Source organism: Salminus brasiliensis, chromosome 15 (assembly GCF_030463535.1).
Source record: "Salminus brasiliensis chromosome 15, fSalBra1.hap2, whole genome shotgun sequence".
Classification (NCBI taxonomy): Eukaryota; Metazoa; Chordata; class Actinopteri; order Characiformes; family Bryconidae; genus Salminus; species Salminus brasiliensis.
Window position 1 is genome coordinate 34,875,572 of NC_132892.1, and position 71,270 is coordinate 34,946,841.

The 71,270-nt window shown below is 38.7% G+C and overlaps 8 protein-coding genes across 8 annotated transcripts; all 8 read left to right on the plus strand.

Annotated features, from left to right (window-relative positions):
* Positions 1 to 2,528: 2,528 nt before the first annotated feature.
* Positions 2,529 to 4,097, plus strand: LOC140535600 (microfibril-associated glycoprotein 4-like; the record flags this gene model as incomplete). Its single annotated transcript, XM_072656996.1, has 4 exons — positions 2,529 to 2,747; positions 2,834 to 2,930; positions 3,306 to 3,473; positions 3,847 to 4,097. Coding segments are annotated over 4 exons (735 nt in total), but the record flags the coding sequence as incomplete, so codon positions are not given.
* Positions 4,098 to 9,880: 5,783 nt separating this feature from the next.
* Positions 9,881 to 16,964, plus strand: LOC140535708 (microfibril-associated glycoprotein 4-like). Its single transcript, XM_072657160.1, has 4 exons — positions 9,881 to 10,081; positions 10,841 to 10,937; positions 16,467 to 16,634; positions 16,711 to 16,964. Exons 1-4 carry the CDS (start codon positions 9,881 to 9,883, stop codon positions 16,962 to 16,964), a joined length of 720 nt encoding a protein of 239 aa, XP_072513261.1.
* Positions 16,965 to 18,705: 1,741 nt separating this feature from the next.
* Positions 18,706 to 21,420, plus strand: LOC140535700 (microfibril-associated glycoprotein 4-like). The gene is made up of 5 exons (XM_072657153.1): positions 18,706 to 18,713; positions 19,481 to 19,690; positions 19,781 to 19,877; positions 20,579 to 20,746; positions 21,090 to 21,420. The coding sequence occupies exons 1-5, from the start codon at positions 18,711 to 18,713 to the stop codon at positions 21,338 to 21,340; spliced, it is 729 nt and encodes a 242-aa protein (XP_072513254.1). The 5' UTR covers positions 18,706 to 18,710; the 3' UTR covers positions 21,341 to 21,420.
* A 5,987-nt stretch (positions 21,421 to 27,407) lies between these two features.
* On the plus strand, positions 27,408 to 31,723 carry LOC140535699 (microfibril-associated glycoprotein 4-like). Its single transcript, XM_072657152.1, has 5 exons — positions 27,408 to 27,447; positions 28,618 to 28,824; positions 29,294 to 29,390; positions 30,474 to 30,641; positions 31,279 to 31,723. Exons 1-5 carry the CDS (start codon positions 27,442 to 27,444, stop codon positions 31,539 to 31,541), a joined length of 741 nt encoding a protein of 246 aa, XP_072513253.1. The 5' UTR covers positions 27,408 to 27,441; the 3' UTR covers positions 31,542 to 31,723.
* Positions 31,724 to 34,105: 2,382 nt separating this feature from the next.
* Positions 34,106 to 37,910, plus strand: LOC140535705 (microfibril-associated glycoprotein 4-like). Its single transcript, XM_072657157.1, has 5 exons — positions 34,106 to 34,115; positions 34,517 to 34,719; positions 34,888 to 34,984; positions 37,179 to 37,346; positions 37,654 to 37,910. Exons 1-5 carry the CDS (start codon positions 34,106 to 34,108, stop codon positions 37,908 to 37,910), a joined length of 735 nt encoding a protein of 244 aa, XP_072513258.1.
* Positions 37,911 to 41,071: 3,161 nt separating this feature from the next.
* Positions 41,072 to 44,067, plus strand: LOC140535710 (microfibril-associated glycoprotein 4-like). The gene is made up of 4 exons (XM_072657162.1): positions 41,072 to 41,141; positions 41,227 to 41,323; positions 42,136 to 42,303; positions 43,100 to 44,067. Exons 1-4 carry the CDS (start codon positions 41,121 to 41,123, stop codon positions 43,363 to 43,365), a joined length of 552 nt encoding a protein of 183 aa, XP_072513263.1. The 5' UTR covers positions 41,072 to 41,120; the 3' UTR covers positions 43,366 to 44,067.
* Positions 44,068 to 53,756: 9,689 nt separating this feature from the next.
* Positions 53,757 to 55,946, plus strand: LOC140535601 (microfibril-associated glycoprotein 4-like; the record flags this gene model as incomplete). Its single annotated transcript, XM_072656997.1, has 4 exons — positions 53,757 to 53,984; positions 54,103 to 54,199; positions 55,404 to 55,571; positions 55,672 to 55,946. Coding segments are annotated over 4 exons (768 nt in total), but the record flags the coding sequence as incomplete, so codon positions are not given.
* A 6,562-nt stretch (positions 55,947 to 62,508) lies between these two features.
* Positions 62,509 to 65,150, plus strand: LOC140535602 (microfibril-associated glycoprotein 4-like; the record flags this gene model as incomplete). The annotated part of the gene is made up of 4 exons (XM_072656998.1): positions 62,509 to 62,733; positions 62,852 to 62,948; positions 64,634 to 64,801; positions 64,888 to 65,150. Coding segments are annotated over 4 exons (753 nt in total), but the record flags the coding sequence as incomplete, so codon positions are not given.
* Between the last annotated feature and the right edge of the window lie 6,120 nt (positions 65,151 to 71,270).

A 71,270-nucleotide genomic window follows, 5' to 3' on the forward strand; every position in this document is an offset into this window, starting at 1 on the left:
CATGGTGTTTCTCTGAACAACGTCAGTTCCCAAAATGAAAACTGCTGGCCGGTAAGACTGGTGACATTTTCGCAACTGTTTGAGTGTTTACCAATGTTTTCTGATTGCCAAATAGACATCCAGGAGGACAAAGTACAATGTTATGCTTTTACCTGTTAACACTGAAAACTCCCATTAATTCTATAATAACTATAATACAATAAAACAGTTTAACAGTATAGAAATCTTTTTTATATTGAAAGATAGATAGAAGGTTTTATTTTGAAACAAAGTAAAGTGCACATATTTATTAGATGAAAACTATTTTGCATTTATTATACTTTAATTGTACAAAATCATTATAAAATCTATTTTAGTGCACTTCAGTGCACAACTGTACTAAAATTTAACAATTTTAAGTATACTTTGGTAGACTTAAAACATACTATATGTATTCATATGTTTCACATTTACTTAAATTAATTTTAAAACACATTTAGTAAGTATTATTAAATCACTGCATCACTATTATGATGACTATAACAATGAGTGTTTTAGAAATGTACTAAAATTATATATATTTACAGAATACAAATATACCTTTCATTCCTGTCCTACCAAAATAACACTTCTAGGGATACTTTGTGGTGCATAACAAATGGATTTGCTTATAATGTATTACACTTTTAGTATGTTACATCTATACTTTTATCATTTTATTGGGCATTTCACGTGTTTTATGTGAATTACTGTAGAAATTATTTTAATACACTTTGCAAAAGTGTACAAAATATTTTAAAGCAAGTGTTTACTAAGAATATTAAATCAAATGATAACTATAAAATATAATAAATAAAATATAAATAAACAAATACATATAAATCATAATAAATATAAATAAACAAATAAAATCAAACTAAAACTATATTTATGTGTGATCAAAGTTCACTCATAAGCATTTATGTTGACATATATTAAGTATAAGTATTAAGTATATACATTTGCCAGTACCTTTACAACATACCCACTATCCACTGTTTGGTAAGTGTGCTGACTATGTTTCAAACACTTATGGTGATAAATCCACCTTTGATGAGTCCTCACATTCAGGAATTTCCAGAATGAGTTAAAGGTCAAACAAAGATATACAAAAGGTCATTAAGAGAGTTTAAAGGGGTGGTTGTGAGCAAAGAAATGAACATTGGATAGCTCGCACCAAATGGTGAGTTGTATTTTACCTCTTTAGTACAGTAAGTAACCATGATCTGACCAGATTCATAGGAAAATGTTTTTAGCAGACTGCTACACTGTCTAAATATTTAGTTTTTTCTAAATATGATTTTAAGTGTTTTATTTAAGTCTAATTTTTATTTGCTTTTATTTTATGGTCCATTTTAGGTTCAGAAGTTGAACGATTGAGCTACAGAGAAAATATTATAAAGTCCAAAATGACAGTAAGTTCTCTTTTCAACTCAATCCCTGAACAGTGATTTGAGTTTCCATTTCGCTGAGTTTGATTATTTTGGTATAACTCGAAAATTATATGTTTTCCCTATTTAGAATTACCTATATTGTCATTGGGCAGAGTACAGGTACAAAGCCAATGAAATGCAGCATCCCACCATTTACTGTGCAAAATACAGTATTATTTACATAAAGTGCAAAATAGAAATGACTATAACAATTTGGGGGTTATGTGGTGTGCATGCGGTGGTAAATAAAACAAATAATGTAACAGTACATGCAATAACTGCAGATATGAATAGTTCAATATGAACAGATGAGTAGTGCAGTAACACTAGAGTGTAAATACAGTACAGTGAGGTGAGTGCAACAATGAGGCTAAAGTGACGGTGTAGATTTCAGCAGGGTCACAGCCTCAGGGAAGAAGCTCTTGTTAGTCCTGTTGGGGAGGGAGTGGAGGCTCTTGTAATGCCTGCCGGATGGAAATAGTGTAAAAAGGTTATGGTTAGGGTGAGAAGGTTCCTTGATGATTTCATCTTGGAACAATTTGAGTAATAGATAAGGGTTTGGGTAAGAAATAAATTTGTATTTCATTGTTTATATTTTATTATAATTATTTCTTACACCTATTAAATAAAGTTGTCATGTCAGTATAGAGAAAGTCATTGAAAAAATCCCTTGAAAACCTTTGAGGATATTTAAACATCTGTAGATCTGTAGATCTTCATGTGGTCAGCACTGAGAGATAAAGGTAACTAACTAAACTCACTCACCTGAAGAAATGTCTTTAATTATCATTTATAAAATGGAATTATTAGAAATGCAATTTTCTTGTGAGGACTTTATTCTATTAAACTCTATTGAATGGAAACCCTGCTCATGAAACTTTCACTGTACATGGGCTGAAGGAGGCCTCTTTGTGTTCCATGGTTTCCCAAAGTTCATTCAAACAACTGCAGTGTCTTTAAAAATGTTGCCTTCTGACTGACGTGAAAGCGTCATAGAGCGAGAAATCAACGAGGCATCAAAGAGAGTAGATTCATGCTCTCTCTCTCTCTTTCTTTTTTTTTTCTCTCTCTCTCTCTCTTTCCAAGGCTGTGGTGTTTCTAGGCCTAGTGCTCCCCCTACTGGTGGGCAGTGTCTCTGTTTCTCAGGACGAGCTTCCAGCAGACTGCTCAGACATATATGATAAAGGACACACACTCAGTGGACTGTACACTGTCTACCCTACAGGGGACACACCTGTACAGGTGTACTGTGACATGGGCTGTATGGGCTATTCTACCAAAGATGGACGGTGGACGGTACAGACTTTTAACTGTGAAATCCCCTTAAAATACCCTAAAATTGACCTCGTTTAGTTTAATAAACACCTCCTTCACCCCTGCAGGTGATTCAGAGAAGGATGGACGGCACCGTCAACTTCTACAGGCCGTGGGATCAGTATAAGAATGGCTTCGGGAACAGGGATGGGGAGCACTGGCTGGGTGAGACTTTATGCAATAGGGTCATTCTTGTGGATTCAACATGCATTTTGTAGAAAAGCAGTGGATGGAGATATATGTTTACATTTATCATTTGAAAAGTAGAATTACTGTGATGAAATATAACTCTGATAAAGATTAAATATCAATATTACTAAGTACCACAGATGAAATGTATAAAAATTAGTAATTAAGTAATATTAAACTACACTTTATTTAGTTTTTTAGACTGTCAGAAGAAAGACGTATAAGTTGTTTCAAGTTGATTCTTTAAAAGTTTTTGTTTTGTTCTTTTAATTTTTTATTTTACAGTTTTAAATCGTCACCCTAAATTTAATATTGAACAGACCAATAAGTTCTTGTGTTACACGTCACTAGGGCTGGAGTCCCTGTTTCAGCTCACACGGAGGAAGAAGTACGAGCTGAGAGTGGATCTGGAGGACTTTGCAGGTGGAATGGTTCATGCCAAGTATTCCTCCTTCTCTGTGGACTCAGAAGCTGAGGGCTACAGACTCCACGTTAGCGGCTACGCTGATGGAGGAGCAGGTGAGGAACAGATGCAGAGCTAATTTTATTTATTTTTTTATTTATTATTACATAGTTCAGAGTTCCAGGACAGTTTACCTTTAGTGGACGTTTTAAACATTGAGTAATACAGTGTAAAGTAGTGGGGGTGTGTACTGATAACTGTATCACTCTATATAATGACCTAATTATGAGACTATTTATAGATTATATATCCTTTTATAGAGATTATATATCCTTTATCAATTTAATATCTATAATGCTACAAAAGTCAGTGTAAATTACGTAGATTCATGTCATCATTTACCCAAAGCATCTAATTATTACCTCAAATGAATGACCTTTAATCATGTGACCAATGAACAATGTAAGAACTCACTGCTCGTTCTTGCAGGAGATGCTCTGGTCCACCATAATGGACAAAAGTTCTCCACATTCGACAAAGATCAGGATAGTAGCACTGAAAACTGTCCCCTGCTGTATTTTGGAGCGTTCTGGTACAACAACTGCCACCATGCTAACATTAATGGGGTTTACATGTGGGGGGCTCACAGCCGCTATGGCTATGGAGTCATATGGAACCAGTGGAAGGGATTTTACTACTCCCTGAAATCTGTTACCATGAAGATCAGACCAGTTTCCTGAACTGCACCAGGGCCTTGTTTCTTTTTTGATTTATTTTAATTTATTTTAATATAATTTTATTTTGTAACTGTTCAAAATGTTGTATTATTAGCATAACCTTTTCTTTGATATACATTTTAAATAAACATGCTTATAGACTGCACTTTGTGTGTTGATCAAATGTTTGCCTCCATAATTTACTACTCCATCTGGTAATGTGTATGTTGAGCCTGTTGAGCAATAACAAAGAAACCAAGAAAACCAAGGAAGTAGTTATATACACACATAACAGATACACTATATGGACAAAACTATTGGGACACACCTCCTAATCATTGAATTCAGGTGTCTGATTCAGTCCCGTTCAGCCACAGGTGTATAAATCAAGCCTTTAGCATCAACATCAGTGAAAGAACGGGAGGCTCTGAAGAGCTCCCTGAACTCCAGCGTGGTTCTGTATGTAATAGGAGACAACAACAAGTCAGCTGGTGAAATCTCCTCCCTCCTAAATCTTCCTCCATCAGCTGTGAGTGGTGTTATTATTGAACAGTGGAAGAGTTTAGGAGGAACAGCTCACAGAGAGCAGCTCAGCCACCGAGTGTCTGTCAGACCACGTAAAGTTACAGAGCGGGGTCAGGGCCGAGTGCTGAGCTCAGAGCAGAGTGCAGAAAAGCCTCCAACTGACTCAGCAACTGCAGAGCTCCAGACCTGCTGCTGCTGCTAGAGCTTAGAGCAAAGGGGGATATTAATGCCTGTAGGTTTAGTATGGGATGGAATTAAAAGGTCCAGTAGGTGGAATGTGGAGGTGTCCCAATACTTTTGTCCATATAAAGTATATATAAACATTTGGACATGTAGTGTAACTGTTTCTATTCAGTATACCCTACAACCCACAGAAACACGGTTTTGAGAACTTCAGACGAGCCTAAAACTGAAAGTAAAGCTTATGTTGTACATTTTTCAAATACTCTAATCTTCTTTTGTAAGGAATATTTTGAGGAATGGCATTTCCCAGTGTGGCCAGATGGTGGCACCATTGTATGACATTTTGTACTTCCAATTCTCTTAAACCCTTCATGTGTTTGCTTTATTATTAAAATGATTAAAAATAGCTATGATTAGTTTGTGGAAGTCTAGGTCCAGTACAAATCTCACACAGGAATCTCAGTCAGTTCACAGATGCAGTTTCTAATGTAGTCTCTGGTCTGAGAGTCTCTGAACTGTGCTAAATCCGACCTCCTGAGGGTTTTGGTACAGTGCAAACTCCAGTGAAATATATATCTGTGAGAACAGCATGGCACCACTGGAAAGGCCTCATGGTGTCAAGTTCCTCAGTATGCAGATTAGACCAGGATCTCAGATACAGTGTAGATCCACTAGTTGGGGTCTTGTTAATAAATTTGCATACATCAATTAAACTATACCTACAGGTAGTATAGAAAAGAATGCAAATTTGCATTTTTCTTTAAATTCTTTAATCATTTAAATTTTACAGAACCTTTTACAGTCATTTGTATGTAACTATAAAAAGGATTTATGCAGTAAAGCAAAGTGAGGTAAGTTCATTGGTATTTTTAGTATGCAAATTGAAATAAATAAATAATGAAATAAAAACACAGGCAGAAATATACCACATTAAAAATGTATAAAACACAAAATTAGAAGTATAAAGAACAGAATTTGCAAAAGTGAGGTTACAAGGTGCATATGGTAGACACTGTCCCATCTCGCTAGCACCCTCGCACCCCTCGTTTGCACATGCCCGCTAGGTCTGCAAGGCCTTTTAGTATAAACAGCTGTTTGAAATGAAAAATATGTAAAATAAATATGGCTCCCCAGGTGTACAGAGATGTTATACATATCTTTGCAATGCAGAGGCAAGAAGGCACTGGATGCAGGTGAAGATTGCACTACAAGGCGATCACTAGGAACAGGAACAAACTCTGTCAATAATCAATGTAGAATTTTGCATGCACAGGTCATGATCTCCAATGTGCAAGGGCTAAGTTCCACCCTTCATCTGAGGCTCTGGTGGACTGATTACATATACAGATACTCCTCCTGAACACCTGAGTTTGGAGTCACTGTGACTCTTGGACGTGTTTAAGTTACTTTGAAGATTATGGGTTCACCTGTGTTGCACCTGCCTGCCAGTATCCTGACCACTTTTTGCCTGTCCTGACAATGAGTACTGCTGTAGGCCTAATAAAGTCATAAGCAGCCTGCCTCAAGCTAAATGTTACAATTATACAGATCAATAGTTCTGCTAAACTCTAATTAATGATGCTTTAAAGAAGAAGGAAGTACAAGGAACTATAACCAAACACAGAGAGGAGGAGTTCCCAAACTTTCTGTCGGTTCTCACATCATCATTTCCCCCTGTGGTTCTGGAAAACTGACAATACAGTCGCAACAAAAGTAAAAGTGGTGGCTTGTGCATTAGTAGAAGACTGACAAGGTGTATTCCAGTGAAATGTCAGTCTGTCAGTCTGTCTGTCAGCACCACACCTCCATTGTGGATTGTGGTTGTGACATCATTACTTTTCTGCTGGTTGCTTGTCAGCAGCAAGGGTCAGGAGGCTGATATGTAATGACAGTATAGAAAATGATAAGGTTTCAAATAAAATGACCAACTAGCGATTTGAAGGTGTATAAAGGTACATGATAACTAACTTCGGTCCAACACGACCAGACTCTGCAAAAGCTTCTTCCCCCAAACCATCAGACTTCTCAACTCCAGAGGCTCCTCTCTCTCTCTCTCTCTCTCTCTCTCTCTCTCTCTCACCAACCATTTACCCCAGACAATATGGGAAGCATTTGCACTAATAACGTTACTACCTCACTGGACTCAATATTTATTGCACACTGCATAATTTGCACACCACCCTCAATTATTTATTATTCTCTGTCTGTACTGTGTTGTGTTGTCTGTCTGCACTTGTACTGTGTTGCACTTGTGTTCTGTATGCACTGTGTCTATGTTGCACCATGGTCCTGGAGGAATGTTGTTTCGTTACTCTGTGTACTCTGTATGTAGCTGAAATGACAATAAAATCCACTTGACTTCACTTAATTAACCCTTTTTATTTTGATTTATTTTAATTTATTAACAATAATACATACACAATACATGCCATGTTTGACACCTTTTAACCAGACCATATACACCAGCATCTGTAAGACCTTCCTGCCTCCTGGAGACCTAAAGACCCCTGTAGAAAGGAGTGTTCCTCACACTGCAGGGTCATCAGTATGTAACCACTGAAGCAAATGAAAAATGTTCAGAATGTAAAAAGGTGTTCAGATAGATTACATCAAAAAGCTTTTCACTTCCTGTAAGATGATCTTTCACTTAAACTAATTATAATACTTCACTCAGTGCATTAAAGGAGCTCAAACTTCATTCCACAGACTTTGGTGGCAAGTGAACTGTAAAGCCGGTTAGCCGGTTAGGTTGTGCCTGTACAGTTGCAAGAAAGAGTAAAGCGTTACCTGGAATGATCTGGATTCCTGCATTGATTCTGACTGATAAAACATGGCCTGAGAGATCATGTATGGATTTTTTTTTTTTTAATATTTAATTTTTAAATATTTTTTAATATTACTTTTGGGACATAGATGTTTTAAGAGCTTAATACATAAACGTTTACTAATTTACCATTTACATTTACAGTATTTAGCTGACGCTCTTATCCAGAGCGACTTACATGGTTACTGGTATTACAGAGGAGGGCCAATGTAGTGTTAGGAGTCTTGCCCAAGGACCCTTATTGGTAGCGCAGCATGGCCACCCAGACTGGGAATCAAACCCCAGTCTCCCACATGGTGTGATAGCTCACTGGCAGGTAATGGTGTTATCTGTTGCACCACACCAACCACTTACCAACATTAATATATAACCTAAGTAGCCTATATGACCAAATCAGACCCTTTCAGAGCCTCACAGTAAAATAAATATGTCACCTTTATCACCTTTCACACAACATATGGACATATGGATAAAGGAAATGCAAAACATTAGTGGTTCCCGCTGCCAGGCAGTTTCCAGGCTGTTACTACATAGTCGCAATGGTATCCCAGGTGGTTGCTATGGTTTCAGAGTTAGAGGTAGTAAAGAGGAAGCTGTCACTGGTTGAAACCAGATTCCTGTGGTCAAAGTGTGGCAAGCGGTCAAAAACCCTCAGGACCTTCTGCAGGATTCGGTGGCACTGAGCCGGCACTGAGGTTTCAGTCTGCACAGTAGGGCCCATACTAGCTGGTTGCTGTGGAATCCCCGATGGCTGCTATGGCGATGGTAGATGGGTGCTACAGTGTGATAGCTATGGTATTTATGGACATTGCCATGATGTTGCTTAGTGGGCCTAAATTCTCCTCAGCCTGATTAAACAGCTGTACAACACAGTTGGCTCTAGCACAATGATTGCTAGAAGTTTAAGAAGATTTCCAGCTGTTCTGGATCAAGCACAGCATTGTGAAGCTTTGTGAATGTGAACTATACCCTGGATGGAGCTGGGGTGGCGAGGTGTACTCAGACAGTACGTGGGCTGGAGTTCTAGTCAGTTTCAAATTGAAGAAATAACTAAGATTGGTTAATGGGCCTTTTGGAGAGTTGTAATTATAAACGAGAATAGAAGTCTAACTTAATATTTAAACCCACTATCTAATCTAACAAATAAAAGAAAAGAAAATACGAATAAAGTAACATAACTCCCTATCTAACAAAAAAAAAAACATGAGAAAAGAAAAGAGCTTCTAGATAAAATGCTACTGATCTTCTCACCAGTCTTATACAACTTATACAACTGCTCTACCTCCATTTCCAGACAGCTCCCTCTGGTGGTAACCAATCAAGTTGTAAATCGGGTTGCACCATCCCGAATCTGTAGGCACAAAAAACACACAGACAACGGGGAAAATACCAGACCCATAGAGTCATAACAGACTCAACCTACTGAAAACAAAATATGATTGGTTGATTCCTTTGTCAGTATGTAGTTTTGGGGGTAATCCGACATGTAAGACCTTCGGTCCAGCTCCTGAAGTCCTAACCAATGTGAAAGCTCGCTTGGCTACCAGCGACCACTGAAGTACTACTATTGGAAAATGGTCAATTGGTTTCTTAATCTTCACCCTGTTGCTTTAAAGCTTTATAATGAAATAAGTATGATTAGAATTTAAAAACATAGACATTTATGTTATTTTTTAGCTTTTAGAAGTCATTTAACTAAAGACTGTGAGCATTCCTTACTTCCTTATTTTTTTGGAGGCTGGGCCTTCCCTTAAATAATATAATTAATGTGTTCCTTACAGTCAGTTGATGGTTTTCAATGAACACAAATGGAAACTTCCTCATACTCGGACATGCTCTTCTTTAGATAATTTCCATTACGTTGGTGGAATGTTGACTGTGTTCATTTTCCTCATACATGAGTAGTCAGGTGTCCATTAAATCAAGACAATATAAATATGTGGCATCATATCACTAGCCTTTAAAAGTAGAGTAACCTAGTACTAGTACTGTCAGATCTCCAGCATCACAGGACTACCTATGTAGCTTTAATATTAGCTAATTACTGCTTATCCATTTATCATATTCATATGTGACTGTATGTTAGTTTTGTTTGATAAATATTTGTAGTTATTTTTTTTACAGTTCATTAATCAGAAAAAGGAGCCAAGTCACTCACCATGATGGTGAGTAGAATTTCAGTATTATTTAAAATCTTAATTATTGAAATGAACACTTTGAATAATCTGAACCTTTGTTGACAGTTTTACCTAAAATATTTGTTTTCTGCTTTCAGATGTACTGCGTTTTGGCTGTACTGCTCCCCCTGGTGGTGAACTCTGCTCCTGTTTTTGTGAGAATCCTGCCTCAGGACTGTGATGAGATCTACAGGAATGGCACTCGGCAGAATGGAGTGTACACAATCTACCCTACAAGCAACACTCCTGTGGAGGTGTACTGTGACATGAGCTGCTCGGATGATCAGTCAGGATGGACAGTAAGAGATTTATCCATGGATTGGTTTTTAGTTTTTAGTGAGTTTACAGCAGAGAATCCACACGGTCTTAAATGCAGTGTCTAGGTAATATCTCATCTGTTCAAATCAACAAGCAAATTCATAGTAAAACACTGAAAAAATAACAAAAACTGTATATTATTTACCTTTCCCTTTTTATTATTATTTTTATTATCATAATAGCAGTACAGTAAAATCCAACTCAACAAAACAAATGCATTTAAATAACTTACTAAACCTTTAGTCTTTATTAGTTGTTCTACATGATACTTTCATACAACAATAAACACAATTATAGCAAATACTCTGCACAAAGGAGCAGGTAGCGGTCCTGCAGCTGGGCTGTTGCCCTCCTACAGCCCCTCCACGCCTCCTGGTTTACTGTCCTGTCCCCTGTCTGTTATCTGCCCCATGCTCTGGACACTGTGCTGACAGACACAGCAAACCTTCTTGCCACAGCTCGCATTGACGCGCCATCCTGGACGAGCTGCACTACCTGAGCAACTCCTGTGGGTTGTAGTGACCAAAGCATCAGCCAGACAGAATGAGAACCTTTATATGGGTTAGAGCCCATCTAGAAGATACAGTGGTAATGTCAGACAGTAGGATAAGATGAGTATCATGCTGCAGGGCAACCAAATTAAATTAAACAATGAAAAGCCCTCAGAAATAAGAGCTGACATCCAGATGATCCAGGTGAACCTCAGCCTGACTATTCCACCCATTTCACCCCCTCCTCAGGTATTTCAGAGGAGAATGGATGGCAGCATGTCCTTCTACAGGACATGGGATTCGTACAGTAATGGCTTTGGGAACAAGAGTGGGGAATACTGGCTGGGTGAGATTGTTGTTTACTACATTCATAAATAGCTCCGGAAAATTAGAGACAAGAGACCACCCTACATGATCAGTTTTACTATTTATAGGCAGTGTGTTTTAGGGAAATGAACATTTGCACTGTATTTCATATTTCATGGACAACATTTCCCCTAAATTCCAAATAAAAATATTACTATGCTCAAATAATGCAGAGAAATTATGAAAATAATTATTATAAAAGAAGTAATTATTCAGATTTGAACACAGTACTAAGCATTCAGAAATCACTATGATGAAATAATAACCTTGACGGCCAATCCCAGGCTCTCCACTAGTCTCTCACATTGCTGTTGGGACTTTATGCCATTCATAGTCTGCAGATTCAGATAATTCAGCTCTGTTTCATGAAATGTCTGGAATACAACGGTTGCCAGACATGTAGAGATGCAAATTTAGGGAAAAAATTAAGTGGTCTCTTAATTTTTTCCAGAGCTGTATGTGATATATGCTTTATATTGTCACTTTCACACAAAAATCTTTTTGACTTGTAATGTCATAATGCCATAATGTGAATCCAGCAGTTGTTCTTAATATTGCATCAGAATTCCAGGATGAATGAACCAATCAAAGTGCTCCAAAATATATGGATTAAAATAATTAAATAATTAAAATAATTAAAATAAAATAGTCAAGTCAAGTCAAGTCAAATTTATTTGTATAGCACTTTTTACAACTGTTGTCGTCACAAAGCAGCTTTACATAATTAGAACTTAATAAAGAACAGAGACAGAGAAGAAAGAAGGAATAACATGAAGGATCAAAGACCTCCGTGAGCAGCCAACGGCGACAGTGGCAAGGAAAAACTCCCTCAGAGCTGGAGGAAGAAACCTTGGGAGGAACCAAGACTCACAAGGGGGACCCATCCTCCTCTGGCCAGACTGTTTTAAACATTAATGATAAAAATTACCAAACCAGGTACAACAGAAAGTTGATAGTGGTGATATTAATAGTGTCAGACAGGCTCGAGTCCATCTAGGTTTCAGCACGGCCACCAAACAGGCAGCAATGGCTGGCGGGTGAGCCATGGGTGGTGGCGGGTTGGGGGGGGACCCGCTGGCCGGACTGGTAGGTGGCAGCTGGTTAGATGCAGGTAGAGGGGACCTCAGCGGGCAATCTTCCTGCAGATCGGGCTGGGTGGCCATTTACTTGGGGAAGGTAAAGAGAGAGAAGTTAGTTCTAAGAGGAATTTTATGGAGTGCAGAGAATGTTGAGAATCAGCATCTGGGTATGTCTGATGACTCCGGCAGGTCTGATTATCACAGCATAATTAAAAGGAGAGAGCCAGAAGGTAACACGGACACGGGCGTACCCTGAGAACACCAGCATCTATCTGCTCCACCGTCAACAAACCTGAGTGATCGCGTGTAAGCAGCAAGACGACAGCTCCAGCATCTCAGTGTACTACAATTCCCTGGGTCCGCGAACCCCTGGACCTGCAGCCCTTATCTAAGAAACATTAATTACCAAAAGCTAAACTAAACATATAAGTTTTCAGCTTAGATTTAAAGATTGAGACTGTGTCTGAGTCCCGAACATTATCTGGAAGGTTATTCCAGAGCTGGGGGGCTTTATAGGAAAAGGCTCTTCCCCCTGCTGAGGTTTTCTGAATTTTGGGAACGCGTAAGAGGCCAGCACCCTGAGATCTAAGTAGTCTTGATGGTTCGTAATATACTATAAGATCCTGCAGGTACTCAGGAGCGAGGCCATGTAGGGCTTTATATGTTAATAAAAGAATTTTGTATTCAATACGGAATTTAACTGGGAGCCAATGGAGTGCTGATAGAACTGGACTGATATGGTCAAATTTTCTAGTTTTAGTAAGGACCCTGGCTGCAGCATTTTGCACCAGCTGAAGTTTATTGAGGTTCCTGCTGGAACAACCTGACAGTGATGCATTACAGTAATCTAGCCTTGAGGTAATAAAAGCATGTACTAGCTTTTCTGCGTCTTGTAGTGATAAGGGGTTTCTTAGTTTGGAGATGTTCCTAAGCTGCATAAAGGCTGTTCTACTAATATTAGCTAGATGTTGCTCAAATGATAAATCTGAGTCGAATGTGACGCCAAGATTTTTAGCTGCTAAACCAGGAATGATGGGAGAATCAGCCAAGTCTAACATTAAGTCTGATAGTTTATTTCTAGAGTCTTTTAGACCTAAAAGGAGAACTTCGGTTTTGTCACTGTTAAGGAGAAGGAAGTTATGTGACATCCAGAGTTTTATATCCTTTACACAGTCCTCCATTTTCTGTAGTCTAATTTTATTGTCAGGTTTGGCTGATATATAGAGCTGTGTGTCATCTGCAGAACAGTGGAAATTAACGCCATGTCTGCTTATAACTGAGCCCAGTGGTAACATGTATAATGTAAATAATAGTGGTCCTAAAATTGAGCCTTGCGGAACTCCATATCTTACTTCTGCGTAGTTTGAAGATAAATCATTTATCTTTACAAATTGGAAGCGTCCCGTTAGATATGATTGGAACCATGATAGGGCTGTCCCTGTGATTCCAACCATTTTCTCTAATCTTTCTAGTAATATAGAATGATCTATTGTATCAAAGGCTGCACTAAGGTCTAGTAGGACTAATAAAGATACGTAGCCTTGATCAGAGGCAAGAAGGAGATCATTCGTAATTTTCACTAGGGCTGTCTCTGTGCTGTGATTGAGTCTAAATCCAGACTGGAATTTTTCATACATGTCATTTTTACTCAGGTATAAGCAGAGTTGTTGGGCCACAGCTTTTTCTAATATCTTAGATACGAATGTTAAGTTTGAGATGGGTCTATAATTAGATAATACGTTAGGATCAAGATTTGGTTTTTTGATTAAAGGTTTTATAACTGCTATTTTAAGGGTTTGGGGTACATGCCCAAGGCTAAGGGATGAATTTACAATTGTTAAAAGAGATCCGATTATAATTGGGAGAATTTCTTTTAGCAATTTAGAGGGAATCGGGTCGAGTGTACATGTTGTACAATTAGCTGAGGATATAATTTTTTCTAGTTCAGGCTGTGGAAGTGGGTAGAAGGCTTCCAGCCTTTGTTCTACAACTAAGTTTTGTTCTAAAGCAACTACATCGGGTGACGGCCATGTTTGATTTAATAAGCAGGGTTGGATTTGTTGTCTAATATTTTCTATATTATTATTAAAATAGTCCATAAAAACATGACTAGTTAAAGATGTTGGGATCTGGGGTTGAGTATCTGCCTGGCTTTTAGTAAGTTTAGAGATCTCATTAAAAAGAACTCTGGGATTGTTTTTGTTTTTCTCGATCAGCGAGGCCAGATACACTGAGCGAGCTTTAATGAATGTCTTTCTATATTGACTAAGGCTGTCCTTCCACGCAGAGTGGAACACCTCTAGTTTGGTCGTCCGCCATTTACGCTCTAGTTTCCGCACTGTTTGTTTTAAGGTACGAGTTTGATCACTGTACCACGGTGCAAGCCTTTTTTGCCTCATCATTTTATTTTTGAACAGTGCTACTTTGTCTAAGGTTGATCGAAGGGTATTCTCTAGATCGCTTGTTAATTTGACGAGCTCCGTTTGGTCTGACGGAGTGTAAGCTAAGGTCGATAGGGGTGGGAGATTTTTAGTAAACTGTACAGTTGTCATTGGTGTTATTGTGCGCTTTAGGCAGTGTTGGGGAGAAGAATTTACATTTTGCCTAAGATGTAGCTCAAAGGAGATTAGATAATGATCTGATATTACTGAGCTCTGAGGTAGAATATTTAGCTGATCAATGCTAACACCCAGGGTCAGGACTAAATCTAGGGTATGATTACAGTAATGTGTGGGTCCAGTTATGTTTTGTATAATGCCAACAGAATCTAAAATTGATACAAACGCCTTTGTTAATGGATCGTCTGCTTTTTTGAAGTGAATATTAAAGTCTCCTACTATTATAACTTTGTCACTGCACACTGCCAAGTCTGCAGAAAAATTACTGAATTCTTTTAAAAATTCAGAGTCGGGCCCTGGAGGCCTATAAATATTAATCAGTGAGAAAACATTTTTATTTGTGGTCGGATTTGATATATTAATGTAGATAAGCTCAAAAGAAGTGAAGGTGTTACAGTGTTTTTGAATAATCTCTAGTGTTTTCTGGTAGATTATACATACTCCACCTCCTCTGCCTGATAATCTAGGGCTATGTACATATTTATAGCCTGCGGGGGTGGCTTCATTTAGAGCTATATATTGATCAGGTCTAATCCAGGTTTCAGTGAGGCAGAAAACATCTAGTTTCTGATCACATATAATTTCATTCACGATCACTGCTTTTGAGGATAGTGATCTAATGTTAAGTAGACCGAGCTTAAGGGTGAGGTGCTGCTGTTATCGTTGAAATGAGAGATTTTAACACTGATTAAATGATTAAAACAAGCTGATCTAGATGTTCTACGTTTGGGTTTAATTCGGGGCACAGACACAGTCTCAATACAGTGAAACCTGGGTGACGCCTCAAAGCAGCTCGCAGACGGTCGGTTTAGCCGGTCTGTCTGCGGCCTGGTCTCGGCTCTGGATTGTCAGCAGCCTTTTACACTCCTCTGCCTACAGTTTTGGAAATTTATATATTTGTGCATTTGTGTGTAGCAACAAACTACTTATTGTCTTAATGAATGATAAAATACTATGTGATGGTTTTGATTGGCTTTGAAGTAGAGTTCATTATTAGGAAACAAAGGCAGGAGAAAATTCAAAGATCCTCTAATCTCAGGCACTACTAAACACAAGTCAGTACATACTATATATGGAAGCAGCAACAGTAACAGAGTTGTAAATTGTGGTGGACAGCTTACACTCATGCATGCATAAGGAAAACCTAAGAGCCTTTGGTTCCTCTGGTTCCTTTGGTGACTGAAAACATCAGTGCAGGACATGATCAGATGGTCAGGCAGAATAGTCCAGCCCGATCTTCATGTGGAAAGTGTGGATGAAAGGATCTGGTCATGCTTTACCAAGTGGGTGAGTGCATGTGCAGCATCCACCAGGAGAGCTCCACAGGCCTTACTGCTTGATCCCTATGATTAGGGGTCCTATGAACCTTGCTGGCATGTTTTAGGTCCACTTGTCTTCTGCAAACCAACACAGAGTCTTCAAAATTAATCATCTTTCTATCCCCAAGGGAGTGGACTCTTGCAAGATTGCAGTTGCAGGATTTCAGTTTAGTTGAAGACCTGTGGGAGATGAACACCTTTGAGTGACGTGTTAGACAGTGATGTGATCTCCACGTCCATCATTTAAACACCAAACAAGGGAATGTGCTCTTACATCCCTCCAGATCTTCTGCAGATACTGTAGAATTGATGCCAAAGCTGATATGAACCAATGATAAATGCAAGAATAGAGGTAGCGTCTCATTAAAATCTCATTAGTATCTTCTTAACAGCAGTGTTTTTCAGATTAATGGCTTCAAGAGGCAGGGAGTGGATTCCATAAATGATGACTGTTGTATCGGTGTCAGTTCTATGTCTATGCTCACACCTGCAGGGCTGGAGAACCTCTACCTGCTGACTCACAGGAGGAACTATCAGCTGAGAGTGGACCTGGAGGACTTTGAAGGGTTGAAGGTTTACGCCCTGTACACCTCTTTCTCTGTAGACTCTGAAGCTACTGGCTATCTTCTGCGTGTTAGTGGCTTTATCAACGGAGGGGCTGGTGAGCGATGGAGTTTATAATTATTAATTGATCTGAACGGTTGAAACTGTGTAGGTTATGGATCTTCTCCTTTCAGGTGACGCTCTTTCTGCCCATAATGGACAGAAGTTCTCCACCATGGACAAAGACCAGGACTCAACAACAATTAACTGTGCCAGACAGTACCTTGGTGCATTCTGGTATAGTGCTTGTCACTCTACTAACCCTAACGGTATCTACCTAAAGGGCCGTGACGATACCTTTTATGCTATTGGTAACGTGTGGCAGCCATGGAAAGGCTACGATTACGGTCTCAAAACCATCATTATGAAGATCAGGCCTGTGCCATAGACCCATTAAGCACAGTGATGGGGTTTCCCATGCACAAAAGCAGGGAGTACCAGCTATATCTGTCTTTAATGTTGTCCCTTTAAGGGTCAGTTTCATTTTTAATTGATTATTTGTATGTCCTCACTGTCTTGATGTTTCCTCTAGAAACAGTAGATCATTTATGTTCTTTTGTACATAATTCTTAAAAAATTCAATCTGTGGGCTGTCATGAATTATTTTTCTCTTTTCCTGTAAATTAATAAAATACAATTTTCTAGCGTAGCCACAAGTTTTGATGTTTTCGTTTTGCTTTTCCATTTGCATATTAGTAGAATAATAGAAGTGTTACTTTAATTTCAATTAAATTTCATTTTAATTAATCAAAGTTCAAGCAACCTAAAATATATTTTACTGTGAATAGATTTTTTGTAATTGCTCAATTTAAGTGCTCTTTAAATTCTGTTTTTTTAACGCTGGGTCAATATTATTTATTTGTTTGTTTGTTGGTTATTTAGTTATTATGTAACTGAAGTGGCCTGTTGTCTGAATAAGTTCTTATTAGTTGGGTCAACTTCACTTCATTAGTAAATGTACCAGTAGCTTGTTTAGTAAAGTAAGATTTAGACTAATAGCAGAATGTATTAGTAAAAATGTATTAAGAGAAAATTAAGAATTGCTGTTGTAATCAAATCAAGTTCAAGTTTATTTGTATAGTGCTTTTTACAAGCACTATGATGGTTATTATTATTATTATTATTATTATTATTATTAATGATAATGATAATAATAATAATAATAATAATAGCTATAGATCATCCATCTAAACATTGATACAGTTGGTAATGGAGGGTGGGCAACTAGTCTGAGGCAGGCAGCAGTAGCTGGAGTCCAACAGTCAGTCTTACACCTGTGTGAGGCTGGACAGGTGTGCAGTCATTAACTGGGAGAAGTGAATATTAGTTTTGTAATCTTCTACAGAAGAATTTGAGAAAGGCGTTGGCAACAGGTTGTAAAGCATATCTTATCACAATGAAGAGGATTGTTCTTCTCCTCCTGGGGCTGTTATGCCATTTGCTACCGGGACTGTTTGTCTGGAAGTTAGGCTCCGGTTTACTTCCGGATGTACAGTCCTGTGCCTGTGGTGCTCCTATCTCTGAGATATCTAAAGAAACAAAGCAGAGGAATGACCTCACTGCATTCAGATCATGACCAGCTAAAGACTGGTGGGTGGTGTTTGCCTATACATTAATCTTTGTTGTTCGTGAAAGACTCTGATCACATCATCAACATGGTTCACAGAATAGATCTTTTATCTCCAGACTCTCAAAAGTGTGTTCTTGGAGACTTTATCCATTGCTCTATAGACAAAAGTCTCAGGAATTCTCAGCAATATGTCTCACATGTCCCACACGCTTTAACACGGTGTTGGATATGTGATACAGGTCTGTTTGAAAATCCATTATGTTGTTATCTTGGCTCTGTGGAACATAACTCCTATTATGTAGAAATTCATAAAATGTCTGAAGATGTGTGTCTTCACTTCCGAGAAGGTAATGAATATTTCACAATCTCAGGTCTTGAAGAGTCAACAATGTTTGGTTAGTGTGCAGACTAAGTGCTGTATTTGAAAAGGCAATAATCCACCTGTGATGGGTCCTCAAATAAAGCTTAAGATAAGATACAGGACAAAGATACACAGAAGATCGCTAAGAGAGTTTAAAAGGGTGGCTGTGAGCAAAGGAATCAACATTGGAACGCTTGCACAAAATGGTGAGTAGCTTTTTGCCTCTTTACCATGAAATGTAACCATGATCTGACCAGATTTAGAGGAAAATGTTTGAGCAGACTATAAAGCAGAATATCGCTGTATCACTGTGACTGTATTCCTGAGTTAATTTGAAGTTGAAAGAATATGCTCTTTATTTATTATTTCAGTTTAGGTATAGAAGTTTTTTTGAAAAATCTTAATAGCATTTCATTGTATTTATTTATTTATTTTTGATTTGGTATATTTTTTGTGCTTTTCCTATTTGAGAAAATTTCCTATCATTTATCTAAAACTCATGTAATTTAAAATTATATTCTGTTATATTCTATTATATGGTTTATATGTGATATGATATTATAATGGCAATATAAACATAATATATATATATATATATATATATATATATATATATATATATATATTTTTTTTTTTTTTTTTTTTTTTTTTTTTTTTGCAGATTATTATCAGACAGTCAACAGTTTCAGTAATAGGGATTAAACTGGTACCAGTCCTATGTACATTTATACCTGGCAATTCTTACATTCCTTACTCTATACTTGCATTCATTACTTGAAAAGTTTATACCAAGTAATAAGAGGAAAAAATACATTTTAATCACTTTACTTATTTGAATGTTATTGTTTCTTATGACTATTATTATTACACTTATTATACATCAAAAAAAGTAATGAGATCCACATGTTGATTACCTCCCTCTCTCTCTCTCTCTCTCTCTCTATCTATCTATCTATCTTTCTTTGTCTTCAAGGTTGTGTTGGTTCTAGGCCTAGTGCTCCCCCTGCTGGTGGGCAGTGTCTCTGTTTCTAAGTATCAGCTTCCTGCAGACTGCTCTGACATCTATGATGAAGGACACACACTCAGTGGACTGTACACTGTCTACCCTACAGGGGACACACCTGTACAGGTGTACTGTGACATGGACTGTATGGACCATTCTATCAAAGATGGACGGTGGATGGTAAATACTAACATACAACTGTGAAATCCCCTTAAAATACCCTAAAATTGACCTTGTTTAGTTTAATAAACACCTCCTTCACCCCTGCAGGTGATTCAGAGAAGGATGGATGGCACCGTCAACTTCTACAGGCCGTGGGATCAGTATAAGAATGGCTTTGGGAACAGGGATGGGGAGCACTGGCTGGGTGAGACTCAGTGTAATAGTTTAGGCCTTTCACATTAATTTAAAGTTTAGATAAAATTGGCAGAACTCTGTTTGGATCTTCAATATTTGAGTTCCATTCAATTTGAACTGACCTGACCTTTAGGCCCTGTCCATATATTTTCAACAGGGTCAGGACTTTTTTTTAAAAGCTTAATGTTTTCCTGTTTTGTTCAATCCACACGACCTCTGATATGTGTTTGGGGTCACTGTCCGTTGGAACATTCAACTGTGTCCAAGTGTCAGCCATCTAGCTGATGGTTTGAGGTTCTGTTGAAGCATTCTCCAGTAGTCCTCCATCTTCATTTCTTCATCCACTTTGAGCAATGTACCAATTCCACTGGCAGCAAAACCACCCCAGAGTATGTTGCTCCCACCACCAAGAGTTATTGGAGTTGAATGCATTGGTCATTGTGGTCAAACAACCCAATGTTTGTCTCACCTGACTATAAAATGTTCCTTTTAGAACTTTCAGCACCACTGAATTAATAATTATGCATGATTTTAACACTTTATGTATAATTTTGACCTGACAAATTTTGAAATCCCCCAAAATTCAAGCTTCAAAAATCGTGTTTTTTCTGTTAAAGATGACGACAGCAGTTTGTATGTTTGTAGTTGAATAAAGTTGAAAAAAGCCAATTTAGTTCGAGCTAAATAAGTTCTTGTGTTAAACGTCACTAGGGCTGGAGTCCCTGTTTCAGCTCACACGGAGGAAGAAGTACGAGCTGAGAGTGGATCTGGAGGACTTTGCAGGTGGAATGGCTCATGCCAAGTATTCCTCCTTCTCTGTGGAGTCAGAAGCTGAGGGCTACAGACTCCACGTTAGCGGCTACACTGATGGAGGAGCAGGTGAGGAACAGATGCACAGCTAGAGCTAATTTTATTTATTTTTTTATTTATTATTACATAGTTCAGAGTTCCAGGACAGTTTACCTTTAGTGGACGTTTTAGTGGACGTGTAAAATAGTGGGGGTGTGTACTGATAACTGTATCACTCTATATAATGACCTAATTATGAGATTATTTTACTGTGTCCTTTATCAATTTAATATCTATAATGCTACAAATGTCAGTGTAAATTACTTAGATTCATGTCATCATTTACCCAAAGCATCTAATTATTACCTCAAATGAATGACCTTTAATCATGTGACCAATGAACAATGTAAGAACTCACTGCTCGTTCTTGCAGGAGATGCTCTGGTCCACCATAATGGACAAAAGTTCTCCACATTCGACAAAGATCAGGATAGTAGCACTGAAAACTGTCCCCTGCTGTATTTTGGAGCGTTCTGGTACAACAACTGCCACCATGCTAACATTAATGGGGTTTACATGTGGGGAGCTCACAGCCGCTATGGCTATGGAGTCATATGGAACCAGTGGAAGGGATTTTACTACTCCCTGAAATCTGTTACCATGAAGATCAGACCAGTTTCCTGAACTGCACCTTTGTGTCATGCTCTCAAACCTTTTACTTTTACAATTTAATTGAAATTTCTTTGACTCTCTACCTAAAATTATCATTCTAATTTAATTCCACTTAATTCAACTTTAAATTGTTAAAAAAAAAAAAAGTTAAAATGAAGTTTTTGTTAGTCTCTATTTGAATGTGTGGTTAAATTAGCAATGTAATTAAAATAAATTACTTTCAATGAGCCCATGGATCCAGTTTTACTACAAAACATTTTATAAATCTGACAACTTAAATAAATACTTCATCATTTTCTGAACTCCTGTGTCTTTTACTGTGAAATTGGACCTGAAATCAATGCCTATTGAGAAAATGACAAAAAAAAACAAGAAACAAAGCAATTACAGTGGAAAACACTACTAGAAACTTCACTCAGAGACAAAGGAGTGAGTTATATAGTGGTTGACCTGGATGATCAGCCTGACCATACTAGTCCACCAGTATGACCAGCCTGACTAAACCTGGTCAACCTGTATGACTAGCTTCTTTACAACCAGCTTTCTTAAATTGGCTATGCTGGTGGACCAGCTAGTCCATCAAACTCCATCAAAACATCCTCTATGCTAGTCAACCACGTCAACCAGCAATGGATAACCAGCTTTCTTGTGGATGACCAGCTTTTTAATCACCTTGACCTTCAAAGACCAGCTTAGACCATCTGAAACCAGATACCAGCAGACGATGGTCTTGAGATAGATATCTACCTTAGAAATCTGAATGCTTACACTGTTAACATGATTTGATATTACCATATGAGGTGGAGCACATCTGAAGCTCACTGTGTAGAAGGTGCATAGATAAAGCCAGAGCTTCAAATAGCTATGGTTGCCAGATACACTAAAAGTCTTCAGTCCAGACATTTTCTTTAGTTCAAACAACTAGAACATAGATTTTAGTTTTTTAGAAATATAAATTAGCAGCATTTGCCCTTAACATCATAAAAATAACTTTTAATTTCTATTACTTTAATTGATTATATACAGTGTTCTGTGTGGCTGTAAAAGTTCTATAAGCACAAGGTCAGAGTGCATCACTGCAATAGTCAAACTGCTGAAATTAATTCATTTAGTTTTGGTCAGTAGTTTCCATTCTCTCATCACGGATATGAATGAGTTTCTGTGTTTTTCTGAAATCAAAAACATAAAATGATAAAAAAAAAACATGCACTTGTATCTCTTCTTTATTTGGTACTGAAGGGCTAAAACTCCTAACTTCCTGTTAGTGATCATGATTGACTACAGCTGGTAGCGCCTCTGTTCCCTCATCAGAAAGGGTTTGTCTGACAGCACATGTTGAATTGACCAAAACATACAGTGTAAAAAAGGTCAAATTTGCTATAATATACTGGCAGAATTTCAGTGTATATACCACTGCAATTTACATTGCATTTACATCATTCTAATTTAAACTTCAAAATGAACTTGGGTGGGGTTTTGTTTGTCTCTATTTTAATTTGTGTTTAAATTAGCAATAAAGTAAAAAAAAAATAAAGAAAATGCTTCCAACAAGCCCATGTACCCACTTTTACAGTACTACAAAATGTTGTACATATTTGAATAAATACTTAAATCATTTTCTAAACTTCTGTGAAATTAGACAGTATAATAAACTATTTTGTGATTGTAAATTTAGGAAGAAAGTTTTGTTTTGTTTGTTTACAATATATTACTGTAAAAAACAAACAAAATAGATACACTGCAAAATAAACAATAAACAAATGTGGCTGTCTATGTTTTACTGTTCATTGTGTTTTTTGGTTATGCTTGGAGTTTGATTCCATCTTTATAAAACCTCAGAGCAGGGTTGAGAAGGATTATCTAAGCTTTACAGAAGTCAGGAACTGGAAGAAGAGCCGAACTGCCCCCCTTAAATGGGGATTCATTAAAAAGCAGTTCTGGTCAAATATGTGTGAAACCTTGACAGTCTCACAGATCTGACTGCTAGGATGTCAGGAGTGCAGGTTGAAAATGCAGCTGTTCATTTCAATTCAGATCAGCTTCACCATCTGAATTGTTCCATCAAAGCTATGACATATCTTTTTGACCGGGTGTTTTTATGTGAGGTCATTGTAACATTGTAACACTGTTTCAGAACACTGTAACAGAATGTTATCAGATATTTTTATAGGTTGTATTATACTGTCTACAGAGTTTGCCTTTCCTCTGTTAATGTCACTGTGCAAATGTTAGCTGTTGTGATGTTGCAATCAGGTCCGTAGTTTCTGGTAATTGTGTAAATCCTGTTCAAATATCCGGGAAGATAGTCCATTTAATGCTCTGACAGCCAGTTTTGGCAGGACTTTTCCCACACACACTGGTTAGGGGGGGATTAAGGGTTTCAGAGTGTTGTGAACAGAGGCCTTCCATGTAGGCCATGTGGGTTTTCTTTTTCTAATCTGTTGTCTGATACATGCACAGGCAGGCAGATTTATTTGCAGAATGGCTTTAAAAAGTGGTAAAGGGGATATTTGTAAAGGCCATTTACATTTACATTTATATTAAACGTTCTATTCCAGAGCTACTTACAGAACAGCTTCCCTGTTTACTCAGAAATTACCCTCAGCTAGTCTATATTGGTTTCTTTAGGTGATACCAGTCACTTTTCAGTTGAAAGAATAAGAAAGTGACCAATGAACAATGTTAGAAAAGATTTTTCACCAACAAAACATTAAAGAACTCACTGCTTGTCCTTGCAGGAGATGCTCTGGTCCACCATAATGGACAAAAGTTCTCCACATTCGACAAAGATCAGGATAGTAGCTCTGAAAACTGTCCCATGCTGTATTTTGGAGCGTTCTGGTACAACAACTGCCACCATGCTAACATTAATGTTAGCATTAACTGATCTATTTTTTGACCTGTTACTGATTGGGTCTCATTAAACCTGTGCTTGATACCTAATCTCTGTTTGGAAGTCCATTATTATACTAAAACTCTTAACTTCCTGTTAGTGATCATGATGGACTACACCTGGTAGTTTCTGTGTTCCCGCATAAAAAGGATTTGTATTTGAATTTGAATTGAATTGACCAACACATACAGTGCAAAAAAGGTAAAATTTACAATAAAATGCTGACAGGATTTCAACATATATACAGTTGCAATGTATAGGACATTATAATATACTTTGCAATTGGAAATTTAACATCCGGAATATTTTGTTTAAAATATCTTACTGTAAAAATAAAGACACTGTAAAAACCCATAGTATTTACTAAAAATAAACTTACGTGCTTTTGTAAGTTTTACTGTAGCAAAAATGGTTCAATGTGTCCTGAGATTGATTCTATATTTTACCACGCATAAAACCTCAGAGCAGATCTGAGAAGGATGATGGTAGATTTAGGAACTTAAGTCAGGAACTTCTCTTGGTGCCAATTCTGAACAACAAGAAGAAGACCTAAACTGCCACCCTTCATCAAAGCTATGACATCTTTTTGACCTGGTCATTGTAATGTCGTAATACTGTTTCAGAAGTCATATCATTATATTTGAGAGGTTTTACAGTGCCCTCCACAATTATTGGCACCCCTGGTTAAGATGTGTTAAAAGTCTTAAAATAAATTCAAGCATAATATCACACTGAAAACTGTGGAAAAATGTGACCTTTAACTCAAGTGAATAAAAAACTATCATAAAATCACCTGTTTCACAATTATTGGCACCCCTAACAATTCCTAGAAAATAAATGTCATGGAGAATTGTCATTTCTGTCATATTCTACTTGATCCAAGTATCTAGGAACCGTTTATTAGTAATCCATCACTTCCGGTTTCTCTGGGGTAAAAACATGATGTGACACAGAGGTTATTTTTCACAGAGGCTACAAGAAAACAGCCACCCGCCTCCACCTGCCCATATCTACAGTCAGAGGAATCATCCCAAAGTTTAAACAACTGGAACGGTGGCAAACCAGCCTGGACGAAGACACAAGGTTATCTTGCCACCGCGCACAGTGAGGCTCCAGAGCTCACCATTAGAGAGTTGCATCAAAGAGCAGCATCTGTTTGGGAGGCAGGCATGGAAAAGCCTTTTCTCACTTACAAGTGCCTGGAGTTCGCTCAGTGGTTCTGGGACTTCAACTGGGACCATGTGCTGGGATGAGTAGGCAGAAAAGCAGGAGGAGGATTGGTGATGCTGTGGGCCTGTTTCTCCTCCAAAGCCCCCGGGAACCTTCTTAGGTTGCATGGCATCATGAACTCTTTGAAACACCAGGACCTTTTAAATCAGAATCTTCTGGCCTCTGCCCGAAAGCTGAAGATGGGTCGTCACCAGGTCTTTCAGCAAGAAAATGTCCCTAAACATGTGGCCATGTCTACACAAAAATGGTTCTCCAGACACTCAGTCTCAGTCCTTAGACCTCAACCCGATTGAAGACCTGTGGGGCGAGCTGAAGAGGAGAGTGCAGAGAAGAGGACCCAGGACCCAGGACCAGGACTCAGGATTTAGGATTTAGAGAGATTGTGGAAAGAGGAATGGTGGAAAATCCCTCTCTCTGTATTCTCCCATCTTGTGAAATGTTCTGGGAGAAGATTAAGTGCGGCCTTGTTGGTAAAAGGGGGTTGTACAAAGTCTTAACATCAGGGGTGCCAATAATTGTGCACATATGATTTAATGTAAAAGGCTTATTTCTTAATGTGGGATTTTTTCCTACTGAATAAAAGCACTAGAATTAAAGGTTGGATTTTTCTCGTTTTTGCATTGTTGTCCTACATATTAAAAAATGAATTTATCAGAAGCCTAAGAACATATCTTTATGAGGGCTGTATATTATATCCCTTTCTTCTGTTGATGCCCCTGTGCAAATGTCAGCTGTTGTGATGTTGCAATCACTGAGTGCATATTTGCTGATTGTGTGGAATCACGTCCACAGTTTCTGGTAAATGTGTAAATCTTGTCCAAACATCTGATAAGTTTCAGAGTCCATTTAGTGTTCTGACAGCCAGGTGTGACAGTTACAGGAATTACCGTAAGGACTCACACACACCCACTCTGTTTAGGGGGATTGAGGGTTTAAAAGCATGAGTGGTGTGGATGCTTGACTGAGAAGCAGAGGCACTCCAGGTAGGTCATGTTTTTTCCATTCCATTACATTGTCTGACACATGCAAGTGTACCATAGAGGACTTATGGGCAGCCTGGTTTCTTTTCAGAATGGCTTTTAAAAGTGGTAAAGGTGATTAGTAGAGGCCCAGAAAGTAGAAACGCTCACATGCTGTTATAGTAACTATTCACGTTCACATTAAAGGCAACAAAAGACCAAAGTGCCCCACTGTTCACTCAGAAAATACCCTTATCTAGTTTGTATTGGCCAGGATCATAGAAACTACTAAATACAGAAGACCAGACTACTTAACACTACACCTCACCCAAGTCCTCTCTGAAGAGGAGGGTCTTCAGTCTGGGTTTGAGGACAGCAAGCGTTGGACTCTGCTGTTCGGACACCCAGGGGAAGTTCGTTCCACCACTTCGGTGCAGGACAGTAAAAAGTCTGGACTCTCGTCTTCCGTGGATCTTAAAGGATGGCGGGTCGAGCCGAGCCGTACTTGAAGCTGGAAGGGCTCTTGGTGCAGATCGGCTTTTGATTGACCATCGCCATCAAGTACGGAGGGGCTGGCTGGTCCAGTCTTGGCTTTGTAGACCAGAGTCAGGGGTCTGAATCTGATGACCTGGGCAGCAGCTACAGGAAGCCAGTGAGGAGAACGCAGCAGCAGAGGAGGAGGAGCTGAACATGACTGAACTTAGAGACGTAGAAGATAACCCGACCCGTGCTGCTGTGTTCTGGGTCAATTGCAGGGGTCTGATGGTGTGCAGAGGGAGACCAGAAGGGAGTTGACAGACGTTTTTGTTTCTTATCTGGATGTTTGTATATTTGGGACATCAGTCCTATAAATCTAATCTCTGTCAAAAATTGACTGGAAAAAAGACTAAATCTAATAAAAACGAAGACTTAATGTAACCCATCCACGTATTGAATTCATGTAAAATTGACATTCAAATGTACAGAAAATGAATGTTTAATTTACTTTCTGATCCAGGTCCAGATCTAACATCTGCTGCCAAATCAAAAACATGACAGTAAGTCTTTAAAACTTTTTGATTAGTCTAATAGACACTCTTAAAGGTGCCATAGGATGCATGTATTAAATGTTGTTAAAAGTTGTTGATGTTTAAATAGTAAATATGTGACTTTCAGTTGGTTAGCAGGCTGTTAAGGTTATCCTTTTTTGGGGGGTTTTTGTGGGTAAAAAATGCTAAGCTCTGCTCTGATTGGCTGGTTTACGGCACTGCAGCAGCTCACAGAAGGCACATGTTATAGCACAGCATAGTTATGGCAGCATCCCTGAGTCTTCCAGTTAGATTCAGCTAAGTGAGTCCAGTTTGTTTTGGTAGGACAATGGAGAACAAAGGCGGCTTTTAGCCTAGCAGGGATCCTTTCTGCAGACACTGGCACAGGAAAAGCCACAGTCAGGAGACCTGGTTCCCATAGCAACCCATATTCCCATAACTAGCCATCGACATCACGTTTTACCGTTTCATCAGCTTTGACCAGAGTTGTCCCTGGTGGGTGGAGTTTATGTAAATGTTAGGACTGTGATGTGACAGTTTTGGGGGTTTGGAATTGGTCCATTTTACAGCTCTGTTGTGGTTCTGGTGGAACACCTGTGGTACCATAACAAAACCACGGCAACCACCTAGCAGCACCATAACAACCTTATCACAACTACTAAACAACTTTATCCACTTACTACTAAAGCAAATGCTTAGTAACATCATAGCAACCACCTAGCAACACCATATCAACCACCTGTGGTACCATTGCAACCACTTAGCAGCACCCTAGCAATCACCTTATAACTACTAAACAACTTTACAGCCACCACCTATGAACATCATAGCAACCACTTAAATTATCACAGCAACACAGCTTTGTTTTGTTTTGCTGGACCACCTGTGATACCTTATAGCAACCACCTAGCAGCACCATATCAACCACCTCACATCTACTAAACCACTTTTTTCACCTACTACCAAAGTAACCACCTAGAAAAACAGTTTGTGACATCATATCAACCAACTGTGGTACCATAGCAACCACCTGAAATACCATATTTTATGGCTATTTTGGGGGTTTTGTTGGATGTGCTTCTGAAGAAGTGTTAGAGGACCGTTTTTTTGTTGTTGTTGTCTTGTTTTGTTTCGCACTTTTTAGGGATTTTTAAAAACTGTCTTCTCTTTTTCCTCCAGCGCAGAGTGTTTCTGGCTCTAGTGCTCCCCCTGCTGGCTGGGAGCACCCCAGTTCTTCAGGAGCTGTTCCCAACAGACTGCTCAGATGTCTATGCTAACGGCCAAACACTGAGTGGAGTGTACACCATCTACCCTACTGGTGACACACCTGTACAGGTGTACTGTGACATGGGCTGTGAGGGCCAATCAGAGGATGCGAAGTGGACGGTATGTTGGACTGTATCTCTTTTAGATTAACTACAGTACTGACGTCAAATAGTATCTGACCCAGTTGTTGTTGAATATAATTCACGATTTGTAATTATTATTATTGTTATGAGGGAAGTACTGACTAGCATGCAGTGGTATCCATGATAAATACGTACAACATACACTTGTTGTACTTCACGCTAGACAGCTCATACCTGCATCACACTTTTGTTTTTAGTGCATTTGTTGCCATTTGTATTCGTATATATTTGTTATTATCTCTGTATACATTTAATACACTTTACATAATTTAGATTATTTCATTTGACAAAGGTTCAAAGCGTCAGTTTCAGCGACAGTAATCAAAGCATTTCACTGCTAGTTGTACTGTGTAAAACTTTGAATGTGTGATTTAAAGAATTTGATGTCATACAGTATGAACGATTGTCTTTGATCTGAAGAAATCAATGTTCTCTGTGAACATCAGATGATCCAGCGGAGGATGGATGGGAGTGTAAACTTCTACAGGCCGTGGGAGCAGTACAAGAAAGGCTTTGGCAACAAGCATGGAGAATACTGGCTGGGTGAGGACTTACTGTGATGCCATTCAGTATATATATATATATATATATATATATATATATATATCATAATTGTAGATCTATTATATGTATTTTTAATACTATATACTATAATAAAACAAGCAAATCAAGAGTTAAGAGAACAAAAAATTACAAAATGTTATCTGGACCATCTGGCCACACTGGGCAATGTGATTTCTCAAAATATTCCTCAGAAAAGAGGAAAATTTAATATAATTTAAATAATTAAAATATCTGTAAAATGTCCAACTTAGGCTTTACTTTCAGTTTTAGGCTCGTCTACACGTATCTGCATTGACATGGTAAACAGTGGGATGTCAGTGTTTTGCTCATCCACATAAAACACTGAAGTTCTCAGAAACCTCCACCCTGGAGAGCGTTTTCAAACACCTTCTTTTTTAGTCTCTTAAAATCGTGTGTTCCTGTGGCTGGTATGGCAAACTGAGTAAGAACAGCTACACTACATGTCCAAATGTTTGTGGACGCCCCTTCTTATGAATGCTTTCAGCTACTTTAAGTTGCATTCATTGCTGACACAGATGTGCAAATGCACACACACAGCTTGTCTAGTCCCTGTAGAGAAGAAGTACTGCCAATAGAATAGGACTCTCTGGAGCAGATCAACATCATGACCCTATTGGCTCCATGCTGCCTAATAATTCCAGGTGTGGACTAGAGGGGTATAAAGCCCCCCAGCATTGAGGAGCTGTGGAGCAGTGGAAGAGCTGTGTTGCTGAACGTAATCAAATTCTCACAGCAATGCTCCTCCAAACTCTAGTAGAAAGTCTTCTTCTCTGGACAGTAGAGACAGTTGCTCCAGTAAAAGCAGGATCAGCTCTTTTTAATACCCTTGATTTCAGAAGAAACAGTGAACGAGCAGGTGTCCCAATACTTTTGTCAATATAGTATATCTGGATATGTGTGGATGGGACCTACAAACAATGTTATATATAAAAAATAAAAAATAAAAAAAATATATATATATATCGCTGCAGCTTGAAAATAAATATCACCTCTTGCACCTCCTGAACCTTCGCTAATACACCTTCCTCTTGTGCTCTTCAGGACTGGAGAACCTCTACCAACTCACCCGCAAAAGAAAGTACGAGCTGAGGGTGGACCTGCAGGACTTTGACGGGGCAAAAGTTTATGCTCAGTACTCGGCGTTCTCTGTGGAATCAGAAACTGAGGGCTACAAACTCCACATTGCCGGCTTCACCAATGGAGGAGCAGGTGAGGAAGAAGACCAAATAGAAAGTGGTGTTGGTTCTCCATCACTGTGTTCATCATTAGAACATCTCCAAAGTTCTCCTCATGGAGTCTAGTATTATTTAGAGTTCTCCTCAGATCAACACCTGGTTTGGTGGTAAATCAGGGCTTAATGATGGTAAATCAGGTGAGCTGCTGCTGCTGCTGCTGCTGCTGCTGATGGAGTTGAACACATCCTCCACGCTGTGCTGGCTGGACTGGGGGGCGTCCAGGAGAACCCTGGAGGAGTCGAGCTCTGTTCTTCAGACTAGCTCACCGACAAGATCTCACTACTTTCTTTCTTCAGAATGAGAAGCTCCTGCTATAGTACAAAACCTCTCTCTTTTTGAGTACAGTTGTGCAGTACACTTCACAGTGATTTGTAAGGTTTGTATGGAAATGCAAAAAACTTGTATCTCCAAAACATTACCTTTATAGGCGATAGAAAAAGTACTTTCTATTGGTCGGTTCATCATTAAATTCCGGTACAGTATAAAGAACAACTCCCAGATTCACTTTATGGAAAAAAGTGGAAAATTACAGAAATTTGAGATACAAGGTGTTTGCATAACACCAACTAATTGGAAAGTGTGCCTGTAGTGACAGACCCTCTTGTTTGCAGGTGACTCTCTGGAAATAAGTAATGGACAGAAGTTCTCCACCTTGGACAAAGACCAGGACTCTAATAAAGATGGGAATTGTGCCAAGACCTACCTCGGTGGATTTTGGTACAATGCCTGCCACTACGCCAACCCCAATGGTGTATATCTGTGGGGACAGGAGGGCCATGCTTTTGCCATTGGAAACGTGTGGTACCACTGGAAAGGCCATGATCATAGTCTACAATTCATCAGTATGAAGATCAGACCTGTGTCTCAGACTTAAAGTTTCTCTTGTTTAGACTGGAGGAGGCGGTATCTGACCTGAGGACACTTGACACCTGTTTATGTTTGTGTCTGTAATGTTTACAGGTAAACATGAAGTTGCATTATTTCCAAAAGGAAATCGTTTGCTACTTATGAAGTACCTGAAATGTAATAAAAGTGGTATCGTGCATATAAAAATAATGAGTTGTGGTATTATTTCATAAAACAGTCATATCCTATTTGTTAATTGCATTGGATTAAATGTGGATTTATTTAATTTAACTGCAAAAATGTTTAAGTTGCTGAACTACATTTGCTGTCCAGGGAGAAAGACCATCAGCCAGACTTCAATGACCAACAACAGCATAAATATCAAAGTAACTCCATCCAGACCTTGTTTTAAGGTCTAAGGGAGTCACCTGGTCAGTAAGGGGTGTCCACAGGTTGCTGACTGTATTAAGAGAAGGACGTGTTTTCAGGAGGATTTCTGCAGGGGTAGGTACTCGTGGCCTCTACTAGGTTCAGGCCTCCGATCCTCCATCCCATCACCGGGGTCCCAAAGCCAACAAAACTAGCTTTTAGTCTCTGCAGTTCAAGGTGGCAACAAAGGGGGTAAGAGTGGACCAGGTGCCTCATGTTCAGGTTGTTTTAAGCTCGAAAATCCTTACATCCTTAAAACTGGCATTGCCCAATGATCCCGTCTTCAAACTGTTATCTTCAGGAGATCTTTCATCTACAGTCCTTCACTTCTCCTTTTAAACAAGTGCTGTTGCAATCACAGAGAAGATATTTAACAACTGTAGACTGTAGACTCTCACCTGTATCATCACACCTTCTCCCCATACTAACACACTCTGCACCCTGCAGTTACTATTAAACCTGTACATTTACCTGCTTTAAACAAGTGCAGTACTGTAAATAGAGAGTATTCAGAGTATTTCTATTGGTGTAAATATTCAGTATAATGTATAAATATTCAGTATTTCTATTGGTGTAAATATTCAGTATTTCTATTTGTGTAAATATTCAGTATTTCTATTGGTGTAAATATGTTTTCTTTTTATACTATTGTGAGGGACGAAGCACCCAAGTTTTTATCTCATTTTTACATTAATAAAACGTGACAATAAAGTGATGTGATTTTAATTTGAAGTTCTCCGTTTCTGGTAAAACAGTTTCCTGTTCAAACTAGTTTTGACTCAATGACCTAATGGTCAACAGTGTGTGTGTGTGTGTGTGTGTGTGTGTGTGTGTGTGTGTGTGTGTGTGTGTGTGTGTGTGTTTTGAGATGAACTATGATTAATTGATATGATTGACCCTAAGGTCATGCCCTAGTTATGGGAATTTCCTCAAGAACAGGTTATGCTCTATTAAGGAGGAGTCTGAGGATTTAAAAGCATGGGAGCAGAAACACTGGAGATGGGTTGAGAAACACTTGAGATAAGGTAAGATACTTTCTCCTGGTCATATTCTCATCCTTTTCTGCTGTTGCCTGATTCTGGGGTTCTAGACAGACATGCTATTCAGAAGATCATCTAAGAACATGTAGGAAACGTGAACAGAAAACACACTGAATGTTTATGCTAAATGAAAATTCACATTTGTTTAATAATTCATTATTTGTTTATTTAATTAATTACTGATTCATTTGACTGTTTTTTTTTTTAGGTTGTCTAATATATCAGACTTCAGAGTCAAAGCTCAAAGTTCTACAAAAATGACAGTGAGTGTTAGCATTCTTTATTGTCTTTGTTGAATGTTCTAGCCTATGTATTACCAGGAACCATGCCTTTAAGTGTATTCTGTAACATACTGGTGTAAGGATTTCAGAAAGGGCCTGATGTGCTCCCTTATTTATCCCTTATTTACTCTTAATTAAAACTCTGGCAGCTGCATTTTCTGAGTCCTGGAAAACCTGGAAAGTCATGGAAAATAAACATGCTAAAATCCAGTACTGAATAGTAATGAAACATAACAAATAAAATAGTACTTAAAAGTCTTGGACAGTATTGTAATAAGCTCCTGCCATCATTTTACATAATAATATAAAACACAAACTTTTACAGTAGCATCATTTTTTTCATTTCATATGACCATGCACGGGTTTGGCTGTGGCATCATGAACGTGCATTAGACAGTCTATCAGCTGCTAGCGTGGATTTAACATTTTTTGTCCTGGAATTCAAGACGTTGGAATTCAGGACGTTTTTTCAGTACTTGAAAAGTCATGGAAAGTGCTTCATTTTGAACCAGCTGGGCGAATAGTAGAGTGGTCACCTTACCGACTTTGTTTAGTAGAGTCTAAGCTTAGAGTTATCTTTAAATTTGTCTATTTAAACTAGCTGAGGTTTTCTTGGGTAAATAGCAAAGCACTTTTGTAAGTCGCTCTGGATAAGGGCGTCTGCTAAATGCCATAAATGTAAATGTAAACCAGCTGAAGCTGTTTGATTGTCTGATTGTAAAATTCTAATTACAGACCATTGCAGTAATGAATCCTGCTGGAAATAAAGGCAGGGATGAGTTTCTCCAGGTGTGGTTTAGTCAGAAAATCTCTAATGTTGTTGATCTTCTTAAGGTGAAAGAATGCTGATTTGTGCTTTGGGCACTTACACAGTAAGGGATCGTCATTATTTAAGCTAGGGAACAAACAGATCTGTGTGCCATCTGCATAGCTATAGTAAGATTTGGCTATTTCTAAATATATACATTTGAATGTGGCATATATGAATTTGAGTGGCCCAAAAATTGAATCCTGGGGGACACCACAGGTCACTGACACGGTTTCAGGGTCGTTTTAGGACCGTTTGTAAAAGTCCAACCCAGTTCTGAAGTCTATCTATGAGAAGTATATAGTCAATGGTGTCAAACACTTCAGTCTTTAGGTAACATTGGCCGTTATACTGAGCTGTTCCCAGCACTCTGAGATTGCAGATGGTCTTGTGTATGAAAAAACTGTGTATCTGTGTGTGACCGCTTTTCCTATCCAGGGCAGAGTGTTTCTGGCTCTAGTGCTCCCCCTGCTGGTTGTGAGTACTCCTGTTTCCCAGGAGCAGTTTCCAACAGACTGCTCAGACATCCATGCTAATGGGCAAACACTGAGTGGAGCATACACCATCTACCCTACAACTGACACACCTGTACAGGTGTACTGTGACATGGGCTGTGAGGGCGGCCAATCAGGGGATGGGAAGTGGACGGTATGTTAGATTGTATCTCTCTGTTAGTTTCACTACAGTACTGAGGTCAAATCATATCTGACCGGTCGTTATTAAATAATGATATTGGTTTTTTCATGAGTGACACTATAGAGATATTAGTGATTATTGTTTTTGACTGAGGAAATCAATGTTCTCTGTGAACATCAGGTGATCCAGCGGAGGATGGATGGGAGTGTAAACTTCTACAGGCCGTGGGAGCAGTACAAGAAAGGCTTTGGCAACAAGTATGGAGAATACTGGCTGGGTGAGGACTTACTGTGATGCCATTCAGTAGCTATTACAGATTAGAAACTCAAAATTATGATCTGAGGAGAAACATGACAACAAACAAACAAAGTCAATTTTAGAAATGTAACTAAACTATCAAGAATGTATGAAGAAGAATAGATACATTTAACAAACCGTGCACCCAATTTCCCTTAATTCACATAATTAGCGTATTCAATTCTCAGTCTTTTGCAAACACAAGACTGCTTGTTTTTAAAATTGATTGTGAAGAAAAGTACAAACATTATGTATGCATGTAAAACTAATAAAATGAGCACTGTTAGATATCCATCCAAGCAATAGCTACACTGAATTTCATCTCTTTAGACTAGAGGTATTTCATAAAATTCAATAAGGTTCAAAAGTTTCTTATCATAAACACTAAACTGCTTATGATTTATTGCAATATCCTGTACACTGATGTAGCCTAGTAGCTTTATCATCATTTTATGTAGTCAACCACTGAAGGTTAAATCAAATTGCAAATTCAATTTCAACAATATTTATGGTCAGTTTTCACACTGAACTGGAAGAATTATGAATAACAAATACTCTAAATAAATGTTTTTTAGTAAAAATAAAAGTAAATAAAATAAAATAAAATAAATAAATTGATTGAAGAGCAGAACTTTATCCATAAACAGGCGCCATATTGAGAGTTATGAGTACTCCTATACATAATTTAACCAGAGACCAACTAGAGCAGGCTCTGCAGTGATTTTCCTAATCACACCAAATTTAGTTGTTAAATGGGATAAAGTCGATCTTAGTATTTCATCTCTTTAGACTAGAGGTATTTCATAAAATTCAATAAGGTTCAAAAGTTTCTTATCATAAACACTAAACTGCTTATGATTTATTGCAATATCCTGTACACTGATGTAGCCTAGTAGCTTTATCATCATTTTATGTAGTCAACCACTGAAGGTTAAATCAAATTGCAAATTCAATTTCAACAATATTTATGGTCAGTTTTCACACTGAACTGGAAGAATTATGAATAACAAATACTCTAAATAAATGTTTTTTAGTAAAAATAAAAGTAAATAAAATAAAATAAAATAAATAAATTGATTGAAGAGCAGAACTTTATCCATAAACAGGCGCCATATTGAGAGTTATGAGTACTCCTATACATAATTTAACCAGAGACCAACTAGAGCAGGCTCTGCAGTGATTTTCCTAATCACACCAAATTTAGTTGTTAAATGGGATAAAGTCGATCTTAGTATTTTAACAGTTCAAATGAACTAAAGTAAACTATCATGAAACTTTCATGAAAATAAATAAATAAATACAAAAAGAAAAAGAGAAACTGAATTAAAAGCTAAATAAAGAAGTGTGTGCTGAGCATGCACGTGTAATAAAGGGTAGAAAAGCTTCTACTGTTTGTATAATTTATGAAAATGATTTGCAGAAAAAGTCAAAACATAGACAGATGCTCAGTAAAGTTTACAGATGCTCGGCCATTAAGAGCTTTAAACACACTTTAACCCTTACAACTCCATTCTCGAAGATAACCAGTAACCAGTGCAGCTCTCATAGTACAGGGATGAAGTGCTGTGTCCGGACCAGTTTAACCGGGTTTATTCGACTGAAATAAATCAGTTCAAGGAAATAATGATTTAGAATTTAGTTAAATGTTTCTTTAAAAAAAAAATAGTTCATCCGTTCAACCCAAAACAATGACTTCATGTATTAACAAGCATTTTTCAACTGTAGCATTTTTAAGCATTTTTCAACTGTAATTAAATTAAAAATTATATTTAGTTAGTAAATAAATAACCTCTTTAATTTTAACTTTAATTTCTTGTTACAATGTAAAGTAATTTCTTTATGTTGAACAGCTGAACCACTTTCTCAAATTGTAAAAAGCTACTTTAGTGACTGCATTTACCAGAGAATTTATACAGAGAAAAGTGCAGAGTCTGGTTGCATACAGTAAAACTATCACATCATGTAAGTGTATTTTTAAATGAAAACTAAAAAACATTGTGCAATGGCGCCACCATTTGGTCACACTGTGTAATGTGACTTAGCATTCCTCTTTACATTCAGTTTTAAGGGAAATAATATGAATACTGGAAAATGATTTTATACCACAGATTTGACATTTTATGAACCTTACTTAATAACCAAAAATCATAATACCTTAATTTTATACTTCCTAGGACTGGAGACCCTCTACCAACTCACCCGTAACAGAAAGTACGAGCTGAAGGTGGACCTGCAGGACTTTGAGGGAGGAAAGGCTTATGCTCAGTACTCGTCTTTTTCTGTGGAATCAGAAGCTGAGGGCTACAGACTTCATGTTGGTGGCTTCAGCAATGGAGGAGCAGGTGAGGGAGAATAAAATGAACAGAAATAAAATTTGTAGCCAAAAATGTAGTAAAATGTGTAGTCATAAGTTCAGCTGTTCCATTCATGCTAATGCATAGGCACTTGTTCTCAATTATTAAGTCATTTTTAGGTCTTAAAAACGTAGTAATTAGAACAATAAGCTTTCAGATGTTTTAAACCCTTTACATAAATGTTTTTTATTTAATTAAATCACTTAAAGAATCCTTTAGAACATCTTCATTTAGACAAATCTAATAAATACAGAAAATACATCCATGCTTTTCTAACGGCCAAATATGTCTGTAGGTGATTCTCTGGAAACAAACAATGGGCAGAAGTTCTCCACCTTCGACAAGGACCAGGACTCTAATAAAGCTAGCAGCTGCGCCAAGGCCTACCTCGGAGGGTTTTGGTACAGTAGTTGCCATCATGCCAACCCCAACGGCATATATCTGTGGGGACAGGACAAAACCTATAATGCCATTGGAAATGTGTGGTATCACTGGAAAGGCTATGACTATGGTCTCAAGGTCATCAGTATGAAGATCAGACCTGTGCCTTAGTTCCAAGGATTGTAGGAGCTGATATCTGGCGGTGTGTTTTTTGACTGTTGTTTAAGCAGTAACATCTGAAGAACATCTAGGAACATCTGAGCAAATTGAAAATGAACACCTCCACAATCTCCAGAATGTTTATGTTGAATAGAAATTTCCATTTGTACATAATTACTGATTCCTTTGATCATTGTTTAGGTTGCCTAACACCTTCAGAATCAATGACAGTAAGTGCTGCCCCAGTGAACATGTCCATGTGGGCTCTGGATGGTCAGTCCAACAGGGAACCAGAACTTTTTGTCCTCAGGTTCCATGTTGGCCCCACATATGGATGCCCACCAGGGTCAGTGATGGGTCTAGGAGGTGTTGAACATGGGCCCCATCTGGGTTGTACACTGCATACAGGGCCCATGTGAGATTAAGATGTGCAGTAGTGATGGGGCCCATTTGGGAAGTCCAACTAGGTCCCAATAAAAATACAATGTACAAACCCACTCAGAGCCCATGACCACATGGACACCACCTAGCCCACCCAGATTTTCATTGATTTTCTTTATGTGTGTGTGTGTGTGTGTGTGTGTGCATTACTGTTTGCCCTCCAGGCTAGAGTGTTTCTGGCTCTAGTGCTCCACCTGCTGGTTGGATGCACCCTAGTTACTGAGGAGCCAATAGACTGCTCATACATGTACACTAACGGCCAAATTTTCAGTGGGGTGTACACCATCTACCCTACAAGTGACACATCTGTACAGGTGGACTGTGATATGGGCTGTGATGGAGGTCGGTCACAGGATGTGAAGTGGACAGTATGTTAGACTGTACCATTATTAAATTATTTGCAGGATGAAGGTCACTAGTTCATTAGTTGTTGAATATGGGCCCCATCTGGGTTGTACACTGCATACAGGGCCTAGATGGGACCCCTGTGAGATTAAGGTGGGCTGTAGTGATGGGGCCATATGATATGGGCTGTGATGGAGCTCGGTCAGAGGATGTGAAGTGGACGGTATGTTAGACTGTGCCATTATTAAATTATTTGCATACACACACAGCTTGTCTAGTACTCGTAGAGAAGTAATGCCAATAGAATAGGACCCCTAAAATTGTTCTAACTTTACCCCCATATGGCGCTCCGGGTGCAAATGTTAAATTCTTAAAACTGGCATTGCCCAGTGATCACTTCTTCATGCTGTTATCTTCAGGGGTTCTTTTATCTACAGTCCTTTACTTGCTTATCGACTTGTGCTGTTTCACTGTTGTAGTCACAGAGAAGATGTTGAGCAACAGTGGTGAGACAGCAGTTCAGCTTCTGGTCAGGGTCTGGTCACAGTACGTTCTCTTTTCTACAGCCTTTCATTTCATTCTAAATGTTAGCTGCTTGGATCCTTGCTCAGGATCAGGGTTAGGGTTAGGTTGTGGGTAAGGCTGGGTTAGGCTTAGGGTTGAGGTTGAGGTTAAGGTTAGGATTAGAATCAGGGTTAGGGTTAGTTTTTGGGTTGAGGTTAAGGTTAGGATTAGGATCAGGGTTAGGGTTAGTTTGTGGTTGAGGTTAAGGTTAGGATTAGAATCAGGGTTAGGGTTAGTTTGTGGGTTGAGGTTAAGGTTAGGATTAGGATCAGGGTTAGGGTTAGTTTGTGGTTGAGGTTAAGGTTAGGATTAGAATCAGGGTTAGGGTTAGTTTGTGGTTGAGGTTAAGGTTAGGATTAGAATCAGGGTTAGGGTTAGTTTGTGGGTTGAGGTTAAGGTTAGGATTAGAATCAGGGTTAGGGTTAGTTTGTGGGTTGAGGTTAAGGTTAGGATTAGAATCAGGGTTAGGGTTAGTTTGTGGTTGAGGTTAAGGTTAGGATTAGGATCAGGGTTAGGATTAGTTTGTGGGTTGAGGGTAAGGTTAGGATTAGAATCAGGGTTAGGATTAGTTTGTGGGTTGAGGTTAAGGTTAGGATTAGAATCAGGGTTAGGATTAGTTTTTGGGTTGAGGTTAAGGTTAGGATTAGGATCAGGGTTAGGGTTAGTTTGTGGGTTGAGGTTAAGGTTAGGATTAGAATCAGGGTTAGGGTTAGTTTGTGGGTTGAGGTTAAGGTTAGGATTAGAATCAGGGTTAGGGTTAGTTTGTGGGTTGAGGTTAAGGTTAGGATTAGAATCAGAGTTAGGGTTAGTTTGTGGGTTGAGGTTAAGGTTAGGATTAGGATCAGGGTTAGGGTTAGTTTGTGGGTTGAGGTTAAGGTTAGGATTAGAATCAGGGTCAGGGTTAGTTTGTGGGTTGAGGTTAAGGTTAGGATTAGAATCAGGGTCAGGGTTAGTTTGTGGTTGAGGTTAAGGTTAGGATTAGAATCAGGGTTAGGGTTAGTTTGTGGGTTGAGGTTAAGGTTAGGATTAGGATCAGGGTTAGGGTTAGTTTGTGGGTTGAGGTTAAGGTTAGGATTAGGATCAGGGTTAGGGTTAGTTTGTGGTTGAGGTTAAGGTTAGGATTAGGATCACTTTGTGTAAAGGGTTCGCCAATTATAATGATTTTACACTCACATCTCTTTTGCAAAAGTGTTTTATCTATGGCATCACTCACAGAACCCTCTGCAGGACCTTTTTCAACAGTGTAGATGATCTGTAGGAGCTCTGTTCTGCAGTTTAACAGCTGGGTACCTGAGCTGTACCGTACAGAAATGAATGCTAGCAGTTGAACTGCGTCAGCTTGTGTGAAATCAGTCGGCTTATCTGAAGTACATAAAAAAACAGGTGTATAAACTCCCACACAGTATGGGCACATGCACCCACTTGATAAATGTCCTTCAACTGGCCTATAAAAGCCAGAACCACCCAAAAAGAAAACCCAGAAAATGAAGATGAAGGTGAGTATGTACCATAGCAGCAGATCAGGTCTGCAGGTCTTTTTTTTTTTTTAAAGTTAAACTCCAAAAAGTGACGGTAACATGAAAAGCCAAAGCTTCTGGCTATAAATGAGAATTAATTAAAAATCCAATATCAGCCTTTATTGATCGTATTACTTCATTAAGACCGCAAATGAAAGGTTTTAATTAACCATTTACTTCCCTCTGTAAACAGGCTTTTGCTGCCCTGCTGTTCCTTCTCCCCATTGCCATCCACTCTCAGCTTTCGCTGCCACTGGACTGCACCGACATCCACAACCATGACAAAACCCAGCCCAGCGGAGTGTACACCATCTACCCAATCGGAGCCACATCAGCTGTTCGGGTGTACTGTGACATGGACACAGGGGGTTGGACTGTGAGTATTGATTCAGATCATCCAATCACGAAGTGCACCCTCTATCACATATCACAATATGTATCACAATGCTGACCTCTTTCAGGTCTTTCAGAGGAGAATGGATGGTAGTGTCAATTTCTACAGAGGCTGGGACTATTATAGAGCAGGCTTTGGGTTTGCAGATGGAGAATACTGGCTGGGTGAGTCAAGCAAATTTGGTAGTGGAATTTATAGTAGATACTGAATAATTTATAGTAGATACTGAATAATTTATAGTAGATACTGAATTATTTATAGAAGATACTGAATAATTCATAGTAGATACTGATTTTTTTATAGAAGATACTGAATAATTCATAGTAGATACTGAATCATTTATAGTAGATACTGAATCATGTATAGTAGATACCAAATCATTAATAGTAGATACTGAATAATTCATTGTAGATACTGAATCATTTATAGAAGAAAATGAATAATTCATAGTAGATATTGAATCATTTATAGAAGATACTGAATAATTCATAGTATATACTGAATCATTTATAGAAGAAAATTAATAATTCATAGTAGATACTCAATAATTTATAGAAGATACTGAATAATTCATAGTAGACACTGAATCATTTATAGTAGATACTGAATCATTTATAGTAGATACTGAATCATTTATAGAAGATACTGAATAATTCATAGTATATACTGAATCATTTATAGAAGAAAATGAATAATTCATAGTAGATACTGAATCATTTATAGTAGACACTGAATAATTCATAGTAGATACTGAATCATTTATAGTAGATACTGAATAATTCATATTGGATACTGAATCATTTATAGTAGTACTGAATAATTCATAGTGGATACTGAATCATTTATAGTAGATACTGAATAATTCATAGTGGATACTGAATCATTTATAGTAGATACTGAATTATTCATCGTAGATACTGAATCATTTATAGTAGATACTCTGCTGCTGGTCACCATGCATGTGTGTGGTGTTCAGGACTGGAGAACCTCTTTCACCTGACTCTGAGGAAAAAATATGAGCTGAGAGTAGACATGGAGGACTGGAATGGAGAGAGGGTTTTTGCTCAGTACTCCTCATTCTCTGTGGATCCAGAGAGCTTTGGTTACACTCTGTATGTGAGTGGTTTCAGTGATGGAGGAGCAGGTCAGTATTGGTTGTAAACTATAGATTAAATACTGAATCATTTATAGTAGAAACCCCATAATTAAAATCATAATAAACCCCATATCATACTGAACAAATCATATTTGATACTGAATCCTTTTTATGTACCCATATTAATGGGTATTGAATAATTCATAGATACTATTGAATCATTCATATGGGGTGCTGAATAATTTAAACTCCATGCTGAATTCATAGTGGATATTGAGTAATTCATAGTACAAACTGAATATGTCAGATTAAATACTGAATAATGTATCGTAAATAATTGACAATTAAATTCATAATAAATCCTGAGTAATTCTTGGATACTATTGAATCATTCATATGGGGTGCTGAATAATTTAAACTCCATACTGATTTCATAGTGGATACTGAATCATTCATAGTATATATTGAATAATTAATAGTAGATACTGAATAATTTATAGTGCATGCTGAATATATCAGATTAAATACTGAATATGTCAGATTAAATACTGAATAATGGTACATACTTGATAATTAAATTCATATTGAATCATAAATTATTCTTAGTGGATACTGAATCATTTATTGTGGATACTGAATCATTTATAGTAGATACTGAATCATTTATAGTGCATACTTAATGTGTCATATTAAATACTGAATAATGTTTGGTTAATACTTAAATTAATTAAATTCATAATAAATCCTAAATAATTCATGGTGGATACTGAATCATTTATAGTAGATACTGGACTAGACTTCTGCATAATCACTTTAATAAACACTTTAATTTCCCTCCTTGCAGGTGACTCTCTGAGCTATCACAATGGACAGAAGTTCTCCACCTTTGATAAAGAACAGGATGTAGATACAGGCCGTAACTGTGCAAAAGTCTTTCGTGGATCTTTCTGGTACAGAAATTGCCTCCAAACAAATCCCAATGGCTTATACCAGCAGGGAATTGATAACACGTATACTGCCATGGGAGTAACGTGGTACCACTGGAAGGGTAATAATTTTTCTCTCAAGTTCATCAGCATGAAGATCAGACCTGTGTCTACAACTGTCTAACCACAAACACTCATAAAGTCTCAAAAATATAAATATAAAATATAAATATAAATAGACACAGTTTTTTTACAGTAAGGGTTTCCTCATTTCTCTCCTCCCATGAAGATCTAACCTGTTTGGTCTCTTTCTGATGGTAGGTGCTTTACTTTAACATTACCTGTGGCGAGATCCTGTGGTGACATTGTAGGACTGTTGGAGTCTTATTTACTCATCTTGAGGTTCTGCTGTTGGGCTGATCTTGCTGGGACGTCCTGATCTGGTCATGCTGGTCAGCTGTTCCTCTTGTAAATGATTTAGTGGTCAGTGGAACAGCGGCTGATCTCTAACTGTTCTGAGATCTGTTTAAACCCCTCACATCTCCAGACTCCTCTGCATCTCCACCCTTCTTTCTGAAGGCCTCAGAGAGCTCTCTGGATCTGGCCATGATGGTGATCTTCTTCACCCCTCACTTCAACCATCAATCAATATCAAACCAGACTAAACATCTGAGGTTTAAATAAGACTCCAGACTCCTCCAGAATAATCCTCTCCAACCATGATCTGATCATCTGCAGCTGATCTTCTGCTCCTGACTCTGATTCTATACATTTGAAGGAGTGATAAATGTCTTGAAGAATTTTTAATTGCTGTTGTTTAACCAAAACATCAAACAAAAACTAAATCTGGATTCAAGCTACATTTACAAATAAATATCTTTAAAAATCTGGTCTATTTAAATTAAACTATTGAAATCTTGTTGTACTGTTTTTTGGCTTTTGTGCTCCCCCTGCTGGTGAGCTTTGCTTTCTGTGAGGATTCTGCCTCAGGGCTGTGATGAGATCTACAGAGTTGAATGTACAGGATCTACCCTGCATGCAACACACTGGATGTTACAAGCTTTATTCAGGGATTTTTAGTGTATATGGGGGCAAATATGCATCTCAGATGCATATTTGAACAAACCTCCCTGAAACATCCCTTGGTCCTTGGTTTGGTGTAGTGTATTGGGTGATAACCACTTTTCCTCTGGCAGGCTACAGTTTAATTCCCTGGACAAGGCCACCACTCTAATCCAGTAAGAGTCCTTGGGTAAGAATCCCAACTCGACATTCTCATACCTGTGTCTGCCCAATGCTCTAAATGTACATGTATGTTCTCAAGAAGCTACAATAACCATGCTATTCATTTCACCTGCTTGCTTAAGTCTTTCAGAGAAGAATGAATTTTTACAGGACATTGAATCTGTACAGTATCGGCTGACGATTTGGCTTGGTGAGATCGGTCAAAAAGTTGATTAGGTACATTTATTAGAGGAGAACGTCTACCTGCTGACACAGAGGAGGAACCATCAGATGAGAATGACCTCCTGCAGGAGGTTCATGCCCAGTGCATGCTAATGGCTGTGGGTGCTGAGGCCACTGGCTACCAAATAGATGTTTAGGAGTTCATAGATGGAGAAGCAGATGAGAGCAAGGGTGTAAGCTTGGGTTGAACAATACACTGATCACCCATAACATTACAACTACCGCCAAAACAAGTCTGACCGCTTGAAGCATGGACTCCACAGGACCTCTGGAGGTGTCCTGTGGTATCTGGCACCAAGACTAAAGTTAGCAGAAGGTGCTGTAAGTTATAAAGTGGGCCCTCCAAGAGCATCTATCGTTAGCAGCAGGTCCTTTATGTCCTGTGAGTTGTAATGTCAGGACCAGGCTAACTTTAGAGCCTAAAAACTGTCCTAAAAATACGCTTATGTCATTTCAAGGGAAAAATTAGCCAAGAGATGGCTTCTTTTGTTGCAGAAACAAGGTCTACTCTTCTGGGAAGGTTCAACACTAGATGTCACATTGCTGTGAGGAGGATTTGCTTGCATTCAACCCCACAACAGCGAGAGCATCAGTGAGGTCAGTGAGGATGTTGGATGGTTAGTTCTGCCATGCCACTTCATCCCCAAGGAATTGGATGGAGCACCATCATCACTCCAGAGAACACTATAGCACAACAGTGACCGTAGGCTGCTCCAGAATGTCCTGATCTTGTGTGGATTGTTCTTAGTGCTCTTCCAGGAAGCCTGTTAAAGCAAAGTTCACTGTATGGACAAAAGTATAGGGACATCTGCTCATTCATTGTCACTTCTTAAATCAAGGATATTAAAAAGAGTTGATTCTGCTTTTGTTGTGAGGATTTCATCACCCCACCTCATCCACAACTCCCCACCTCATCCCAAAAGCACTGGACTACTGCAAGTACTCCCACCTGCCTGATCTTCCATTGTGTGCATCAGGCCCTTCTAGATAGGAGTGACACGACTCATCTGTAACAATCACTCAAACCCTCACAGCAATGCTCCTCCTCCAAAATCTAGTAGAAAGTCTTCTTATCTGGACAGTAGAGACAGTCACTCCAACGGAAGCAGGATAAACTCAGAAGAAACAATGAAGGAACCGATGTCTCAATACTTTTGTCCATATAGTGTCTATATAGAGCAAAGTGTCTTTCCTCTTTGGAGATTAGTGTCTGTACGGTTCCTGACAAACAAAAGTAAACCTCCTCAGCTCATTGCTGGGGATATTTGGGAGTATACACATGTGGACAGAATTGTTGGTACCCTTCGGTTAATGAAAGAAAAACCCACGATACAGAAATAACTTAAATCTGACAAAAGTAATAATAAATAAAAATTCTATAAAAATTAAAAAATGAAAATCCGACATTGATTTTGAACCATGCTTCAACAGAATTATTTATAAAAGTCAAATTAAATAGGCCTGGACAAAAATGATGGTACCACTGAAAATAATGTGACCAAAGGGACGTGTTAAATCAAGGTGTATTCTCTAATTAGCATCACAGGTGTCTACAATCTTGTAATCAGTCAGAGGGTCTATATATAGGGCTACAGGTAGTCACTGTGCTGTTTGGTGACATGGTGTGTACCACACTCAATATGGACCAGAGGAAGCGAAGAAAAGAGTTTAGAAAGAGATTAGAAAGAAATTTATAGACAAGCATGTTAAAGGTAAAGGTTATAAGACCATCTCCAAGCAGCTTGATGTTCCTGGGACCACAGTTGCACATATTATTCAGAAATGTAATATCCATGGGACTGTAGCCAACCTCCCTGGACGTGGCCGCAAGAGGAAAATTGACAACAAATCAAAGACACAGATAATATGAATGGTAACAAAAGAGCCCAGAAAAACTTCTGAAGAGATTAAAGGTGAACATTAAGCTCAAGGAACATCAGTGTCAGTTCGCACCATCCATCATTTGAGCCAAAGTAGACTTCATGGGAGATGACCAAGGAGGACACCATTGTTGAAAACAAATCATAAAAAAGCCAGACTGGAATTTGCCAAACTACATGTCGACAAACCTCAAAGCTTCTGGGAGAATGTCCTATGGACAGATGAGACAAAAATTGAACTTTTTACCAAGGTACATCAGCTCTATGTTTACAGATGGAAAAATGTCAAGAAAAGAACACTGTCCCTACTGTGAAACATGCAGGAGGCTCTGTTATGTTCTGGGGCTGCTTTGCTGCATCTGGCACATGGTGTCTTGAATCTGTGCAGGGTAAAATGAAATCTCAAGACTATCAAGGGATTCTAGAGTGCTGCCCAGTGTCAGAAAGCTTGGTCTCAGTCGCAGGTCACAGGCACCCTTCAAACCTGACACAACTGAAAAAGCAATGTCTGACTTTCATTGGTTAATTTTCATAGAAGTTTTATTTATTATTACTTTTATCAGATTTAAGTGACCATTGTGGGTCTTTCATTCACTAACCAAGGGGTACCAACAAATGTGTCCACTTGTGTACACCCACTACACAGCATCCCGTTCTATTGGTTAGTGCTAGAAGTGAACCCCTGGGTTAGCAATGGGTGCACCTTAAAGCAGTTTAACTCACTAATTGGGTGGGTGTCTGGATACTTTTGGACAGGTAGTTCAGGGACAACTATATAAACAGACTCTCCAAAAGATTTTCAAGCACTGGAAATGTCCTCCTACACCAGTGCTCCTTAATCCTGCTGCTGGAGAGCCACCGTATTGCACAGCTTCAGTCACCCCTGACCCCACACACTTGGCCAGCGATATGCTGCGTGTGGTATGCATGAGGTATGTATCTTTCTCAGACGCATTTCTGGAAGCATGGGTCTGTCTTACAGGAATACACAGCTTCCTCATGCTCTGCAAGTTTGTGTTTTTGATAAAGGCAAGTGAAGCGTTCAGTCATGAGAGTGGCCTTTACTGCACCCAGTTTGTTCCTCTAAAGCTCACACCCTCTTTCCCTCCAGGATATGTGATTGTTCTATTCTGTTTTTGATTGTGTGTGAATTGTTTATAAGGAAACCTAAGAACCTCAGGTTTCCAGATACACCAAACAGATCAAATAAAATGTAAAAATAAAACAGGTTTAATAATGGTAAGAAATACAACAGCAATACAAATAAAATATTATATAATACAAGCAAATGAAAAAATGAAAATATATAAAAAAAGAATAAAAAAAGGTTTATTACATAGACTCAATAAAGGCTTGATTCTTCCTATTATTATTATTATTATTATTAGGTGTGTAGTACTGTAGAACTCCATTTACTGTCCCTCTTATTATTTGACCTAATGTTAAAATAAACTGATTTGTCTGTTTTTCTGTTTTTCACAGTACACTTCACATGTAAAGTACCTGAAGTGTAAGTATAGTAAAATGGGTGATTTTAGAGAAAATAAAATAAGTAAAATAAAAAAAAGGTTTCATAATAGTAAGAATACAACAGCAATAATTTAAATAATTTAAAAAAGTAAATAATAGAAAATAGGTAAAGATAACATGAAGAAAAGAAGTTAAACTAAAACAGTTTAAACAGGACTAAAATAGTAGGAAAGTAACATTTTAAAAAAAAAACAGAAATACAACAGCAATAATAATAAAAATAAAAAAGTAAATAATAGAATATATATAAAGATACTATGAAAAAAGACTAAAACAGTTACAAACAGGACTAAAATAGTAAGAAAGTAACATTTTAATAACATTTTTAAAAGAAATACAATAGCAATAATAATAAATTAAAATGAGCGACTCAAGCTTTAGAGTAACTAAAGCTCAGTAAAAACTCAGAAATCAAGTGAAAGAAACTCATTAGAGCTGGTTTCGTACAGTCTGCCCTTCACAGTGAGCATGGAGGTAGTTTACTCCACCATCTGACTGACATGAGCCTTATAGATAAACCCAGCAACTGGTGAGTTTCCCACTTTCTCAAATAAAACAATGATGAGTACTGTGTGGATCTTCAGGTGTTTAGCTGCCTATACCTGCCTAACACCTTGATGGAAGGAAGGGTCCTGCATTTGAGATGTTCTTGTTGGTGTTGGACTGCTGAGTAAAATAGGTTCTACAGTTGATTAGCCAGGCCTTTGGTTGATGCTTTACTGTTAGGTCAAATTATTGTGTACCTGACCACCTCCATGGGTTGTTTAATTGATTGGATCACAACTCGTCTCTGAGACGTGTCCCTTGTAGATGATTCTCATCTTTAGCTGAGAGCAGAGCTCTGTAGATCTTATCTTGTGTACTTGATCTTATCCTGGGAATTTCTGAGCCCTGATCACACATGTACATCAGGTCAGATGTCAGCAAGATAGGCATCTTGTTCATGTCAACTTTAAACCTAAACCCAGCAAAAAATGAGCTGCTGTACATCCCTGGAACTACAGGTCCTCGTCGCAATCTTGCCATCTCCTACAAGAACTCCCTGGCCACTCCACCTGCAGAAGCACAAAGTCTTGTGGTAGTAGTTGATGACCATCCTGTTGAAAAAAAGCTAAAGCTAGTCAAGCAGGTTAAGCTGTTTGACCATGTTTTGGTTTGATGTTGTTTTAACTTCTAGACAACCAGTATGACCAGTATGACCAAATCATGACTGAATCAAATGCAACATATACTGTGGTAGTCAGGAGCTCTTTTACCACTATAGGGTACATTTTTACCTGGACAAGCAGCTTTTCAACCACATTGGCTATCCAACACCAGCTTAGACCATGAAAAACACTCCAGGTGCTCATTTAATCTATCATTATCTCCTGGCTGGTCTTCCTTCCAGATCAGGGTGAAATGACTTGTCTTCAGTCTTCCCAAGTTCAGCCATGTAACCTCTCTGCTTAGTCTCCTGAGTGGTTTCCTGTAGTGGAACAACCCTAAAGCTGGCCAACGAAGCTAGAAAAGTCCAAGTCCTGATAGTAATGGTCACAACCTGATCTGTAAGAGTCCTTTGAGAATCAGATTTAGCTTGGTTTGACCCACCGTCCTTTAAGATACATGAAGCACAATCGTCTAGACTTTTCTTTCCTGAGGCCGAAGTGGTGGGATGAACTTGCCCTTGGTGTCTGAACATCTGGGTCCCTGTCTCCAAACGCCATCTAAAGCTCTGAAGCACTTTCAAGAGCTCCTAATTCAACCCTAATCGTGCACTCAATAAAGGCTGTGATTGCATTTAAAGATCTAACTTTGATTTCAGAGTCTGGAAGTAATGGTGTTTATCACCATCTTATCAATCAACAAAGCAAAACTCTGTAGATCTCAGATTCATTACAACAGCTTTCTTTTGAAATTGTGTGGAAAAGGTACTTAACCCATCTTTCTCAAAGCGACTTAAACAATAATTTAACTCGACAAGATAATAATCATAAAAGCTCCTTTTCACTTTTGAGGAACTAAAGAGTACTAAACACATGTAAACAAAGTAGTAAGTGAATGCAGACAGACCAGACTGTCAGTGTTTTCTCATGTGCACTTACAAGAAACACTGGTTATCACCGAGACTGTCTAAGCAGCTCTGACCACAACCCCCCCCCCCCCCCCCCCAAAAAAAAAAAAATTCATTACATGGAATTGCTGATGTTTTCCTTCTATGATTTTTTTTTTGTCTTTGACTCTCCAGTATAAACTCTCTTGAATTTCTTGGTTCTTTATAGTATTTGTATAGTATAGTATTCCTGAACTCAACAGTAACTGGTTTTGATATTTGTTCTTGGACTTATCTTTGACTAGATGGTGTTATTACTTTAAGTCATCTTCTTGGACTCACTTTGGACTCAAATTATATTAGTTTTTGGACTCATCTTTGTCTTGCTGGTATTTGTTCTTGGACTCACTTTGGACTCTGTGGTGTGTTCTGGGACTTGTCTTGGTCTCAACAGCATTTTACAGCATTTGATTTCAGACCTGGGAATGAGTGGTATATTTGGACTTGTCTTGGTCACTTGTCCTGGCTTTGTTTCTTGATCCTGGACTAAATAGACTTTTAGAGTTTAAGACATCCATTACTCGGCCAGCATTGCTTTTTTTAAAAGTATTCTGCCCAGCTAAGCTTACCTACAGAATGAATACGATGTTTATATAAGTATAAATATGTTGTATTATATGCTGGTAATTCAATTTTCATAAAATATGAAAATGAAAAACTGAGAATATACATTGTAATCAACTAAATCAAACACAGGTGTTGAACAGGTATGCTAACAACCAAATGCAACAGAGCAGCACTATCCAGATGATAGTAACAACAACTAATCTCAACAATGATGACCTGCCAGGTCTTTTGGGAAATTACGTCACAGTTTTTTTGCATGAAAAAGCCCAGATGTCTGTCAGATTACTGGATCCTATAAAAAGAGCTGTCTAACTGTGCTGTGCTTATCTGCAGTGCTGTAGATGAACCTGTAATCTTCTGTAATCACAGGTAAGTGTTGCAAATAAAAAGGGTTAATTATCCATATTAATTACTTATATTTCTCTTGAGATACTTTTGCAGCAAATTATCCATGTCTGCTTTCTGTATTTTAGGTTTATTTTTATTCATTATTTTTATAATGTAAACAAACACTACAGTACTTTACTGTATTCCTTAAATACTCTTGAGCAACAAGTCTTTGCATTTTGTAGTGCTGGGGAAAAGACTTTGCAGCATTAATTGCATCATTATTTATTGATTATTTTACTAATAGACTAATGTACTAACTATCTATTTTTTTTTTTATCTCACAGGAGAGCAATGATGTCAAACATGGTGAGTATATGTTAAGCTACACAATACCATTTTTAACCCAAATTAAAATATATATATACATATCCTCAATGTCATGCTAAAAACATTTTCTCTATTTTTAGAAGTGCTCCAAAATGACTTGAATGAAAGATTGAAAAAGATATTATTTCAAGTTATGGAGGATTTTTCCTTCTTCTGTAAAGCTGCTGTGTTATGGCTAAATTTTTTTTACTCGGTGATATAGTTCCACAAAGTAAAGAAAATAGGAAAAATAAATGGTGATATGTATTCAGAGATTTACCTAAATATTTTATTCTTATTGCAGTGTATTCTCATCTATGCTCTATATATGCTTTATATATATACAGTGAGTCCAAGAAGTATTTGATCCCTTGCTGATTTTCTTTGTTTGCCCACTAATAAAGACACTATCCTTCTGCACTTTTAATGGTAGATATATTCTAACATGGAGAGACAGAATATCAAGACAAAAATCCAGAATATAATTTTAAAGAATATATTTTAATTAATTTGTATTTCAATGAGGAAAATAAGTATTTGATCCCTCTTGCCAAACACACTCAATACTTAGTGGCAAAGCCTTTGTTTGCAAGCACAGCGGTGAGACGTTTGTTGTAGTTAACCACAAGTTTAGCACACACACCAGGGGGAATTTTGGCCCACTCTTCTTTGCAGATCCTCTCTAAATCATGAAGGTTGGTGGGCTGTCGCTTGGCAACTCTGACCTTCAGCTCCCTCCATAGATTTTCGATCGGATTGAGGTCTGGCGACTGGCTGGGCCACTCCATGACCTTAATGTGATTTTTCTTGAGCCAATCCTTTGTTGCCTTTGCTGTATGTTTAGGGTCGTTATCATGTTGGAAGACCCAACCACGGCCCATTTTCAGATCCCTGGCAGAGGGGAGGAGGTTGTCCCTCAGGATTGTGCGGTACATGGCTCCATCCATCTTCCCAGTGATGCGGTGAAGTAGCCCTGTACCCTTGGCAGAGAAACACCCCCAAAACATTATGCTTCCACCTCCATGCTTGACGGTGGGCACAGTGTTCTTGGGGTCATAGGCAGCATTTTTCTTCCTCCACACATGGCGGGTGGAGTTGAGGCCAAAAAGTTCAATTTTGGTCTCGTCTGACCACAAAACCTTCTCCCAATAACTTGGTTCATCTTTCAAATGATCATTGGCATACTTGAGGCGCGCCTCCACATGTGCTCTCTTCAGCAGGGGTACCTTTCGGGCACTGCAGGATGTGAATCCATTGTTGCGCAAAGTGTTGCCAATTGTTTCCTTGCAAACTGTGGTCCCAGCTGCCTTCAGGTCATTTGCTAACTCCTGCCGAGTGGTTGCAGGACGATTTCTGACTGTTCTCAGCATCATTGCCACCCCACGAGGCGAAATCTTCTTTGGAGCACCGGGCCGAGGTCTGTTGATTGTCATGTTATACTCTTTAAACTTTCTGATAATTGCACCAATAGTTGTTACTTTCACATCCAACACCTTACTAATCTTTTTGTAGCCCATTCCAGCTTTGTGAAGGTCAACAATTCTGACTCTGAGGTCCTGTGACAGCTCTTTGGTTTTACCCATGTTGGAGACTTGAAATCTGTGTGATCTGTCTGATTCTGTGGACAGGTGTTTTTCACACAAGTGATTAGTGAGAACAGGTGGCTTCAGGTCAGGTAACAAGTTGATTGGGAGTGTCTAACTGGTCTGTAAAAGCCAGAACTGCTAATGAATACTAAGGGATCAAATACTTATTTCACTCCATGAAATACAAATCAATTAATATATATTCCTTAGATTTATTTTCTGGATTTTCTTTTTAATATTCTGTCTCTCCATGTAAGAATACATCTACCATTAAAAGTATAGAATGATCATGTCTTTATTAGTGGGCCAACGAAGAAAATCAGCAAGGGATCAAATACTTCTTGGACTCACTGTATATATAAAATGTGGTGGGAACAAGCAATTGAATTAGGTTTACTCGACTCTTTGAATCAAAACTGGTTTATTCAAAGTATTTATTTAAGTTAAATAAACCCGGTTTAATTGCTTGTAACCAAATTAAGTAATTGTTTTTACAGTCTAGACTTTATGGAGTTTAGGAGTTTTAGGAAACTCCTTTTTAGGAGTTTTATTTTATTTATTACATTACTTATTTTATTTAAGTTCTACAGCTCTGTTATTGGGTTATTTCTTGCTCTCACATAAGCTATTCATAAGATAAACCATTTTTTAAATATGTTAATTCAGAATTTTGTTCAACTTTCAAGAAATTCAGAGAAAGCCCTTGTTCTATTAGTTTAGTTGAGATATTTAAATTGCTCTTGTTTGATTGGTTTATTGTGAACAGCTGCTGCTGGTTCTAGCGCTCCCCCTGCTGGTGAGCAGTGCTGAGGCCAAACCTGTCAAAGTAGAGTTCCTGCCGCTGGACTGTGAGGATCATTACAACAATGGGTCCATCCACAATGGAGTGTACACCATCTACCCAGCAGGACCTGAGAAACCAGTGCAGGTGTACTGTGATATGGGCTGTGATGAGAACGAAACCCACAAGGATGGGAAATGGACCGTGAGTGGACACCTTTAATGTTCAGCACTGGTTGAGCGTTCAGTGCTTCAGTGGAATGGTTCCTATTAGTAGGATCATGATCTTATGATGTGACTGTACTGTATGATCTGATCTCCAGGTGATTCAGAGGAGAATAAACGGCAGTGTGAACTTCTACAGACGATGGCTCGAGTACAAGAACGGCTTTGGGAAGGTAGATGGAGAATACTGGCTAGGTGGGACACAGCACTGCATTTTCTTTTCTTTGATTGTTATTTAGAAGAGAGTCCTTTTCAGAAGTGTAGAATTATAATGTACACTGACAATAACTGGTCTAAAAGCAATGATCCAGAATGACCAAAACAAATCGAATAAGTTTTCTGTTCAGTTTTAATTAAGTTTAAATTAAGATTGTTTTTATTTTCTCCTGTGAAGTTCTTCCACATCTGCCACCAAAAAGCTGAAAACTAAACATAAAGTGTTTAATTTATTTAAAGGATTAAACTTATTAATGATGTCAGTGGCCACCAGTGGGTCAAAACATTTCTAACACACTCTTTTGAACTTTATTATTAATAGCACGTTTTCGGTTTTTAATAATTTAGTTTTAATGATGTAAAGATAATGCGTATAAGCTTTAAAATAAAGACTTAACAATGGCCAAGACTGAGTTTCTATAGAACTAAAATAGTTTAGATTACTGAAGTGCAGAAATCCAGTTCATTCTAAAGGCTGCACTGAATGAGTTTTAGTTTTAATTTCTAAATTAGTTTTAGTTTTTAGTTTTAATTTCTAAATGGTCTGAAAATACTGATGGGAAGGGCCTTGTAATAAGGTGGGAGATTGAAGGGGTTAGGACAATTCTAAAGGCCTGTGACTGACAGTGACACTAATAAATGTACTAATTGGGTATTTTGACAGAATTGTTTTGACAGAATTGAGTTGTGTGGCCCAGTGTAATATCTTTACATAGGGCCCAACAACCCAGATAGTGCCCCTGCTAATAGAGAAACTAAAAACCAGTCATTACCATCACAACCAGTTTTGTGACAGTAATGAAATGTTATGGTAATGACAATTATCACTTTTTGTATAAGATACTTCAAAATTCAGATAATGTCAACATTTCAGTTTTTGATGATGCTGAATAAACCTTCTCCATGATCAGGAGGAGCACATTACTAAATTACTTACATTATTTAATCGCTAACGTATAAAAACTTATTAGCTTTTAATGTTGGGAATGTTAGTCTCCTGTCAAAATATTAGATAAAAATTGACATTAAAAATGAAAATTAATTTTCATGAAAACACATTTTTTTTTGTGTGTGTTTCAAAGTCGGGGTTGAGAATGAGACCAAAGTAGCAAAGGATTGATCTTGAAAACGTTCAAACGTTCCCTTAACTGAACAACCCTAGTATATGTTTTCTGAACTGCAGGTCTGGAGAACATGTTTCTGTTGACGTCTGTGAATAAGTACGAGCTGAGGGTGGACCTGGAGGACTTTGAGGGAGGCAGTGCCTATTCCCAGTACACCTCCTTCTCCGTTGGTCCAGAGATCAACAATTACAGGCTGCAGATCAGCAACTACATCAATGGAGGAGGAGGTGAGCAACATGTTAAACACCTTTATTTTACCTTTGGATTTTTATTTCAGTTTTCTTGTCAGTAGTCTTCTGTCTTAAAGAAACATGATGTATCCTGCAGGTGATTGTTTGACCTACAACAACGGGAGGGATTTCTCAACCTTCGACAAAGACTACACAAACTGTGCCGACACCTACAGTGGAGGATTCTGGTACAATTACTACTACTGGGCATGTCACATTGCCAACCCCAACGGCCAGTACAAATGGAAGGTTTCTGGTTCCTCATACGCAGGGGTTATGTGGTCCTGCTGGAAAGGATATGGCTACTCTCTGAAGTCCATTGCGATGAAGATCCGCAGACTGTCTCTGGATGAGGTTAAAGCACAGGTTTAGAAGTAGCAGCATAGCCCATAACCCATAACTGATTTTTGCTGCCAGATTACTTCAACCCATTCATTCATTCGACTCTGATAGTCAGGGATGGATCACTTACCCAACTGTAGAAGCTGATTTCTGATACCTGAGCGGTGGTTTAGGGCTGATCTCTGAATATAAGAATGAGCTGGACGTCATATAGAGTCTGCAGGTCAGTGTGGTGGGTAGACTGGTGCTGTCTAGATGGCTTTGGTTCATTTTACTAATGTTAATCAAATATTTCTGCCTTAATGAGTATCGCATGATCTGCACTGCTTCATGTGCTTCAGTTCAACACTGTTAAACACAGAATTCCCAGAATCATAAATCTCTAAATAAAATAACTGTGTGTAAAAGGTGCTCTCCTCTTTCACTGTGTGTTTTAATGATCTGTGTAGTTCTGGGTTGGTATTTTGGTGTGGGTTTGACGTCTTTGAGATTCGGGTCCAAGTTGACGTATTGCATATTTTTATGGAGGAGCTTCAGAAGCACTCATCAACACTGTTCGAGGTTCTACTGGATTAAGGTCCGGTGACTGGGAAAAACTGAACTCCTCATGTTCATGATACCAGTTTAAGAGACTTCTGCTGTGTGGTATGCTGCATCATCATGCTGGAAATGACCATTAGAACATGGGTAATAAGTCGTATAGGGGAGGCACTGGTCAGCAGCAATTCTCAAACAGTCTGAGAAATCATGTAAATATGAATACTAATAATAATAATAATAATAGTATATTTACTATTAATAATAGAAACGTCAAGTCAATGTAAAAAGATTTTGTTCAGAGTCTTTTTGGAGCATTTCTATTGGTCCATTCATTCTGAAACTTTTATTAGAATTTATTAATTTTTATTACTTTGAGCGAGGTGTTATGGTTCATATTATAGCATTGATATGTAATATGTAAAGCTAGCTCCCAACATCACATATACAATGCTAAAATTAAATTAAATTAAGGATGGTTCATGTGCTTTAGAAAAGCATTCATGTTTATAATTGAATTGAATTAAAGTCAGTTCCCCATCCGTCCACTGGGGGTCAGTAGAAGCGTGAAGAAGTGAGGTAGTTAGTTATCTCTCACATGACTCCCACATGACTCCCTTGACCAAGTTCTGGGCCTAACATGCCAGTACAACTTTATTTTTTTATTTTTTTATTTTATTTATTTATTAAATTTATTTTGCATTTTAAAATCAACTGATTAACCCTTAACACTCCAGGGCGTATCACACACTAAGGTGTATTCATCAGTAACTACAGGGACTTCTGTACAGACTGGTGGGGCTCTTCTTTAGTAATAGAAGTTGTTGTACACTTTTGGATGTACCTTTTTTAGAGGTTATAATAACAGTAACTCATATTGTACTGATTGGTCTGGGAGCATAATGGGCCGTTAAACACAATTATTATTCCAGTGACCCTTAAAGGAGCGAACATATTGTGTGATACCTCTGCCGTATCACCCACTTCTATAATCATACACCTGAAATTTGGCAGAGATAAGACTTGTGTTTAATTTTATGAACAAAAGTATTGGGACACATGCTCATTTGAAATCAAGGACCGCCTCATCATCCCCAACCCCCCAATTCATCCCAAACGTTTTTAACCATTCCAGAGAACACAGTTCCTCCACTGCTCTACAGCTCCTCAATGCTGGGGGCTTTATACCCCTCTAGCCCACGCCTGGCATTATTAGGCAGCATGGAGCCAAAGGGGCCTGATGTTGATCTGCTTGCACTTACTTATCACAGTCGACAAGCACTCTAATCACATGTGCACGTAAAGCACTGTCCACTTATCAAAAGGTCATCCAGGTTGTCAGCAAGATAAGCATCTCGTCATGGACGGCAGCCCATAACCTAAATCTTAACCCCAGCCAGAATGAGCTGCTGTACATCCCTGGAACTTCAGGTCCTCATCACAATCTTGCCATCTCCTTCAAGAACTCTCTGGTCACTCCATCTGCAGAAGCACAAAGCCTTGGGGTAGTTGTGGATGACCACCCTGCTGAAAACAGTCTGGACTGGTCAGGCTGGTTGACCATTTTAGCATAGGGTTATGGGATGGTTTAGCTGTCTACAGTCAGCCTGGCCAAGATCAACCTGGTCAACCTGACCAAGCTAGACAAGTATGACCAGCTTGACCAGATATCAAGAGCTGGTTTACCAGTATAGGGTATGTTTTTGTCGGGATGGTCAGCAAACCATCTTAGACCATGAAGATAAAGGATTTGCTCTCTAGAGAGGTCCTCATATTCCCTTTACTCCCTCTTCATCTCAAGACTTGACTCCCAACCTGCCTGATCTTCCACTGTGTGCATCAGGCCCTTCAGCTGATACTGCTGATCTAGATAATAGCGACATGACTCATCTGTCACAATCAATCAAATCCTCACAGCTATGTTCCTCCTGCAAATTCTAGTAGAAAGTCTTCTTATCTGGACAGTACAGACAGTTACTGCAACAAAAGCAGGATAAACTCAGAAGAAACAATGAAGGAACCGATGTCCCAATACTTTTGTCCATATAGTGTCTATATAGAGCAAAGTGTCTTTCCTCTTTGGAGATTAGTGTCTGTATGGTTCCTGACAAACCAACGTGAACCTCCTCAGCTCAATGCTGGGGATATTTGGGAGCGTAAATCTGCTCCACAGCATTCCGTTCTATTGGTCAGTGCTGTGACCAAAAGTGAACCCCTGGGTCAGCAATGGGTGCACCTTAAAGTAGCTTAACTCACTAATTGGGTGGGTGTCTGGATACTTTTGGACAGGACTCTCCAAAAGAGAGAAATGTCCTCCTACACCAGTGCTCCTTAATCCTGCTGCTGGAGAGCCACCGTATTGCACAGCTTCAGTCACCCCTGACCCCACACACCTGGCCAGCGGTATGCTGCATGTGGTATGCATGAGGTATGTATCTTTCTCAGACGCATTTCTGGCAGCATGGGTCTGTCTTACAGGAATACACAGCTTCCTCATGCTCTGCAAGTTTGTGTTTATGATAAAGGCAAGTGAAGGTTTCAGTTTGTTCCTCTAAAGCTCACACCCTCTTTCCCTCCAGGATACCTGAAAGTTCTATTCTGCCTTTGATTGTCTTTGATAAGGAAACATAAGAACCCCAGGATTCCAGATACACCAATGCCAAAACATCCTCAGTTTCAGGTTATGTGATGATAAATAGCCATAGTCGAGATCAGTCAGTCATTCATCAACTGCAGAGGTTCTGCAGTTGATGAGTAGCCGGGCCTTTGGTTGATGCTTTACTGTTAGGTGGTCAAATTATTGCATACCTGACCACCTCCATGGGTTGTTTGATTGATTTGATCACAACTGGTCTCTGAGACGTGTCCCTTGCAGATGATGCTTATCTTTAGCTGAGGGCAGAACTCTGCAGATCTTATCTTGGGGATTTCTGAGCTGGATTTCTCCTCTACAACCTCAGAAGAACTCAGGCTTTTCTCTCTAGGGAGGTCACCCAGGTGCTCATTCAGTCCATCGTCATCTCAAGACTTGACTACTGGAACTCCCTCCTGGCTGGTCTTCCTTCCAGATCAGGGCGAAATGGCTCGTCTTCAGCCATGTAACCTCTCTGCTTAGTCTCCTGAGTGGTTTCCTGTAGTGGAACGTCAGATTCAAAACCCTAAAAGCTGGCCAACAAAACTAGAACAGTCCAAGTCCAGGTGGTAATGGTCACAACCTGATCTGTAAGAGTCCTTTGAGAATCAGATTCAGCTCGGTTTGACCCACGCTGATTTGGTTTGTTCTTGGACTGATTTTGGACTGGATGGTATTTGTTCTTGGACTTGTCTTGGTCTCAACAGCATTTGCTGTCACACACACACATCTTACACTCTGTGGTGTTTGATTTCAGACCTGTCTTGGAATACAGTGGTACATTTTTTATATTTAATGGACTTGTCTTGGCTGCTTTGTCTTGGTCACTTGTCCAGGCTTTGGTTTATGGTCTTGATATTATTTGTCCACCCACCACCCTTTAAGATACATGAAACACAATATTCTAGACTTCAGTCCTGAGACCGAGGAACTTGCCCTTGGTGTCTGAACAGCTGGGTCCCTGTCTTCAAACATCATCTAAAGCTCTGAAGCTCCTTCAGGAGCTCCTAATTCAACACTAATCTTGCACTCGTTAAAGGCTGTGTTTGCAATTAAAGCTCTAACTTTGATTTCAGAGTCTGGAAGTAATGGTGTTTATCACCGTACTATCAATCAACTCTTGCTCTTAACAAAGCAAAACTCTGTAGATCTCAGATTCATTACAACAGCTTTCTTTCAAAATTGTGCAGAAAGGCCTTTCATTTTTTTACTTTTAAGGAACTAAGGAGTACTAAACACATGTAAACAAAGTAGTATGTGAATGCAGACAGACCAGACTGTCAGTGTTTTCTCGTGTAGATGTGCACTGGATATCAAAGAGACTGTCTGAGCACGGATTTCCCTGAAACTATTAAAAAAAAAAGTCAGAAGAAAAGTCATTACATAGACTTGATAAAGGCATGTTTTCGTCCCATTATCATGATCTTTATTTTTTATTTATTATTAAAAGTATTCGGTTTGTAGAGCTGTAGAAATCCATTAACTATCCCTTTTAAACTATGTCATGTAATTAACAATATATGTATAATGAATGTTCAAATAAGCAGTACTAATATGTGTGTGTTTCACAGAAACCTTCACATGAAAAGTACCTGAAGTGTACATTTAGTAAAATGAGTAATTTTGTCGTAGACTCTACAGTATAAACTCAGATTTCTCTTAAATTTTATAGTATTCGTTCCTGAATGGTATTTGTTCTTGAACTCATTGTGAACTCTATGGTATTTGTTTTTGGACTTGTCTTAGACTAGATGGTATTTATACTTGACCTGTCTTGGAATAAATGCTACATTTTGTATATTTTATGGACTTGTCTTGGCTACTTTGTTTTGATCACTTGTCCAGGCTTTGGACTGAGGCCCAGTCTTGGACTCAATACACTGAATTTAGGACATTAATTACTTGGCTACAGCACTGCATAAAAGCATTCTGCCCAGCTATGGTCATCTGCAGAACAAATATGTTAGCTGGAAATCCAATTTGTGTGAAAGATTAAAATGAAAAACTGAGAAGATACACTGCAATCAACCCAATCAGACACCATGTTTTGTATGCTGGTGTTGAACAGGTACCAGGTATCCAGATACCAGAACTAGATATCAATCTAATCTCAGCAATGATGACCTGCCAGATGACCTGCCGATTTACGTCACAGTTTTTACATGAAAAACCCCAAGACCTCTGTCAGATTACTGGATCCTATAAAAAGAGCTGTCCAACTGTGCTGTGCTTATCTGCAGTGCTGTAGATGAACCTGTAGACTACAGTAATCACAGGTAAGTCTTGCAAATAAAACACATTATATATCCATATTAATTGATAATTTTCCTCCTGAATATTTGATATTTTTGCAGCAAATTATCCATGTTTTCTGTATTTTTATGTCTATTATTTTGTTACTTCTAAAAATAAAAAAACACACAAGAGTATCTAATGTATATGTTTTGTAGCACTGAGGAAAATACGTTCCAGCATTATTTGCATCATTATTCTTCATTTTAATTTTACTCTTTAAAATCTGAAATTATAACCTAAATGCAAAACATAGTTTTCTGAGATGCAATCTTATTTTCTTTTTTATTAACAAAGCAAACTATTTGAGGAATGATCACAAACATGGTGAGTATACATTAAGCTACCAATACCATTTTAACCCAAATGAAAAAATATACATATCCTCACTGCCATTCTAAAAGCCTGTTCTCCATTTTTCTTTAGATTTTTTTACGTTAATCTGGCAGTTGTTCTTTTTATTATGAATCGACCAATTGAAATTCTCCAAAATTACCTTTTTATATTGCCATGTTTACATTATGTCACTCTGTTTTATAGACAGTTTTGTTGCAGTGGTGATGTAGTTCCACAAAGGAAAATTAATTTGACAAATAAATGGTGATATGTATTCACGGTCATTTACCTAAATATTTTATTCATACTGCAATGTATTCTCATCTAAGTTGTAAAGAAATATGGAGAAATATATGGGTACTTTGAAACTACTTTTGAAAGAGAGAGCTTCAAAACTATGAAGTGAAACAATTGAACATGGTTTACTCAACTCTGAATGTTATTATTATATTTATTATTATTATTATTAGTAGTAGTAGTAGTATTATAGTTTTTTTATGAACCCAGATCAGGTTCTTGTTACCAAATAAAGTGATTGTTTCAGAATAAACAGATGAGACACATTTTACAGTTATACTTTATTATAGTTTATTACTTTATATAGTTTATACATTTTACAGTTATAGTTTATTATAGTTTAAGAGTTTTACATCATTGAGTAATTTCTTGCTATTCAAATGAGTTCTAAATGTATTCATTCGCAATTCTGTTGAATTTGAGAGACATTTGGAGAGAAAACACTTGTTCTATTAGTTGGGTTGAGATATTTAAATTGCTCTTGTTTGATTGGTTTATTGTGAACAGCTGCTGCTGGTTCTAGCGCTCCCCCTGCTGGTGAGCAGTGCTGAGGCCAAACCTATTAAAGAGTTCCTGCCGCTGGACTGTGAGGAAATTTTCAACAATGGGTCCATCCACAATGGAGTGTACACCATCTACCCAGCAGGACCTGGGAAAGCAGTACAGGTGTACTGTGATATGGGCTGTGATGAGAACGAAACCCACAAGGATGGGAGATGGACCGTGAGTGGACGCCTTTATTGTCCAGCACTGTTTGAGCATTCAGTGCTTCAGTGGAATGGTTAATATTAGTAGGAGCATGGTCTTATGATGTGACTGTACTGTATGATCTGATCTCCAGGTGATTCAGAGGAGAATAAACGGCAGTGTGAACTTCTACAGACGATGGCTCGAGTACAAGAACGGCTTTGGGAGGCCAGATGGAGAATACTGGCTAGGTGGGACACAGTTATTTAGAGAGTCCTTTTCAGGAATGGGTTCATCACCCCTGCAGTACTCATTCATTGCCATCACATTCAGAAATGATACGGGGTTGAAGGTTTTGTGAAAACCTGAAAATTGGCTAATGCCGTTCTATGCCAGCAAACACAGTTATATTTAAAAAAGTGTATTTAAAAAGATAAAAGATAAAAAGAAAGATTAAAACTTTGATCCAATATTAAGAGAAGAGAGAAGATAAACGTACCTATATTTGAACGGTGTGGTCAAGGAGACTTTGATGATGCCACTTCTTCAGAATAATGTCCGAAAGCTCAAACCATTATTTTACAGGGAACTGAATCCTGAGAATCGCACACTACTTTATTTTATTGATTGATGAAATAAATTATTGTTGGAATTAAGTAAGAACGAAGTGATGAGTACATCACTGCTGGAACAAAACTGTATTTCTTTTTTATTAGAATTAAATAATATAAAATTACAGTGTGAAATAATAATGTATTTCAGACTTTCTTCTAAATTGACTTTTAAAGTTTAAATTAGGATTGTTTTTATTTTGTTTTGTGAAATTCTTTATAGAGGTTGCAAGGATTTTTTTCCAACAGCAATGATCTGCTCCCAAACATCTAAACTTAAATTTTAACGTGTCAGTGTGTTATTGTTATTGTTATTGTAAAAGTACGCCTTTTGAAATGCAATGTTTATTAATTATGGGTGTGTTTTGGGCGTGACATACAATAAACCAATCATAGTGTCATTTGCCATTCCCTTTAAGAGCCAGGTGCGGTCTGACTTTGACAGATTGATACTTCAGTGGTGCATCGCGTACGGTCTGGGAAGGTGTGCTGAAGTGGTGGAGCGCCTCGCCTCTAGAATAAGATTATTTTACTTTGTTTCTGCTTATTGTTGATGGAAAAGTTTGCATAGCTGCCAACTGCCACGAGCTATGGGCATAACAAGTGGGGTTATATGCACAGTCCGTGTTCGTTGCCAAGATAGCAATACACCAGAAATGTACCTAAACACATCTCATTTCTAGACCACCACGTTCATCAGCTTAGATATATTAACAAGCACCACTGCTATTTAAATGATGCAGACGAAAGGCCTGAAAATCAACTGAATGAGCATCGCGATGTACCTTGCGCAGGATGTAAGATAGGGCCAAGAGTGTGTAACCTATTTCAATTATTTAAATGATTAAATGAGGCCCAAAAACCCAGGCAGTGCCCCTGCTAATGGAGAAACTAACAATCAGTCAAAACCAGTCAACCAGGTTTGTGACAGTAATGGCCTGTTATGATAATGCCAATATTCTCAGAGATCCCAGTTCAAAGATTACCTAACATTATACAACATCTTATTAACTTACTTACTCTTCCAGACATTAAAATCTCACTCTCCTCACATGAACTCTCCTGTTAGTCTTTGGTTATGGTTACAACATAAAAAAAGTTTTTAAAGAAAATTTCCTTACACAAACCACATGCTAATAAAGTAACTACGGTAATGTTGGGAACTGTAGAGTACTGTTAAACATATGCGAAATCTGGATAAATATGAACCCAAAATTTACATTCTGTGTCTTTTTACATTTTTAAAACATGACATTTTAAAAATGTCAAACCACAATAAATTTAGCCTAACTGAACAACCCTAATATATGTTTTCTGAACTGCAGGTCTGGAGAACATGTTTCTGTTGACGTCTGTGAATAAGTACGAGCTGAGGGTGGACCTGGAGGACTTTGAGGGAGGCAGTGCCTATTCCCAGTACACCTCCTTCTCCATCGATCCAGAGACCTCCAACTACAAACTGCGCATCAGTGGCTACGTCAATGGAGGAGGAGGTGAGCAACATGTTAAACACCTTTATTTGACCTGTGGAAGTTTCTGTTTTCTTGTCAGTAGTCTTCTGACACAATGTATCCTGCAGGTGAATGTTTGATGTTCAACAACGGGAGGGATTTCTCAACCTTCGACAAGGATTATGCAGGCTGTGCCGACACCTACAGTGGAGGATTCTGGTACAATTGGTCCCCATGTCACTACGCCAACCCCAATGGCCAGTACAAATGGAAGGTTTCTGGTTCGTCATACGCAGGGGTTATGTGGTCCTGCTGGAAAGGATACGGCTACCCTCTGAAGTCCATTGCGATGAAGATCCGCCGACTGTCTCTGGATGAGGTTAAAGGGTAGCTTCATCAGCACAGGTTTAGAAGTAGCAGCATAGCCCATAACCTATAACTGATGTTTGCTGCCAAATGACTTCAACCCATTCATTCATCGACTCTGATAGTCAGGGATGGATCATTTACCCAACTGTAGAAGCTGATTTCTGATACCTGAGCGGTGGTTTAGGGCTTATCTCTGAATTTAAACTCACACAAGATCTATAAGAATAAGCTGGACGTCAAATAGAGTCTGCAGGTCAGTCTGGTGGGTAGACTGGTGCTGTCTAGATGGGTTTGGTATAATTTATTAATGTTAATCAAATATTTAATGAACTTCTTGTGCTTCAATGTGCTTTTAATCACAGAATTCCAGAATCAATAATAAATCCTTTGGGGAAAAAACATTGATATCTCACAGTGGTAACTTGGTTCTCTTCAGAAGAAACAATAAAGGAGGTGTCCCAAAACTTTTGTCCATACAGTGTATGAACAGTGCAATGTCTTGTGTTTTTTAGTTTAGGTAGATTGTGTTTGTCTATGATTGTGACTTGAAGTGAAATCAAGAGTATTAAATTTCTTTTCCTGATTTTGTCGGAGTACTGCTGTCAGGATTTGATTGCATTCAGCAACAAGAGTGTTAGTGAGGTCAGGGTTTTGAATGATTACCACCCCACCTCATCGTCCCCAACTCCCCAAAATCTTCCCATCCAAAAGTACTGGATGGAGCTCCTCCACCGTCATTCCAGAGAACACAGTTCCTCCACTGCTCCACAGCTCCTCAATGCTGGGGGGTTGTATACCCCTCTAGCTCACACCTGGCATTAGGTAGCATGGTGCCAATAGGTAAATGTTGAAAAGTCCTATTCCATTGGTATTACTTTTGTAATAATTCTTGGGACTAGATAAGTTGTGTGTTTGTAATGCACTCTTTAGAAAGGGTGTCCACAAACATTTGGGCATGGAGTGTAGCTGGTTAGACTGGTCCTGTCATCTTCTTCTTCCTTAGGCGTATATTAAGTAGCTAGATTCTTTGGTAGTGTGGATCAGGCTTACGGGATTAAACAGCACAGTTCTCTATGCTCTGCCAGTGTGTGTTTGTTTAAAAAGTGATTACTAATAATAGCAATAATAGAGTCCATTACTCTACCCAGTGTGTTCCTCCAAAGCTCACCCTCACCCTCACTTTCTCTCCATAAAGCTTAATCATCTTATACTGTCTTTTTGATTAAAAAGGGAGAACTCAGGGTTCCAGATTCACCAACAAGTAATCTGATAATTAAATGTTGGTACCCCTCGGTTAATAAAAGAAAAACCCTCAATGGTCACAGAAATAACTTGAATCTGTAATAATAAATACAAATTCTATGAAAATAAACAAATGAAAATCTGACATTTTGTACCATGCTTCAACAGAATTATTTTAAAAAATAAACTCATGAAACAGACAAAAATGATGGTTCCCCTGAAAATAATGTGACAAAAAGGACATGTTAAATCAAGGTGTGTCCACTAATTAGCATCACAGTGTCTACAATCTTGTAATCAGTCAGTGGGCCTATATATAGGGCTACAGGTAGTCACTGTGCTGTTTGGTGACATGGTATATACCACACTCAACATAGACCAGAGGAAGCGAAGGAAAGAGTTGTCCCAGGAGATTAGAAAGAAAATTATAGACAAGCATCTCCAAGCAGCTTGATGTTCCTGTGACTACAGTGACACATATTATTCAGACATTTAAGATCCATGGGACTGTAGACAATCTCCCTGGACATGGCTGCAGGAGGAAAATTGATGACAAATCAAAGAGACGGATAATATGAATGGTAACAAAAGAGCCCAGAAAAACTTCTAAAGAGATTAAAGGTGAACTTCAAGCTCAAGGAACATCAGTGTAAGATCGCACCATCCGTCGAAGCCAAAGTGGACTTCATGTGAGACGACCAAGGAGGACACCATTGTTGAAAACAAATCATAAAAAAGCCAGACTGAAATTTGCCAAACTACATGTTAACAAGCCCCAACGCTTCTGGGACAATGTCCTATGGACAGATGAGACAAAAATGGAACTTTTTGCCAAGGCACATCAGCTCTATGTTCACAGACGGAAAAATGAAGCATATCAAGAAAAGAACACTGTCCCTACATTTACATTTACATTTACATTTACGGCATTTAGCAGACGCTCTTATCCAGAGTGACTTACAAAGTGCTTTGCTATTTACCCCCAAAAAATTCGCTAGTTAGAATAGGCTAATAATTCAAAAGATACCTCTAAGCTACTGTGAAATTCCTAGGCTCTGTTATATTCTGGGGCTGCTTTGCTGCATCTGGCACAGGGTGTCTTGAATCTGTGCAGGGTACAATGAAATCTCAAGACTATCAAGGGATTCTAGAGAGAAATGTGCTGCCCAGTGTCAGAAAGCTTGATTTCAGTTGCAGGTCATGGGTCTCGCAACAGGATAATGACCCAAAACGCTAAAAACACCCAAGAATGGGTAAGAGGAAGTGGAATTTTGAAGTGGCCTTCTATGAGCCCTGACCTAAATCCTATTGAGCATCTTTGGAAGGAGCTGAAACATGCCGTCTGGAAAAGGTTCCCTTCAAACCTGAGACAAGTGGAGCAGTTTGCTCATGAGGAGTGGGCCAAAATCCCTGCTGAGAGGTGCAGAAGTCTCATTGACAGTTACAGAAATCATTTGATTGCAGTGATTGCCTCAAAAGGTTGTGCAACAAAATATTAAGTTAAGGGCGCCATCATTTCTGTCCACGCCTGTTTCATGAGTCTATTTTTTTAAATAATTCTGTTGAAGCATGGTTCAAAATCAATGTCGGATTTTCATTTGTTCATTTTCATAGAATTTCTATTTATTATTACTTTTGTCAGATTCAAGTTATTTCTGTGATCATTGTGGGTTTTTCCTTCATTAACTGAGGGGTACTGTCATGGCGTGCTAGGCCAGACCAAGATGGGACGAACACTCACATAGATGGTCTAAAAGCAAGCAGATTTATGAACAAAAACCAAGGATATACAAAAGGGCAAAACAAGGCAAACAATGCAGCAACTAAGGGGTAAAAACACAAACACAATACAAACGTGACAAACAAGAGGATGAACCAAAAATGAACCTGGGACTGGGGTTGAGCTGGCTTGAGTGGCTAGCGCTAGGGGAAAACCAAAAGGGGACAAGAAAGAAATCCTACAGGCAGAGCCTGGACTAAACAGGGGTTAATGTAAACTGCACTTGAATGGTGCTACAATGACTAAGCGGAGGAGAGCTGGGGATCCAGCTACTAAGCTACAACGGCTAGGCCAAACCAAATCTGGAAACACAGCGTGCTGCCGTAAGGTACCCAGAGAATTCGGGGCGTGAGCGAGCGAACCTCACAGAAAACGTGGATAGCAGGGTGACCTGCTCCTGAATGAGAACGCCGAGCAGAAGCTGGCCTCAACACACCTCTACAGTACGGGGAACCTCTCGTGAAACCTCAAGGTCCCAAACAATATAATTCTCTGTGTCAAATGGTGGTGTGGAGGCTCCTAAAATATCCCCCAGTCCCAGGTGAAACTCATAAACCAAACAAGGAATGCAAACAACCAAACCAAAACACACATGAACATAAATGAACATGAATCGAGTCACTGAATCAAAACACATGAACGTAAATAAATCGGAAGTTCTATTTGGGCCTGTGGGCAGCGGCTCTAAGTCGCCCGGGGGGAGGACACAATAACGAGGACCTGACAGTACCCTCCCACCCCTGAGGTGGCCGGGCAGGTCTCCCGACAGACACCTGTGATGCAGGATTGACAGCGGGGGGACCCCACCAATCCGACAAGTCGGCATGCGTTCCCCGCAGGCGCAAGTGCGCATCATGGGAGAAGGGGCGCTTCTTCTGAGGGCGTACACGAGACCTGGGAGCCAGCACCCAGGAGCGCTCCTCCGGGCCGTACCCCTCCCAGTCTAGCAGATACTGCAGTCGTCCCCCTCGCCTCCGGCGAGTCCAGCACCTGTCGGACCATGTACGTGGGGTTCCCCTAGACCTTCACAGGCTCCGGCAGCGTGTCTGGGGTGGCCTTGTCCAGGGGCCCGGGCACCACAGGCTTTAACTGAGAAACATGAAACACAGGGTGGACACGTGAGTGAGGGGGTAACTGTAACTTATACGAGACATTGTTAACACGTTTGACTATCAAATAAGGACCCATGAATTTAACTTTAACTTGAGTTTATGAGTGGGGATTCCCGTCCGGAGGTCCTTGGTTGCCATCCAGACTTGATCCCTGGGCTCATAGGAGGGGGTCTCCACTCTCTTGTGGTCTGTGGACCACGGGCATACGGGTATTGGTAGTGGCATTAGCTTACCCGAAGGAAGTGTTCTGGGGGTCCTACACTGGTCCTTGTCTATATGATGAAGTTTTTATGCATTCACATGTTTCTAATAATAGTTCTACATAAAACCATTGACCTTTACTGTGAAACCCATGAGGAACCCATGGAGGATAATTGAAGACTTGTGATTTCAGAGTAAAGGTATAGTTCTACCCTTTCCACTAAGCTTGCTGGATTGCTGTTGTTGTAAAGCATTCTGTCAATCAACTGCTGTTTACAAAACTAAACTGTCTGTAGTTCTCTGGCTAATTAAGACTAAAGAAAATCTATTTGTTTAAACAGCTTTCTTTTCTTATCCCTAATAAAAAGATGGCATAATGGTGATCATTTAAGCCATGACTGGGTTAAGCAGCTCACTGTCAATTAAGAAAAGGAAATACTGAGTGAATGCAGGTGGATATCATAATATTAGTCTTTCTACTGTTATGAGGATGTGCATGTTAATGGGCAATAAGCATTATTTGATTATATATCATTATATATGATCACAGGGATTATCTGAGTAGCTCTAAGTAAAGGTTTCCCCAGAAGTAAAAAGAAAGATTTTTAGACTTAATAGACATTTAGACTAATATTTGACTTTAAACATCAGAGGCATACATTCACCACTCCGAGACTGTGTTGTCACCCTGGATTACACACCTTAAGTGCCTATAATATGATTATTCTATATGTATAATATACCTATAATATGATTATATAGTAGAACACATTTTGGTTCATTGCACAGGATCAGCCATAACTACACACCCCCTAGAACAGAGAGCATTAAGGACCTTCTTCAAGGTCTAAACAGAGGCAGTTTAGTAAACTCAGATATCAGACCCACCACCCTGTGATCAATAGCACAGATCTCTAAATACTGAGAGCCACTCATCTTGGTTTCTATGGTGTTTATACTTAGACTCCTGGACATGTGCAGTGCTTAAAACCTGGCACACATTAAGCAGGGGGATAAATGAAAGACCCCCCCCCCAACATAGTACTAAGAAAGGCCCTGGGTCTCTATGTATATGTCTACTTCGATGACATCCTCAACCTCATCCTCATACAGCCAGTCTCTTGAGGAACACATCGAACCGGTCAGGCAGGTTCTCCAACTGTTATTGGGAGCTCCTTGCCCTGAAGCTTGCCCTTGAGAAGTGGAGGCACTGTCTTGAGGGGGCCAAAACCCCCTTTGTGGTATAGACTTGACAGCTGTCGGGTGGACTGGGAGGGATATGGACCTGAGGAGCAGGTGCAGTGGACCTGGGGACATCTGGAGCTGTTTCTAGGTGGGGGAGTCCTCTAAGGGGTCAGTGTGTGCTGCCGACTACCAGCAGAGGGTGACAGAAGCAAGGCACTGTTATCCAAGGGAACTCGATTTGCTCTTGCTCTCAACTAAAGCAAAAAAGCTGTAGTTCTCAGATTAATTACAACAACTTTCTTTTAAAACTGTGCAAAAAAGATACTTAACCCATCTTTCTCTAAACAACTTTTATAAAACAATATAAACAATAATTATAAAAACAATTAATTGAAAAGATAATGATCATGATCATGATCATAGATAATGATCATAAAAGCTCCTTTTCACTTTTAAGGAAGTAAAGAACAGAATACACATCAACAAAGTAGTATGTGAATGCAGACAGACCAGACTGTCAGTGTTTTCTCATGTGCACTTTCAAGAAACACTCATTATCACAAATACTGTCTGAGCAGCTCTGAGCACTGGGGTTTCCCCAAACTATAAGAAGAAAGTCTGA

Coding starts and splice junctions, on each gene's coding strand:
- LOC140535708 (XM_072657160.1), top strand. CDS start 9,881: ATGTACTGCGTTTTGGCTGTACTGCTCCCCCTGGTGGTGAACTCTGCT. Junction 10,938..16,466: donor GAGTGGGGAATACTGGCTGG/GTGAGATTGTTG, acceptor TCACACCTGCAG/GGCTGGAGAACCTCTACCTG. Junction 16,635..16,710: donor CTTTATCAACGGAGGGGCTG/GTGAGCGATGGA, acceptor TTCTCCTTTCAG/GTGACGCTCTTTCTGCCCAT.
- LOC140535700 (XM_072657153.1), top strand. Junction 19,691..19,780: donor TCAAAGATGGACGGTGGATG/GTAAATACTAAC, acceptor TCACCCCTGCAG/GTGATTCAGAGAAGGATGGA. Junction 19,878..20,578: donor GGATGGGGAGCACTGGCTGG/GTGAGACTCAGT, acceptor AAACGTCACTAG/GGCTGGAGTCCCTGTTTCAG.
- LOC140535699 (XM_072657152.1), top strand. Junction 28,825..29,293: donor CAGAGGATGCGAAGTGGACG/GTATGTTGGACT, acceptor TGTGAACATCAG/ATGATCCAGCGGAGGATGGA. Junction 29,391..30,473: donor GCATGGAGAATACTGGCTGG/GTGAGGACTTAC, acceptor TGTGCTCTTCAG/GACTGGAGAACCTCTACCAA.
- LOC140535705 (XM_072657157.1), top strand. Junction 34,720..34,887: donor CAGGGGATGGGAAGTGGACG/GTATGTTAGATT, acceptor TGTGAACATCAG/GTGATCCAGCGGAGGATGGA. Junction 37,347..37,653: donor CTTCAGCAATGGAGGAGCAG/GTGAGGGAGAAT, acceptor ATATGTCTGTAG/GTGATTCTCTGGAAACAAAC.
- LOC140535710 (XM_072657162.1), top strand. CDS start 41,121: ATGGACACAGGGGGTTGGACT. Junction 41,324..42,135: donor AGATGGAGAATACTGGCTGG/GTGAGTCAAGCA, acceptor TGTGGTGTTCAG/GACTGGAGAACCTCTTTCAC. Junction 42,304..43,099: donor TTTCAGTGATGGAGGAGCAG/GTCAGTATTGGT, acceptor CCCTCCTTGCAG/GTGACTCTCTGAGCTATCAC.